At 38.8% G+C, this 59,692-nt stretch overlaps 2 protein-coding genes across 2 annotated transcripts; both read left to right on the forward strand.

The window, feature by feature from the left end:
• The first annotated feature begins 3,092 nt into the window (after positions 1 to 3,092).
• On the forward strand, positions 3,093 to 8,936 carry LOC140232466 (uncharacterized). Its single transcript, XM_072312557.1, has 4 exons — positions 3,093 to 3,224; positions 5,756 to 6,083; positions 7,589 to 7,784; positions 8,355 to 8,936. The coding sequence occupies exons 1-4, from the start codon at positions 3,158 to 3,160 to the stop codon at positions 8,934 to 8,936; spliced, it is 1,173 nt and encodes a 390-aa protein (XP_072168658.1). The 5' UTR covers positions 3,093 to 3,157.
• A 10,640-nt stretch (positions 8,937 to 19,576) lies between these two features.
• On the forward strand, positions 19,577 to 57,652 carry LOC140233157 (scavenger receptor cysteine-rich domain-containing protein DMBT1-like). Its single transcript, XM_072313274.1, has 9 exons — positions 19,577 to 19,681; positions 44,643 to 44,963; positions 49,387 to 49,707; positions 50,308 to 50,637; positions 52,506 to 52,618; positions 53,660 to 53,861; positions 55,041 to 55,364; positions 55,921 to 56,238; positions 56,916 to 57,652. The coding sequence occupies exons 1-9, from the start codon at positions 19,609 to 19,611 to the stop codon at positions 57,650 to 57,652; spliced, it is 2,739 nt and encodes a 912-aa protein (XP_072169375.1). The 5' UTR covers positions 19,577 to 19,608.
• The last annotated feature ends 2,040 nt before the right edge of the window (positions 57,653 to 59,692 follow it).

The following is a 59,692-nucleotide window of genomic DNA, read 5'->3' on the forward strand; positions in this document are numbered from 1 at the left end:
AACTTTGATACCACAGTCTCCGGGGTTCACTCCTCAGAACAATACATATCACATGATATCAACATGGACTCCTCAATCTAGCTGCCCTATAGATTTTTAATCCTTCATTGTTGGACGATAATTAAAGATGTTCATTAACAGCATGATTAAAGGAGAAATATCTGGTATTTCCAATGAAACATAATAGTACGTTACCGTTAAGACAAATTGCAATATGTCGTGCCCCACACTGCGCATCGTCAATTTTTATACAGATGTTCAATGCATATAAATGCAATTTTACTAATAGCTGGGTTCGAAAGTTATATCATCTGTGATTTGTAAATATTTGCTAAACTATTTACTTCGGGGTATTGCTTTCCAATAGGTGATCTTTAACCATACAGACAAGAGAAAGTCCACTCCCATTAAAAAAGAGAAGTAAAATGCATGTCTTTTCAACAGTATGGTTTTGCGGGAGGTAATTTGCTAGTCGTATCTTATTCAATTTTGCCCCCCCCCTTTTTTTGTGTGTGTGTGTGTGTATCAATGAGAATGACCTGTATTCCGTCCTGCATTCACATTGGTGAGCACCCATTAAAAAGAAGTGTTCGCTTTCAAAGTCATAAGACAATTTGAGTCACTGTGTACCTGCGTCTGTGAAGCATTCTCCTTCTCATCATTACAATGTCATGTTGTATTATCATCCTTCGATCAACACGGCTTAGTGTATACCATTACAAGTTTGTTTCCTTTTGCTTTGTTTTGCTTTACTGCTATAGGTTAGCACTAACACCTTTTCAGGGAAAATAGATGTGTGTAACCCTCCTGTTACTTCTAAATCCATTCAGTTAATAAAATCAAAAGAATTGACATATTGTTATCGCCACGTATCAGCACATGCCGTGTGAACATAACAGCGGGTATTGTTGTGATGGTTAAGTGTGCTATTTACAAGTATACATAACTACAAACCCTTCTTTTAAGTTTCGGCTAATGAACATTATTTCATTATCAGAAAAAAAAAATAGTGAGCAATACTTTATTTTCGAATAAACGAACCTTCGGAATAACAGACATAGCTTTTAACCAGCACCATATTCCTCACGAATATAGCACTATCAGCATAATCTGTTTTAAAGGCAAGCCACAAGTGTTTTGGTAAAAGGACGCAAGGAATAATGTTGCTTTTACGTTTAGATGAAGTAGTTTGACTATGAAAGTTGTTACTATGAATAAATTCCCTCAGAGCGTTTGTATAAGCTTATAATTGGATGAATCCTGCGAGTTATGTTGGCCAGGGAGTGAGTTTTCGTAACGTATACGTTTCCCACCTGCGCTTTTCCATGGAAATGAGATAATAAAGTTACTTTAATGTGTTCTATAGTGAGATATGGGAGTAGTTCCTTGCAGTTGAGCTATATAAGGCTGTCATAATCCTTGAGGAGAAATCTCATAGCAGGGTATCACGTATGTTTCGTTAAATCTTAAAATACCTTATGGAATTCGTCAGTGAAATTCGTCTGTATTTGACTCGATCTTTATAAAAAAAAAAAAATAACAAAAACACGAACCTCTTCGTTATCCTACCCGCAGGCGCAATCCAATGAATTTCACTTGCCTTTGTTGACCATGACAATTTTTTATTCCTATCTACAATCAGGCTTTCAAAGACAGAAATCTATTTTGGCACGATCGACTATTTGAATCTGGTTCCTACATTCGATATTTTGTAATGATAATAATAGTATTATTATTATTTCTTTTTCTTTTTTTTCTTTTTTTTGGGGGGGGGTCTGGTTTTTAATATCTTTGCTAGAGTTGCTTTACCAAAAATATGTGACACGGGATCCCTTAAATCTATTGGAATATTGATCAAAAGTCATGTATATGAAGATCATATATTTTAGCGGATATATAGTGGGATTGACCCTTTTACGGATGTCATTCTGTTATTCTCGGAGGAATCAATCTAAAATAAAGTCTGTAATCTGCAATAAGCCTATATGTCCAATGAAACATGTTTTCATCGTACTATAAAATCGTGGTATACAGCTCCCCTATTTGGATGGAGGCTACGTTTCATGAAAAGACTTCTCTCTCATAAGACACACAGACTTTACTTCTCTTGTATACATAATATAGCTACATAATTATGAGAATCTTTGGAATTTCCTTGATTTTATGTAAAGACTTTTATATGATGACTTCATGAAATCATGGAATGGGCATCTTGTCTCTCATCATGCATAAAGAAAGCACGTAGGCCTACATAATGCAGTATGAGCTGGCGATCGAAGTACAAGTTAGTGGGCTCAACTTCAGAACAAAACCCCCTATTTTGGTGGACAATGCTGTAGTGTAGTGGATGGAGGTGGGCAGCACTACCACACACTACCAGCGGGAGTGCGATCAGCTGGTATTCTCATTAACTAGTAAAACTGTCTGATTGACTGCGAGTCATGAATATTCATGACCACTCTAGCGTGAACTCTTGACCCTGCTCGACGCGGCGAAAGTATTTTACTGGACTCTTTTTTTCTCGGGTATCGCAGTTCTCGGCGTATCGCAATCCTCGGGTGTCACGCCCTCATACGGCTTGTCGCGTACACTGAATCACCCCTACGAGTAAAAAGAGTCCAGAAGCTAGACTACAGTATCCTGCGCAGCCAACCTGTCCGGTATTCTGTCGCAGTTGCAACGCACAGTCACTCAACGCCGTGGCGTTGTATGGAACTGCATAGTACGCATATCCTCTGTACGATACCCGGCCCGTGCTATTTTGTGGAGACTTGGACAAAGTCAGTACCTATTTAATTGAGATAATGTTTTGAGAGAGTAAAAGGTAACCGTGGTCTATAAAGCTATATACCACGACCTGTTGGTCAACGTTGCTACTCCCTCCAGTTGTGGATGTGGCTGCTGAATGCAGTAATCCAAAGCTTTTTTGTACGGTTCGCGCTTTGTTATTCTCAAGAAGGAAGTGTCGCCACGAAAAACATCCAGACGCACTGCACTGCCACTTTCTCGATCCCGTTCATTAATACAAGGGAGGTGGCCTCCATGAATATACCAAGTTCATTGAGTGCTTTGGTATGCGGCCAACGCAACAAAAAAGCGTGATATACTGTACTTCCTAGTAAAACATCTGTCGAGTTTTACTAAGATTTGCTACGCAATGTCGAATCTATTCTTGGTAGTTGCGACTTTGGCCATACAAGGGATTCCGTGCGATGGACAGAATGGTAAGCGTGATACATTCATTTACTTGTAAAAAATATATATATATATTTCGCTTTCTCTGAATGAGTAGCACAGGAAGGTATATGAAAGGTCGAATATTTATCTGTGCAGTGCTTTCATTCATGTTGTGTAGATCACCGAAATGATTTTAAGTTATAATCTGTGTAAATAGGGGGCGGTAGGCCAAGGGGGGGGGGGGGGGGTGGGAGGGAGGGATGATTTCCCTTCCTCTTGGCCGACAAGGCCAGGCCAGTAAGGAATCGAGGCCCAGAATAATCACTCCACCCACACACTCGCACACTTCTCACGTAGAAGAAAACATGCTAATTTGTGTATTCACATAATAGAAACTAGCAAAGGTCGATGTATATTGTTTCGTCATCTTATCTGCAGACATTACACTGTAGCCCATATTTTGCACATTGTAGACACAAATCCAGGAATTATCTAAGTGCCCCAGCCTGATCCATGGACTCAAAGCAGTGAGACAGACCACCCCACCTCTACGCTCATCGGCCTCAGTGTCAATTCCCAAAAAGAATCTTAGTAAAAAACAGTCACTGCATGAGACCGTGTGACGAGCGTGGCCATGTAAATAATGCGCATTGATCAGTTTAATAATGGTAATGCGTTATATAATAAGCTTTTTATTATTATTAGTGGAATTGTTGTGATTACTTCGTATCATTGTTTGATGTTGGTGTGGTCTGGCCAGCTCCACCCCCCCCCCCCCGAAAGAAAAACAAAGACTACAAAGTGTTCCCAATCCCATGTCTGTAGTTGCTTGATCTTTTCAAACTAACGATGTAGGCCATATGACTTATACACAATATTCTAATCTTATTCTCTTTCTTGTTTCTTCTTATCGGTGTTCACCAAGGGATACATGCCGACTTCGAACAATGGATATATAGCACGGATCGGGTTCCTCCCGGCGATGTGCTGGGAGCTAGTGCTTGTGGGTGGGTCAAGGGAAAATGGTTATAACCCCCCGGTCCGGAAAAGGAGGGGAAATAATGTTATGGAACTATTGACCCTTGACCCAACCACGAGCACTACCCTTGACCCACCCCAACCCCACCCACACACACACACACACACACACACACAAACACACACACACACAAACACACACACACACACACACACACAAACACACGCTAAAAAAATATGATGCCCCCTGGGAAAGAGGACATTAATTTTATCGAGCACAATGTGCCACGAGAGAAGAATATAGCATAGGAGCTATATATAGGAGCTTCTTTCCCTGAATTATAGAGTCACTATCTTTTGCCACAAAGTTGACAAGTCCTTTCGCAAAAGGCACATTTTGATATTATGTGGCGTGGGATAAATCATAGACATACAGATTTTAACACTTGCTCACTCCAAATCAGACAAAATTGCTTATACAATTACCGTTAAAAAAAAGATCTTCTAGTACAACTGTGATTTTAGCATCACATAACTTGTGCATCGAATAGAAGACAAATAAACATGAACTAAGAGGAAGTACCAAAACGACGACGGAGACATGACAATACACTAAACTTCCGTTAGTCCGTGATTCACAACCCCCCCCCCCCCCCCAGTAACCAGGAAGGAAATTGATATCCGACTGAGATCTTTTTCCTGCCTATTTTTGGTTAGACAATAATGAGAGTGGCGTCTAGAAAATTTTCTTGCTACAATGCTAGCTTTATTGTCCTCTGAATTAATCCAAAAAAATAAACGATCAAAAGCGTTCTTGCAAAAGGAAAAGGTTTGCGACAAAAACATTAAAGTTAAATTTATTTCTCTGGTCTTACATTACAGTGTGTAATATTTTCATACGTGTGGCACAAGTTAACTTAAAGCCCCACTTGGGGGTTCAAGTATAAGTGAGTGAGTGGGGGGAGGGGACCAACACGTTTTCTTCTTCTTGAAAAGTCATGGTCAAATTTGTCACCAAACCCAGTGCGTTATCACAAGGGTGACAATTTAAAGGACCTCAGAACTCCCTATTTCATAAGATAAATGAATTGATGAAAATCGAAAAAGTTGTTTCAAACTTGAAATACTCTGAGTAAATACATCGAAGTGTGCACTTTTAAGATCTATAGTAAATCCAGGGGTTGGGCGGGATCGAATGGGGGCAATTGTTACATTTATTTCATTTATTTTTCTTTTATCTGCATTATCAAAATTTCTAAATACGGTGGTGTGTACTTGGCAGGTATTTTTACCAGTGTGATATAATATTCATATGGACACCATGCCCCCATAGAAGCTCTCAAAGCTGCCTCACCCCCATGTTTTAAATAATCCCAGGTATTAGTCTGCAAGAATGCGTTGAAGGTGAACCTGCGATACTCAGATGAGCGCGAAACCCCCGGTCTCTTGTTTCATTGCTTTTGATTCTCGATGTATTGGTTGTCTCTTGCGCAAGATCTAAAGTTTTCGTACCATCATTGCAACAAACAGACGCATATTAGTTCACCTGAGTTATTTCATGGACCTTCATTAAGTACACACTTTCGTCTTTGTTTTACAGATTTCGACGTACGACTGGTCGGTAGCCCTAGTCCTGCCGAAGGTCGAGTTGAGGTATATCGAGAAAACGAGAAAAGATGGGGTGCTGTGTGCAACGACAGTATTGGAAAGCCTGAAGCTGACGTGATTTGCCGCCAAAGCGGCTACCCGGCTGGATCGTTGCGCTGGGATCTAAACTTGGCATCTGTTTCTAACATTTCAATGGCTTTCTTGAGGAGTTTATCATGCAGTGGTTCGGAAACATCAGTCAGCGCTTGCAATGGTTCCGTCTTGAACACCACATCCTGTCCCAATGATATGCAGGCGACTGTTGAATGCGATACAACGCCAGGTATTAAAAGGATAAAACTGTGATTATGACAAGTCCGAGTCTGTAGAGTCATTATGTAATAGTCAATTTGCTATGCATATTTTATCTTCATAACGATCCCATGGCACCCTATCGTGATAAGCCTCTTATGCCAGTATCAGATTTGATTTGCCAAGTTTTCACACCGAGAACCCCCCCCCCCCAAAAAAAAAAAAAAAAAATGAAGGAAAACGTAAAACACAATACATGTAGTATACTCCGGGCAATTATGGTAATAACTAACATAATAAAGAGGAGATTCACCCTCGAAAGTGACAGTAGAGGATGAAGTTTATCCGGCACTGTTACAATACAAGTTAGCTATTGAGACGCTGCAGAACTTGAAATACACGTCTGTGTTTCATCAACATATCGTTATATGAGCACATTGAGAGGCATGTTTTTTTTTCTTTCTTTCTTTCTGTCTATCAAGGCTCAATTTATTTATTTTGGCTCTTTTTTCAGCAGTCTCTCACTTTTGCATCTTTCTTTCCAAATCTTTGCATTTAAAGGATGTTGCCATTTTCACTGCCTGTTATACATGCAATTTTTCGGTGTTCATGGAAAATAATACGTTATAAAATTTTGATGTGAACCATAAAAAATGTACAAATATAGAAATGTATAGTGTGTTCTTGTTAGCAACAACTTCAATGTACACCCCTGTTTTTTATCATAGAGACGAATTACACATGCAGGTTCCCGACGGCCTAGTGTCAAATGAAATTATGAATCGTGCTACTTTAGGGAATTCAATAATGTAGTCGCATACCGGTTTTCAGATACCATTATCAACTTCATTTTAAAGATGATAATGATAATTGTTATGTTATAATTTCGATGACAATAACAATGACAGTGAAAATGCAGATCACCTATTTACATGACCCTTCGATAAATAGTGAACTGCCTTGAGGCGGAGAGGGAATCATTAATTTTTTCAACAGTTTTTTTTTTCTCGATAATATTAATCATTGTGGGAGTTTCTTCTATTTGTCTCCTTCTACAAAAATTTGATAAGATCGCAACTGCTGATCTGTAAATTAACAAACATGTCGGAAAAGAAGGAACCAGTGGGACTCGAACCTGTCATCTACTGCTTTCTTGGCAGCGACACTACCACCAGGCTGTCCCTGGTTGCCGGCAGTCAGTTTGGCAGTGACACGATGAAAATGGAACAAACCGTTAATACCCAAGCTCCGAAATTCCGACAGTGTTATGTTAAGTAGTCCAATGCGGACAAGGCTTATTAAATGAAAGAAAGATATTATTCAGAGGGGTGAAGGTTCAGGTGTCAGTTTCTTCAATTACACCTGAACCTCACCCCTCTCAATAATATCTTTCTTTCAATATTAATCATGATCAAATAAAACAAATACGTCTTTGGAGCTGTCTTAATGTCTCTTTAATATGTGATATGGCTCACTGCAATTATCTCATCATACATAAATTAATCACAATCATATCTCCCCTTGCTGAATTAATTGTGACAGTAGGGGATCTATCCCCTGGAGCCATCGCAGGCATAGCCATAGGTTTCGCCATCGTTATCATCGTCTGCTGTCTCTTCAGCCTCAACTGCAGCTGTCAGCCTTGTTGGAAGAAGACCGAGGAGAGGGATGACACGGGCGTGTATGAGTGCAACAGCGGTGGCAATAAGGTCTATTCCACCACATCCAACGTAAGCTTTTAAATTTTTTAATTGAGTTTATGTTATTTCTGCCTGGCCTGAATCATGGACTTTCGCAAGCTGTTACGATTATTTTTATATCCATGCATTGCACTTCGCCAGTGACAGTATGAACGTGGAAAAATACCCAAGCTCCGAAATTCCGACATTGTTATGTTAATTAGTCCAAGGTGGACAAGACTTATTGCATGAAATCAAAAGGTTATTTAAGGAAAGGGTTGAAATTGTGCTATGAAAGACAATTAGGTTTTAATAAGTTATTTCCCTCTGTACGGGTACCAGGGATAGCCTGTCGCTACCCGGAAAGCAGTATAGATGACAGGTTCGAACAGAGGGTGACGGATGATTAAAGTCTTTCATAGTACATGACCCTTGTTTGAATTAGAGCGCGATATTTAGTTGATAAAATACCATTATTTCATATTTTGACTGTCTTTAAAGTGAAACTAATCATAAGAGGTATCGTTGATATAGAGTGTCAACTTCCACAGTCAGCATGTTAACACGTTGCTCTAACAGTTTTCGCCACACATTGTCTCTCTTATCGTTTCACTGTGACAGTTGAAGTCAGAATCGGAAAGCCACGGCAACTCAAACGTGTATAGCACCCACGATGAACCCGATCCCAGTTTGTTCGTGTATGCGCCGAAAGTGCCGGTTGTGATAATGACATCACCACCGGACGAGAAAGACCACCATGCAGAAGAGAATGGCAACGTGTTCGGTACTTCCGGGGAGACGGATGCCCGTGTCAGCTTGAATGACGACTTTGTAGTCGTCACCATGACAGCGGATGCAGTAGCCTCAGAAGAGAACATTAAATCCGGTGCAACAGTCACAAAGGAGACAGATGGGGACACTGACAAAGAGCTGAAAATGGAGGTGGAAGGAAAAGAAAAGGATGGAGAAGAGGAGAAAGGTCCGACTCTGACTGAAGAGTGTGAGGAGGTAACACAGCGTGAGGTCGAGAATAGTGATGAAATTCCAGTTACTGGAGACCTATTGATGAGCTCTGAATCAAAAGCCATAAACAAAAATACTGATCACGGAATTCAAAAGGAAGCTTCTCATTGTGTGCCACCCAACCTTCACAATGACGCAGTGTGTACCGTTAATGTTGAAACACACGATACGAAGTTCTGACTGGTATGATAACTTCAGGAACGGCGCAGTGTTTTCAAAAGTGTGGGGGCCTACTTCCGGGTTTCATGAGCTAACAAAGTGATGACACCTTATGTATTCCTTTGTATGGTGAACAAAAAGTGTGGGGGCCCGAGCCCCCACGGCCCCCACGGCTGCGCCGGCCCTGAACTTGGCAGGTGTGGTTGTTGTTGTTGTTGTTGTTTTGTGTTTTTTTTTTGTTTTTTTTTTGTGTGTGTGTGTGTGTGTCAGTTCCATAACACCATAATGCTACGGTTGGAATTCCAATAACAGAGACGAAACTCATACCCTCTAGACCCCGTTTACAGTGCTGGGCCGGGCTCGGCCGCGGCTCGGCCGCGGCCGAGCCCGGCCTCAATTGCGCGGCCGAGCCTCGCAATTTTGTCCGTTTACACTGCTGGGCTCGGCCGCGCTTTTAATTCAAACCTTTCAATATTTTGTCGTAGTGGCGCTCTGCTTGTAAACGAACGCAATTTGGTATAGCCTGGTTTTCAGACCCTTTGCCAACTGGATTCCGTGGCGACGAAGCCGCCGTTCGGGCAAAGGCCTTTGCCGAAGGAAAAATCCTTTGCAGGACAAAACCACCTTAAACTATACTAGTTTTCCACGTTGAGGGGGGTAATATCGTGAATAGCAAAATAGTACGGGCAGAGGGTCTGGAAGCCAGACTAAAATTGGCCACGCATTTGGCCCAGTTTGCGTTTACACGTAGACCCCGTTTACAGTGCGGGGCCGGGCTCGGCCGCGGCTCGGCCGCGGCCGAGCCCGGCCTCAATTGCGCGGCCGAGCCTCGCAATTTTGTCCGTTTACACTGCTGCTGGGCTCGGCCGCGCTTTCGATTCAAACCTTTCATTATTTGGTCGTAGTGGCGCTCTGCTTGTAAACTAACGCAATTTGGTATTGTCTGGTTTTCAGACCCTTTGCCAACTGAATTCCGTGGCGACGAAGTCGCCGTTCGGGCAAAGGCCTTTGCCGTAGGAAAAAATTCTTTGCAGGACAAAACCACCTTAAACTATACTAGTTTTCGACGTTGAGGGGGTTAATATCCTGAACAGCGAAAGATACAGGCAGAGGGTTTGGAAGCCAGACTAAAACTGGCCGCGCAATTGGCCGCGCATTTGGCCCAGTTTGCGTTTACACCAAGAAAAGGCCGGGCTCGGCCGCGGCTCGGCCGCGGCCGAGACCACCTCCAGAGCGAGGCCAAATGCGAGGCCAATTTTGGCCTCGCATTTGGCCTTTTGCGCGTTTACACTGAAGCGGCCGGCCGCGGTCGAGCCTCGCACTGTAAACGGGGTCCAAGGAGAGGCCAGGCTCGGCCGCGGCTCGGCCGCGGCCGAGACCACCTCCAGAGCGAAGCCAAATGCGAGGCCAATTTTGGCCTCGCATTTGGCCTTTTGTGCGTTTACACTGAAGCGGGGCCGGGCTCGGCCGCGGCCGAGCCGCGGCCGAGCCTCGCACTGTAAACGGGGTCTTTGTGTAACTTCGTGTATGGATGGTGTGTGTGTGTGTGTGTGTGTGTGAGTGCATATGCAGAGAGAGAGAGAGAGAGAGAGAGAGATGTGTGAGGAAAATAGAAAGAGTGCACAAGTGGTGGAGATTATTTCTGTATAAAGACAAAGGAGGGGAACTCAAAGCAAAATAAAACACTGCGAATACTACTATGGCTTGTATTACACTACACCCAAATAATGTAGTTGACCGTAATCTATAGTTTCATCAATCGGTTGTTAGGACTTGTAGGCCTTGCCTAGTTTAAATTCATAAAAACTTGTCGATATCATTATGTTATTTTCACATTTTACCTCCTTTTTCAGCTGGTAAAAAAACAAACAAACAAACAAACACACCTCAGTGCAATGCCACACCAAGGAGCTTTAAGAGTTTGAGTTCCAACTGGCTGAATTATTCAAATAGTCGTCAGTTTTCTATTGATGTACAAAAGAATTCCACAGGTGCATTTGTGCCCTTGAAGATTGGGGTTTAATGATGCCGTCTTGCTGAGCAGTCTCCAGATTCATTTTGAACGTTAACATGATGTTGGTTATATTTTGCTTGTTTATTTATTAAATGAAATGAAATCTCCCTTAATGATAAAGCATTTAGAATAAAAGACAATCCCGTCCAGAAATTTGTGCAAAAGTGTAAATCAGAGCTTTATCAAGAGAAAGTGTACCATCCTGGAAAGCCGGTTTTATCATGCACTTTTTCACTTTTCCACTAAAACTGACATAGAACAATCCTCAAGCATAATTCTTTATTGATGTATATTATAAAATATCAGATTAGTGTCCGGCATGCCCAGTCGAGTAATATTTATTTTTATTTCACCATTTTTGGCGCAATTTCTATTCGCACATCCCCGTGTCTTTACCATTATAATTATACCACCTATCTTTTATAAATGGGGATAGCGAAAAGTAATTACCACCACAAAGACATCTTCCCAAGAAAGTGGCTGGTGATTATGCAGTGAGACGCGAGTCTTGTTTTCCTACCTGCGCGGCAGCTCCAGTTTGGCACATGCTTCTCTTTATTATTTTCGAGTGGCGGCATCGAACATCTCATAGCAAAGGAAATAAGATGGTTGTCTAAAACTAAGGGTCGTCTGTATAATCTTCAGCTTAACCATGGAGCTACTCCATGGCTTAACTTAAAGACGTACTTATGATAGTCCACGAGTGTCAGATTATTCCAGTAAGTGTTTATTGTACAAAGAATAACAGGAGGTCATAATGATATACAGTGTACCATAATAAAGTTCATTGTTAGAGTGTATCCCTTATTTTGTGCCTTTGGATGTTTCTACACAGATACATGTATATGGCGCTATGTAAATATGCTGTGGATCATTATCATCATCATCATCATTTTGAAAGAATGCATGTATAATTATGTTAATGCTTGTGATGAGTTGTACAGTGTTTTGTTCTTAAAATTATGCAAGCGGCAAGTGCTATAAAATAGGCTGATTTGGAGATTTGAATAGTGTCGTGATATTCGCTGCCAAGGTTACTGTATGATGAGCAATGAAAGGATACATTCAGAACTCCCACACGTATCAACCGTGTAAAAATGCACTATCTGAATAAAGTCGTATATCAATGTAAGAGGACTCTATACATGGATGCATGTTTGACCTTGCGAGCATAGGGAGTGTACTACCGTTGCTGCTGTCCTGTAGCTCCATGTACTATAATGTTGTTATCTTATTCCATGATTGTACTTGTTTAAAATGAAATGACACATATCGTGCACCAGAAGTCTCCATACTTGAATCACCTTGTGTCAACTTCAAATATTATATTGTGTCCTCCCGCGGATCTTCAACTAGTGTGAATTGTAAATAAGGGTCCCTATTTTTTAGTCATAACGTCCAGATGGACAATACAATGCCTGTTGTTGCAGCAGTACAACGCTGTTACTGTATGCTTTTTATGCTTTTTGTTGGAAGAACCTGGAGTGACGATGTGGTCATGGTACTGTTTTCGGATCCGCTCGTTAGATATCTACATGCCTTTCTGTGCATTCCTTTAGCATATAATATTTTATACGGAAATTCCAAACAGTAATGTGCTTATAGCTGTCTTTTTGCATGGCAAGGCATGGATGTGACAACGTACATTCCTGTGAAGGCAAAACAGATGGAAGTTAGGCCTATATAGTATACGCTCTGATGTGGATAGTACCATTTGAATTCAAATAACGTGTTTAAAAATGCCAATACAAATGTATAAGCTCTGAACTAATAATGATGACAAGTGGGATGACCTACACTAACCAATAAGATGCTAGAAATCAGACTATAACCAGTACGTTTGATGACATTATTACTCAGTATTTCTGTTTATTATGCTAACCCAGACTGGTATCGCTATGTTCTAGCACTATTTCTTTTTCAACAATACACTTTCGTGTATTTGATTTTTTCCCAGCTCAAGTAGTCCTGAGCAGTGTCCGTTAAAAACAGCCAAATGCGAGACATTCTGTATCTACTTTTGAACCACTCTTGCACAGATATCCATCACGGCAAAACATACTTAATGTACGTCAATATTTCATAGCGCTACGTATTAAGCAGAACCGACCAAACACAATGTCATGATTGATTATAAAATTAAATCACGGCCACAGACATTATTACTATACATTGTACAATGACGTATGACAATGAAATAAGTTCAAATGCAACTTTGTTATTTAGTTTTGTTTATCACCTATAGATGGTGATGACATTCCAAGTGATGGAGCATGTTACTCGAACGGTATCTGTCGTTTACGGGAGTCTCACTTTAGACAGAATAATGTGCTCCCCCTGCATCCAAACCTCAGAAATGGAACCTATATCCGTTGGCGTATTACAGCACAGTGATAGAATTTGCACCCCTAAATGACGTGTTTTGTTATGGTGCTAAGTACACTGTACAATACCCTAAGTGGTATATGTATTTCATTATTGTGACACTCAGTCAGTGCCGTCGATGATATTTTGAATAAATGCGTATTACATACTTGAAAAATAACAGCAAAATAACATATTCCTGATAGAATTATGAAGTTAGGTGATAACTGGTATGTCAGATTTAACTGCACAAAAAGATAATAATCCACAACAGTGCATTCAATTAATGATTAATGTCGAAAATCTATATACCGGACCTCTAAATGAGGGTAGTAAGAAAAACGCGTCTTATTTTCAGGGGAAACTGCGACAAAGTCGTAGATCTAAAAATAATCATAACTTTTTGACGCTTTATTTTAGAATCGGGTGCGTATAAAAGCAAGTCTGACGGACATCACAGCTGCCCCCTTGATGCCATCTCGGAACAGTTTCTTGAAAGTTCGTAGTCATCATGGCGAGTACATGAGTATGTAAAATAGTACATTGTACAATGTAAGAAAAACAAAACAACTGAAATATTTTATATTGTAGTGTATTATGCTATGGATAATATGTTTATTTGAGTAATTTTAATGTCTGGTTTGCCACTATTATTACTTAACGGCTGAATGACCCCTGGTCAATGTGTGTGGGGCTCAATAATGTTTTCAGAGGGGGTTTTTTTATGCACTGTGGATATGCAAGCCTCAAGTTGTGGCATAATGGATTGACAAGATACACCGTGCTTTCAAAATACTTTTTGGCGGATATTATACAAATAAAAGCTATGCCTGGAGCAGACTGAATTTGTGGGTTGTAGCTGTTGTGTCTGTTATTCCTGTTAATGCATGAAGGAGCAAAGACTTATTAGCGTAAAGTTCGTCGATCATTCACATCAGTTCATACATCACACTCGCACACACTGTGTACATGAATTGCTTTCATTTTTTCATTTTTTTTTTAAAGTTGCACTCAACCGAACAGACGTGCAGTATTAATATACTCCATGCGCATTCAACTCGCACACTGGTTTCGCATTGACTCAGCGTATTATAGGCTAAGGAATGATAATAGGACAAACGTATATAATTGATTATCACACAAACACTTCTTTGTTGATTTTCGCAGCCTAAAATTAGTCTCTACTGCAGTAAAGCAGGACCTATATTGAACTTTGCCATTTTGGCGTCCAAGCGAAACGTCCTAACTCTTTGTCCAATCCGTGCCGTAATATAGTTTTCTTGATGTCTTTTCTAGATAGTATAGTCTTATACACTAAGCATTGTTGCTGAAGGTGACACATTTCATTGATATCCATACGGAAATACGGACTCGTTTACTGAGTTAACAAAAACGGCAATGAGAACTTTTTGTGAGAGTAAAGATGGATTGTATCGAGTCATGTCTCGTCGCGCGCTGTCAAAAGTGTAGAGATTATTATGGTATAATATAGGTCATATTCATGATGTACAGCGTATTGAAAAGAACAGTGTTCGTATAAACATTTTTTTTGGGTCAAATCATTAGGTATACATCAGTAATAGAACATTAGAGGATCTATTCATAACTCATTTATTATATGTTTGTGTATTTATTTAATTTCCTTAGTTTTCTTCATTTGGCTCTTTAGCAGTTTCTGGGTTAGCCTATATGTTCAGTTGATCGTAAAAACTCCTTTCCAAAGGCGTCCTTGTATTGTTTAACAATGAATCTACGAAAAAAATGAAAATATAAGATAAACAAAATAATGTAGAGTGAATTAGACATGAAAATATTGAATGATGAACAGTATACCACTATTACAACTGAAGAGGAAAGAACCCAGATATACTCGTATTACACTCAACAAACACAGAAAAATAGAAAAAGGAAACACAAAACCCATCCGCACTTCTGAAATAATGCACATGGACGTCCGCATCTCTTTCCCTTCGAATTAATGAAGTGAAATTCTAAAGCTTTGCAATATTTTTTGAAAGTATGGAGGAATTGTAGTTTTGCAAATACAATCAAGCGAGTGCATTGAACAATAGGGGTAACATAATTAGTTAATGATAACCTAATAAATGAGTATATAAATCTATAATATATTTATATTTATACTGATAATTATGATAACCATTGATTGATTGATTGATTGATTGATTGATTGATTGATTGATTGGTTTAGTGATTGATTGATTGATTGATTGATTGATTGAATGATTGATTGGTTGGTTGATTGATTGATTGATTGATTGATTGATTGATTGATTGATTGATCTACATTCTTGGTCAGGGCATTTGCAGAGGGGCACTTTTTTAATATCATGTTATGCCTACGTTTGTTGGTATTGTGTATCAGTGGTTCCAAGTAAGTTGGGACTAAATCATTTTGTATTTCAAATGCAAAAACACAATATTGATATTCAACATCCTCTTCTGGGCAACAGAACTGATGGTGTTGTGATGTAAGATTATCCTTTACATATTCAAAAATTTTCGCGCATATTATTTTGGAGTTTTTGTATAGTTTCCCTGTGGGCTGTTGCACTTCCGCAGCTTCTCAAAGATGTGCTGCAAGGGACGTTCTGTTATAGCCGGATACGGGTTCTCTTAACATTATCTTGAAAGGCCGGTCATATAGCGTTTTTTGAACGTTCTAGACGGTTTTAAAGGTCTTCTGGACGTCCACAGAACGTCCACAAAACGTTTTGAATATTATTAAAGGTTTTCTGACGTCTATAACGTCTAAAAGGTTTTCAGCAGGTCCTTAAATTTTTGAAAGGTTTTTATTCGGTATTTTTAATGTTTTAAAAAAAAAACGGTTTTTAACGTCCATTTGAAACGTTTAGGTCCTAAACACGTCGAAAACATTACGCCAAAAGACGTTCCTAAAACGTTTTGACAAAATGTCCAAATATCAAACGAACTTTGAATATTCCAAGAACGTTTGAAAACTTCCAATTATTGTTGCCACGTATGTTTATTTCCAATACATCAACTCGATCTTATACAAAATGTAGTAGGCCCTATCATTAGTAGGCCTATACTTAAGTATTGAATGCCAGGCTAGTACACCCTCTGCTTCCTGTTGCAAGCAGGATTTAGGCCAAAGTGAAGTGGTTTTAGTGAAATAAAAAAAAAATGAAATAAAGTGAAATACTTTTACAATTGCAGCGTAAAAACTAATACTAGTAGAGACAAGGGGAACGGCGCTGAGAGAAAATGACTTTTTCGATCTACATACTGCGTGATTGCGCGATTGGAGTGAAACATTTACCTGTATCCCAGAAGGTGTGAATTCAATTACTAGTACTCTCCATGTCAGTTACCCCAAACAGCATGAAGAACATCTGCCAAATCGTGTCAGGTAGTAGCACACCTCAAAGCTAGTATTATGGCGTGTCATCAGTGGGCGTATCGCGCTCCACAATGGTTGAAGCCTTGAGGTTGCTCCCTTTCATTGATTAGCAAGTGCATGCGCATGACACCGATTAGTCGGCCAACTCTGTTATGCACCAGCTGCAGTGTCTGCTTGGCAATGCCATGGGTTAACAATAGACTGTTGGACTGTGCAACTTAACTGTTGGCAGGAATCGGATAATGGCAGCCAGTAAATTCAGCATCTGTGTGCTGGGAGCGTTACAGTGGACTGCGTGGGTGTCTTATCCATGTCCATGGGGCATAGACCTTATCGCAAATAGCATTTGTCGCTGGGTGGCGCTGTTCGCGCAAAGGATTGTGGGACTGAATAGGGGGCAAACGCCGATTCGATTTTCGGGATCGCGAAGCCACGCACCGCCGCCCGCACGCAACGTAGTCTCCCGTTTAGGGTTTGGAAAAGAGACTAACTCCGAGCGAACGCGCCGCGTGAGTGCGAGATTGCGTTGGCTTACCCGTAGCACTCGTAACTCGCAATAGTCTGTGTGGTGAGTTAGTCTCAAATCTCAGCCACGTGGCCTTGCTAAAATCATACGCAAAGCCATACGATTCGCGGAGTGACAGTGTTCAGCGCGTTTTTTACAACTCTGATTCTTCAACCAAAGGCAATAAAACAATGTTTGTTTGATTACTGCACATGACAATAACGACATAGCTTCTCGTAGGTTTTTACAGCTTTTTATAACTGATTTCAAGCATTTGTTTGAAGGATAGGCGAGTACAGTACCGTAGATAGCGAATATAAGCCCATGCGGCATGAAGCACAGCGAACACTGAGACATGTACATTTAATCGCAAAAACTAACTTTTTTTGTAATAATTTTCATTTGTGGAACTACCAGTTTATCCCTTATTGCCAATGTTCCCCATCCGTGTATACCATGAGATCTGCATGAGCTATGGCCTGGTGATCTGCTTCCACGACATGCATTATTGTTCGTTGTTTTCAATAAAGTACACAACAATTATTGTATGATGTATGAGAAAAAAAGATAAATCAGAGAACAAAGAATGTGTGTGTAGGTGTGTGTGTGTGTTTGTCTGTGTGGCTTGTTATTCATTAAGTTTTAAAAAGGAATAAATTATATGTACTGCTGTGATCTTAAGTATTGAAAATGCATCGTTCAACAGTTTAAAAAAAATAAAATCATGCAACCTTCCTGTTTGATTAATTTCATTTTCCCTTCACTTATATGCCTGTCCCTCAAACACCACATCTTCTTTTCTATCTTTCTTCGCTTTCTTCTTGCGACTCAACAGAAACAGACAGGGCAACACACATGTTGCTTTGATGAAAAATCTCTTGTCCAACTCTCTCCCAAATTATTTGGAATGAGCTTACATGCAAATTCATAATTGTTACATGAATAATTATTCATACACCGATTTATCTTGACGAAAATGCAATGAGGAAACAATGACTGAAACAGAATGATATCATTCATCACATATAAATGAAAATGCAACATCAGATGAGTTGAGGGATAAAGGAGTGGTATAGGCCCTACATGTAATTACAGAGAGGGGATTATACACTTACAAGTGCTGTACTGCTATGAAGGACTCAGTTCATTTGAATAATTATTGAATGGAATGGATTTCGGGTTCAAAATAAATTCATTTTTCTGCTTGTTTGTCTTCCTTCAATTCTTCTGAGCTCGACTGTTCACAATTTGTGATTCCCTCGTGTTTCTCATCTTTCTTTACCATTTGCAATTTGCAAGAACGACAGCCCAGCCGTATCCGTAGCCCGTAACTAGACAGTCTATTTGCAAAATTAAGTATATCTCAGGGTTTATACATCTAACAAATGACCTGTATCGATTGAGAAGTCTGGGTATATAGTTCTTGCTTGGGCTCGGCGCATTATATTTTTTTGATGTATCTGTACATGGAAACAGAAAAAAAAAATCAAGTTATCACACTTTGATACAAGCACTTTATTTTCAGGTACAAGTAATAAAAAAAAATGTATGTCTTTTAAACAGTTTATAAACTTCTTTCGGTTCTGCTGAGCTATTTATGTGCCATTGTATTCCACATTCGTAACAAATTTGCCATTGCTCTTGATGTACAAACTCTCTGCAAAAAAAAAAAGAAGAAGAAATAAAAAAGTAATACTACAAATATCCGTGTGAAGCAGAGCAATCAAATTATATTCTGATATAATACAGGGCCTAACTGCTATAGAATAGCTTTGGCGACCTAATTCACACCATGATTAGCTGTCACTCATATCACACATGCACACATCGCCGCCGTATCTCCACGGTCATTGTAGTACACTAATACGTCTCTTCGTAACAAGACTGCTTAGAAAAACAAAATGGTTCGTACCTGCCAGGATATATTCGGTCATTATTGCAATCATATATATCAAATCTAGCCCCACTATTACATTTCAATATCAAAAGGGTCAGCGATTTCGCAAGGCAAATGTGAGGAGATGTTTTACTTTAGTAGTTGAAGAAAGTAGAAGGATGAATACGATCGACGCGATCGTGTTACATACAGTACTGTACACAGCAATGTACACATAATACGTACGACGCGTCGGCTGCTAACATGTCGCATGGTCGCATTCAGACAATAGGTGGCGCTCTTGCTCCCTATTCGATCCCATCGTCCCTTGCGTGAAGCTATTTGCGATAAGGTCTATTGCTAATGTCTAAATGACGGTATTGGTGGAAGTTTTCACTGGACACAGGAGTGGTACCGATACTAGTCCCGTGAGCCGTACTAACAAGTTAGTATTCTAACGATTAATCAACGAGAGAGGAAACAGCCACGATACCACACGCCAAGCTGCCAAGCGCCCCACCTGTATAGCGACCTGCCGGTTGAGAGCTCAACATGTCTGTTGAAACTTTCATCTTACATTCATTAGTATATGCATTGCTTGCCGTCGCCAACGTTTTGTCACAAGGTGAGATCCTTACTTATATAGTTATGTTACTATCAATACTAATACAATCATCAGTGCATCATCTGCCACGCTCCTTAACTTGGTTGAGCTGAGATGAGGATTAATAACGTTTTGTGATTCTCAAAAGGTTTTCTGACGTCCATAACACCCAAAAAATAGGTTTTCAGCAGGTCCTTTTTACCTAGCTAGGCCTACCAGTATAGCAACCACAATATGAAATGTTAAAGAGCATACAATTCTAAGAGGAATTCAAAGTTTATTTGATGACAATAGGTTTTGAGATGGCAGATCGAGATATCCAAAAACAAAGTAAAACAAAGCATTTTTAATAAAAGGTGGGTCTCGCCTTTTATTGCTACTAAGTATTAGCATTACTTTGTGTTTGGTTATCTCAGCCATTTCAAAACAATGTTTCATCAAATAGACTTTGAATTCCTCCTAGAATTATATTCTCTTTCATATCTCATAAGAAATTTCTCGTTATCCTTAAAGGGAAGGTAAACCCAAAGAACAATGTGGATTGAGTGAAAGCAGCAACATTAGTAGAACACATCAGTGAAAGTTTGAGGAAAATCTGACAATCGATGCAAAAGTTATGAATTTTTAAAGTTTTGGTGTTGGAACCGCTGGATGAGGAGACTACTGGAGGATATGACGTATGAGTGGACAACAATACAAAGAAAATATAAAGGAAATTCAACAAAAATTCACTTTTCTAGAATTGTGAAAGAGCAATGGACCAACCGCTTTCAGAAAGCAGGGGGAATAATTGCTACCCTTAACATATGTCAATATCAAGTTGATGGAATTTGTAATTTTCATGAAAAATGGATTCTTGCGGAAAAAGACTCCGGGGGACCTTATTTCCGGGTTCGAATTTAGGAAATAGTATCCTAGGACCAAATATCCGTTTCGCAAGGACCTAATCGCCGGGTTTGTACGAAGAAGCCTATTCGGGGGACCAAATCGCCGCTGAGGGGGTCGAATGGGCGGATTTATACGCAAATTCGGGGGGACCAAATCGCCGCCGAGAAAGGACTTGGTCGGTGGGTTTAGAAGAACAAGCCTACTATTATACTGTAGTATTCGCTAACGTCAAAGTGCAAGGGACTTAAATCAGCAGGTCAGAAGGATGATTTGCCGCTGAGGTGTTGTTATTTGATTTGTTTAGTGGATTCAAGAAATAATAATACAACTGTTCCATAATAGTCCCTTCATGGTGGGGTTATTGACAAATGTGATTCCTAGCAGTAGGCTACTTTAGAGTTAATGTTGGGAATTGGGCTCTTTTGGCATAGGGTTAGGTACGCTTAATAACAACCCCCCCCCCCCCCACAAACTAGTATGATTCTCAGTGCAAGACCAATTATTGGCATAAAAAAGGGAAATCATCACCTTTTCTCCATACATGCAATCTATCAGCTGTTTCTCGACAGAAATGACAAATCCAATAACACTAATAACATCCTGCACTAATTACAAGAAGGTAATACCAGGGGCCGCAGAAAAGAAGTTGATGCTATTCAATCCTTTGTCGAAATTATCTCACAATATAGGCCTGTTATCATATTGTCTTATATTCTATAGTATACAATGTTATATTTACCTCATTCTCTGTTGCCTGAGAAATTGAAGTGTACATACTATGTTTTCGTCGAAAGACGAAATGAACTTTGAATGACATACAAATTATGGGCAAAATATGCAAAGAAGGAGCTGCCATGTAGGGACCTACTTCTAAGGGCAGTATAAATATCATATTGTCCATGAATGTTTTCACTATTTTTATTAATTTTTTTGCACTTCATCGTATAGGGAACAGACTGATTATCAGGTGTAGAAGTCAACGAAGTAGGAAATTTCCCTTCTCTGCATGCTCCTGATCATATATACGGTATGATATCTTTTACCGCATAATCTGGACGAATCAGATCATGAACAAAGGATTATTCAATTCAATTTGATTCAATTCATTTATTTTCATTCTTCTTTTTCCAACAAACATAAAACAGAATAAATCAGGAATTACATCATGAACATAAACATTCGCCTCTGCAAGAGATAAAATGATACAGTTTAACATATATTGGCAAAAATGCAAAGTTATGTTTTAGTTAAGAAAACAAATTGAGAGGTCCACTAACAAGCTTGTATACTGTTAACCACTCAAAGAATCTTATGAATTACTTATTTACAAATACTTATCACAAATATAATTTACGACAGGACGGAACAAAACAGGAGAAACACAAGACGTCTTGACAGAATAGATGGAAAGAACGGAAGGAAAAAAAAAAGAAAAAAAAGAATGCCTATACACGCTGAACAAGGGAAATGGAACAGGGAATTGGAGTGCTTCAGAGCTCACAGCTCACAGCTGTGGAAGTATCATTATAGCTAAATCATTGCGAAATAATGAATTTAGTGACTGACTGATTGATGGTGTATTGAACCCTGAGGTTGATGAGACCTAGCTAATAAAGAAAAAAGATATCAGAGAGGATTTAACAGAAAGAATTTCAACTTGCACTTAAAATAATACAAAGATGAATATATTTTTTTTTTTTTTGCTTCACAGCTTAATGAATTCCAAAATCTGGGGCCGGTGTAAATAGTATTCTGAGCCAATAAAGTTCTCAGGAGGGGTAAATGAAACTCATCGATTGTCTAGTGGGATATTTATGAAAAAACTGGTTCCGTGGGAACATTGAATTGAAAATATTGGGAAGTGCATTTGTGTTGTAATTAAACACAAAACTTGCCAAGATGAAAAAATAAAGGTACAAATCTTTGATTTTCAAAATCTTATATTTAGTGAATAATGGATCTGAATAAGAACGTGGCGGGATGCCACAAATAATACGAAGTGCTCGTTTTTGTTTTTGTTTTTCTTTTGTAACAGTAGTATATCTAGTATAGTTTGATGGGCACTACCCCATGCTAGGAGTCCGTAATCAAGATAAGGTAAAATTAGAGAAAATACAACCGCAACAAACAGGGTAATTTGATATGAAACTTGAGTCTATCAATGATATCAATATTAGTCGAAATTATGCGGCCTCCACGAAAGTTTATCGTCCATCGTGATACGTGCAGAGTCATCAGAAATAACCTATGCGCAAAGCTTCTGGAATTGCTAAAAAGCATATTACTCGGTTTTCTGGAGATTAAGTGATAATTCAGTAGCTCTTATCCACTGAAACACTTTTTCTTCAATTCGGAATTAACGATTCGAAGGAGAGTATCTGGATTTTGGCGAGAAAAGAAAATATTTGAGTCATCAGCAAAGAGTATAAATGAGAGTATGTCACATGATCTGCAAAAGCCATTCATGTAAATAACAAAAAGTAAAGGTCCTCTAACAAGCTACCCTGTGGGACGCCACAATGAAGATAGACTTGAGTTGTTCTCGTTCAGAGTTATGTATTGTTTTCGATTTTGTAGGTAATTCCTGAATCACTACAAGGCCTTCCCCCGTATTCAATAATAAGACAATATTTTGTGAAGTAAAATGTCATGATTAATTGTATCGAAGGCCTTGGAGAAGTTCAGGAAGATACCAATAAGATGAGAATGATTATAAATAGTATGCGCGGTGTGTGGTCAATAAACTTCAAATGGACATGAACGGTGCTGTGTTTCTGACGAAACCCAAATTGAGAATTGGTTAAGAAAATTCATTGTTCTTGTAAATATTATGAACCTAAGATTATTACCCTACAATCACTATTTCTTAAATATACGTACATTGAAGGTCAGAGCTGCCAGTACTACTGAAAAATGACTTCAAGTTTAACAATCATAGGCTATTTCGTAAAGATAGGTTTTGAGTTTTTGTTTGAAATTGTCTATTGGCATCTGACTTCTAAGTGGGTCTGGCAGAGAATTCCATAGAGTAGGTGCAGCAAAAGAAAAAACCCTGTCCCCATAAGACTTCGTTCGAATGGTAGGTACAACAAGCAAGTTTCGAGCAGAGGATCGGAGACATCTAGTAGGCTTATATGGGGTTATGAGTTCTGTAATGTAGTGCGGGGCTGTTCCGTGTAGTGCCTTGAAAGTAATGAGGAGGATCTTGTATTGAATACGATATCTTATAGGAAGCCAGTGCAGATCTTAAAGGATTATGTGTTCACGTTTGGCAAGTGTAACAAGGCGGGCAGCGGAAGGTTGTATTAGCACATGAGAAACGGCACAAGGTTTATTCACCCCAACGCTTTATGGTACCATACCCAAGAAATAGCTCGAGCAAATCTTCGCTGACAAATAAAACGAAATTTAAGGTCCATAAAACGGGAATTTCACAAGCAGATATTGTACTCAAAAGTAATATGTAAATGCCTTCATTAAGTCTTCATCAAATTACCATTCAAAAGCATTACGGATTTTCTGAAAGACACAAAGAAACTGTATAAAGCTGTTATTGCTTTAACTTTTACCAAAATACCTCACTCATGGTGATCAGACTGAGCTTGAAAATTGTTTTAATCAGAATTTTGTTGGTAGAATCCTGGCAATTCAACAGTCTTTCCAAACTTCCATCGTACAGTCAGATGACATTGTCTGTGAGGCCAAGTAAGAATTGAGTGAGTTACAGTATGTCACTATAGATGGTATAGAACATTAACTTATTAATCAAGAACTCACCAAACAAGTCACGTGAACTAAATACAATCCCAACAGACAGTGGCGTATCGGTGTGGGGGGCAAGGGAGGCACTTGCCCCGGGCGCCACTTCTTCGGGGCGCCAAAAAACGAAAAAAAAAACAAACAAACAAACAAACAAAACAAAAACGAAGAAGAAGAAGAAGAAGAAGAAAAAAAAAAAAAAAAAAAAAAAACCCTCGACCCGACCGGGGGGGGGGGGGGGGGGCAGTCAAATCAAATAAGATAAAAACAAAACATGATGATGACGCGGACAAAATGACAATGTATATTGTGTTCACACATGTCATTTTATATTTAACAGGCAAAATGTTTCACGTAGCAGCGGCTGCAATTTCTTTTATTCTGAAGAGATCGCCGATTGGATCAAAGGAGGGCGCCAACTGTTTCGAACATGGGGGGGGGGGGGAGGGGCAAAAAAACAAAACAAAATAAGAACAAAACGTAATGATGACGCAGAAATATACAAATTTCGGCTCACTCGCTCGTACTAATTCAGAGGATTTTTTCAAGTCCTCTGTTTGTTGGTATAAATCGTTATCTATAACGCCGTCACTATTATTATTTTGACTAGAATTGTAAGATTTAATAAGCAAAAATGACAAGAATTCCATGTTTTGTAAGCTGGAAAACAAAAATTTTCGGCTCGCTCGCCTAATATCTGTCATAAAAAAATATAAGAACAAAACGTGATGATGACGCGGAAATAGGGCCTATGCATATTTCAGCTCACTCGCGCGTACTAAGATGGAGTATTTTTTCAAGTCCTCAGTTTATTGGTATAAATCGTTATCTATAAGGCCGTCACTATATCTTGATTAGAATAAGCCAGTTCGTAATTACCTCATTTACACATTGGTACAAATGACCTTTCTTTTTTCTCTGCTGGTTAGGCACTTCACTCGTTTTCAAAGGGGGCATAATGCATAAGCGTGCCCGACGTAACAATTTATGGAATTCATGTTTTGTATTTGAATGCAATAACAGCCTATTTCCTTATAGCGATGATTGCGAAATAACAGTCTTGTTGTCAGGTGGATGTGCTGGCAAGCCTCATTTATATAAGGATCACATGAATAATTATTGCATCACGGATGCTTATCTCAATGAATTTACAAACCAAAATGCCTGTTGGTAAAAATGACCTTTTTCTGCTCATGCGCAGAGTGTAGTTACGAACTGGTCTATTGTAAGATTAAATAAGCTGAAATGACAAGAATTCCATGTTTTATAAGCTGAAATACAAACATTTTCGGCTCGCTCGTTGCGTTCAATCGCCAAAATTTATTACATTTAAATCACCCTCAAAAGACCTCAAAAGCATATGATATGAAAAAGCATAAAGTCTCTATCGGGATGGGGTTTAGGTTGAACACTTTTTCAGAAATTAGGGGCGCAGATTTTCGCGCTTGCCCAGGGCGCCGTTTTCCCTATTATAGATACGCCACTGACAACTGATTTGGTTAAGAATTGTAGCACAGTTTTGGTATTATACCCGTTATTATAAGAATCACAAACATGCCAGCCTGAGATAAGGTGTATTCCTACAGGATTGTAAAAGAGTTGCTATTTATCAAAATTTAAGAAATAACAATAGGTTTGGAGTTTCTCTGAGACTACCGTCTAATCTCACTTTTATTCTTTTTGAGTAAACTGCTTGAAAGTTGTTGTTTTCTCAGAATTGACAACTATCTGCAAGATTGGTTTTCTTTTATCCATTTAGATCTGCAATTTATAGCCTGGTCGAATGATGTGGAAACACTGTTAGTCAATTTAACATACATTATTGTGCTCAGAGAATTGGATTATGGGAATATCACTGTTGTTATCATGCTTGATATGAGCTCAGCTCGTGGCACAGTAAATCACGCTATGCAGACTCAAACGTTGAAATATTTGGGTATCGAGGAAACCGTCCTTGATTAGTCCCATTTCTCTGAACAATCCCATTGGTACGTCAGAATCACATTTGTTATTTTACCCCGGGTCATAAAGCTACTGCACAAGTTTGGCAATGTTTGATGATTATACCAAAGCCAGGAAAGGGTATTGTTGGAAGCCCGCTATCTTTTTACTTGTGCACAATAAATCAGTGAAGTGTATTTCGCTAACATTGTAGTAGTTATCATTGTTATGCAGATGATATAAAACCCTTTGTGTCTTAAAACCTATACTACGTTTACCGTGTCATCCGCCAATGCAAAACTGTCTTGAAGAATGTTTCCCAGACCTGAAAATCTAGTTTGCATCCAGTGACCTTAAGCTGACTAATGGTAAAGCTTAATTGTTCTTATTTACTATAGATTCAAATGACATGCTAAGTAAGTATGTTCACATTGCTAGCAATTTTACATCATTCCATCAAAAACAGTCCGTTATAGGTGTTATAGGGGTCCAGGAAATGTCTTTTCTAAATCATATTATTCAAGTTCAGCGGAGTATTAGATATCATGCAGTTGCATAATTTAAGTTTCATAAAAAAAGATATTTTCTAAATCTGCAAAATGAATGCTTTTTTTTTTCCTTTTTATATTTTCTCATTTGGATTTTTTTTTTCGAATTTGCTGCTATGTAATCTCCACAGGGAGATGTTATAAAACTTCAACAATACCAAAATTATTCCTCCCGCCTGTCACAAAAAAGGTTTGATAACATATCACCAATCTTCCGTTCTTTACGTTGAAAAAAAAAAATCATTTTCAAGATTCTGTTATTAGTACATCATTCAGTTCACTCTCTTTCCCCGCATACTTGCAAGTCTCTGTACGATTCCCAAATACACATTGAAGCGGAGACGAAGCCTATACGTTCTTCATGTGAGATGCACTGTCCATTCTAATACCAAGAATTCGGGCAAGAAATTAACATGGATGGGGATCGCTCTCTCTCTCTCTCTCTCTCCATCTCTCTCTCGGTCATAGGATCATGCAAACTGTAACATATTCCACTGTGCCAACTTCCATCTACAGGAACATTCAAATCTAAACTAGGGACTTGTACGTGTTGAGGATTACATATAACTGCAATCCATGATATATATATTAAAAAAAAAAAATCTTGTCAGGGATTATGTTTCCTTCTTTTTTTGTCATTTACTTCCCTGTTGTCATGTTTTGTACATGTAGGCCTAGGTACTGTGTGTATATTTTTCTTTCTTCCTTCCTTTTCAAAGCGCCTTTGGCACCAACATTGAATATGTGCGCCATACAGAATACAAGGAGTGACTGTAGGTGTATTATCATTATTATTTTTTCCAAAATGAATTTCACGAAAGTCGTACCCATGGTGGCATTCAGAATGCAGACGTAGAACTTGTGAAACGTTGCATGGTAATGGGGATGGGGTTAACTTTGAACCCCCCCCCCCCCCCCCACCACCACCACCACCACCACCACAGTGTAAGCACCACTAAATAAAACAGAAACATACTCAAGTGATACAACGTGTACATACCAATAATAGGGCGATTTTCTTGCCCAGCAAAAATAGGAATGTGTGGGACTGAGTGTTATGTAAAACGCAGCGACTTAGTCACCACGTAAGTCTGGAATCAAACACTAATATTCGGATATGAAGTGTAATTTTGTTATCCAAATCACATCAGAACTTCCACTCAACTATTGATAGATACGGTCATTGTACCAAACAGACACCACTTGAAATGTAGATTTAAAATGATTAAATTTCGACCCAGTGTCCTGTACTGTCGCAGTACACATCGGCCACTGGCGCTATCGCTGCTGGCAGAGTTACTGTGTGTGGGAGTAGGGACACTATTTCCGTCAGTGTTGAAAAGACCTAGGACCATATCGCCGGTTGAAATCAGGATATCACATCCTGAGACATTAAATCCTGAAACCTGACACTGAGATTTGGTCCCCCGGAGTGTTTCTCCAGGGGGGACATAATCGCCTACTACACCGGCCCGCCGCGCCGCCCATCCAACTACAGTGCAGTTCGACTGCTTTGTGGGTCATTCCTTCTTGCCAATCGGCCGAGCTCGCAGTGTGAAATGCATGCGTTATTACATACGCACTACACACAGAAGCTACAGCTGTACTACAGTCTACAGCTAAGTAGAGGACGCAAGGCGTAAAAATTAGAAATGAGACGTCACGATTGGTAGGTGAATTGTCGATCTTTCTTTTTTTTTTCGGCGGCCGAAAAAATAGTAAATATCAAAAAAGTCGATGCGGCAACTGAAAATCGATGCGGGCGGGGAGCGGGCTGGGACGAGAATTATGAATTTCTTGGTATTTTCAGCGCCATTTTGAAAATAGTAAATAGTAAAAAAATCGATGCGGCGGCCAAAATCGATGCGCGCGAGGACGAAAAACTGGTTTCTTTTTTTACTTGGCCTTAAATCTTACAATTCTAGTCAAAATAATAATAGTGACGGCGTTATAGATAACGATTTATACCAACAAACAGAGGACTTGAAAAAATCCTCTGAATTAGTACGAGCGAGTGAGCCGAAATTTGTATATTTCTGCGTCATCATTACGTTTTGTTCTTATTTTGTTTTGTTTTTTTGCCCCTCCCCCCCCCCCCATGTTCGAAACAGTTGGCGCCCTCCTTTGATCCAATCGGCGATCTCTTCAGAATAAAAGAAATTGCAGCCGCTGCTACGTGAAACATTTTGCCTGTTAAATATAAAATGACATGTGTGAACACAATATACATTGTCATTTTGTCCGCGTCATCATCATGTTTTGTTTTTATCTTATTTGATTTGACTGCCCCCCCCCCCCCGGTCGGGTCGAGGGTTTTTTTTTTTCTTCTTCTTCTTCTTCTTCTTCTTCTTCTTCTTCTTCGTTTTTGTTTTGTTTGTTTGTTTGTTTGTTTGTTTTTTTCGTTTTTTGGCGCCCCGAAGAAGTGGCGCCCGGGGCAAGTGCCTCCCTTGCCCCCCACACCGATACGCCACTGTCTGTTGGGATTGTATTTAGTTCACGTGATTTGTTTGGTGAGTTCTTGATTAATAAGTTAATGTTCTATACCATCTATAGTGACATACTGTAACTCACTCAATTCTTACTTGGCCTCACAGACAATGTCATCTGACTGTACGATGGAAGTTTGGAAAGACTGTTGAATTGCCAGGATTCTACCAACAAAATTCTGATTAAAACAATTTTCAAGCTCAGTCTGATCACCATGAGTGAGGTATTTTGGTAAAAGTTAAAGCAATAACAGCTTTATACAGTTTCTTTGTGTCTTTCAGAAAATCCGTAATGCTTTTGAATGGTAATTTGATGAAGACTTAATGAAGGCATTTACATATTACTTTTGAGTACAATATCTGCTTGTGAAATTCCCGTTTTATGGACCTTAAATTTCGTTTTGTCAGCGAAGATTTGCTCGAGCTATTTCTTGGGTATGGTACCATAAAGCGTTGGGGTGAATAAACCTTGTGCCGTTTCTCATGTGCTAATACAACCTTCCGCTGCCCGCCCTGTTACACTTGCCAAACGTGAACACATAATCCTTTAAGATCTGCACTGGCTTCCTATAAGATATCGTATTCAATACAAGATCCTCCTCATTACTTTCAAGGCACTACACGGAACAGCCCCGCACTACATTACAGAACTCATAACCCCATATAAGCCTACTAGATGTCTCCGATCCTCTGCTCGAAACTTGCTTGTTGTACCTACCATTCGAACGAAGTCTTATGGGGACAGGGTTTTTTCTTTTGCTGCACCTACTCTATGGAATTCTCTGCCAGACCCACTTAGAAGTCAGATGCCAATAGACAATTTCAAACAAAAACTCAAAACCTATCTTTACGAAATAGCCTATGATTGTTAAACTTGAAGTCATTTTTCAGTAGTACTGGCAGCTCTGACCTTCAATGTACGTATATTTAAGAAATAGTGATTGTAGGGTAATAATCTTAGGTTCATAATATTTACAAGAACAATGAATTTTCTTAACCAATTCTCAATTTGGGTTTCGTCAGAAACACAGCACCGTTCATGTCCATTTGAAGTTTATTGACCACACACCGCGCATACTACTTATAATCATTCTCATCTTATTGGTATCTTCCTGAACTTCTCCAAGGCCTTCGATACAATTAATCATGACATTTTACTTCACAAAATATTGTCTTATTATTGAATACGGGGGAAGGCCTTGTAGTGATTCAGGAATTACCTACAAAATCGAAAACAATACATAACTCTGAACGAGAACAACTCAAGTCTATCTTCATTGTGGCGTCCCACAGGGTAGCTTGTTAGAGGACCTTTACTTTTTGTTATTTACATGAATGGCTTTTGCAGATCATGTGACATACTCTCATTTATACTCTTTGCTGATGACTCAAATATTTTCTTTTCTCGCCAAAATCCAGATACTCTCCTTCGAATCGTTAATTCCGAATTGAAGAAAAAGTGTTTCAGTGGATAAGAGCTACTGAATTATCACTTAATCTCCAGAAAACCGAGTAATATGCTTTTTAGCAATTCCAGAAGCTTTGCGCATAGGTTATTTCTGATGACTCTGCACGTATCACGATGGACGATAAACTTTCGTGGAGGCCGCATAATTTCGACTAATATTGATATCATTGATAGACTCAAGTTTCATATCAAATTACCCTGTTTGTTGCGGTTGTATTTTCTCTAATTTTACCTTATCTTGATTACGGACTCCTAGCATGGGGTAGTGCCCATCAAACTATACTAGATATACTACTGTTACAAAAGAAAAACAAAAACAAAAACGAGCACTTCGTATTATTTGTGGCATCCCGCCACGTTCTTATTCAGATCCATTATTCACTAAATATAAGATTTTGAAAATCAAAGATTTGTACCTTTATTTTTTCATCTTGGCAAGTTTTGTGTTTAATTACAACACAAATGCACTTCCCAATATTTTCAATTCAATGTTCCCACGGAACCAGTTTTTTCATAAATATCCCACTAGACAATCGATGAGTTTCATTTACCCCTCCTGAGAACTTTATTGGCTCAGAATACTATTTACACCGGCCCCAGATTTTGGAATTCATTAAGCTGTGAAGCAAAAAAATATATATATATTCATCTTTGTATTATTTTAAGTGCAAGTTGAAATTCTTTCTGTTAAATCCTCTCTGATATCTTTTTACTTTATTAGCTAGGTCTCATCAACCTCAGGGTTCAATACACCATCAATCAGTCAGTCACTAAATTCATTATTTCGCAATGATTTAGCTATAATGATACTTCCACAGCTGTGAGCTGTGAGCTCTGAAGCACCCCAATTCCCTGTTCCATTTCCCTTTTTCAGCGTGTATAGGCATTCTTTTTTTTTCTTTTTTTTTCCTTCCGTTCTTTCCATCTATTCTGTCAAGACGTCTTGTCTTTCTCCTGTTTTGTTCCGTCCTGTCGTAAATTATATTTGTGATAAGTATTTGTAAATAAGTAATTCATAAGATTCTTTGAGTGGTTAACAGTATACAAGCTTGTTAGTGGACCTCTCAATTTGTTTTCTTAACTAAAACATAACTTTGCATTTTTGCCAGTATATGTTAAACTGTATCATTTTATCTCTTGCAGAGGCGAATGTTTATGTTCATGATGTAATTCCTGATTTATTCTGTTTTATGTTTGTTGGAAAAAGAAGAATGAAAATAAATGAATTGAATCAAATTGAATTGAATAATCCTTTGTTCATGATCTGATTCGTCCAGATTATGCGGTAAAAGATATCATACCGTATATATGATCAGGAGCATGCAGAGAAGGGAAATTTCCTACTTCGTTGACTTCTACACCTGATAATCAGTCTGTTCCCTATACGATGAAGTGCAAAAAAATTAATAAAAATAGTGAAAACATTCATGGACAATATGATATTTATACTGCCCTTAGAAGTAGGTCCCTACATGGCAGCTCCTTCTTTGCATATTTTGCCCATAATTTGTATGTCATTCAAAGTTCATTTCGTCTTTCGACGAAAACATAGTATGTACATTTCAATTTCTCAGGCAACAGAGAATGAGGTAAATATAACATTGTATACTATAGAATATAAGACAATATGATAACAGGCCTATATTGTGAGATAATTTCGACAAAGGATTGAATAGCATCAACTTCTTTTCTGCGGCCCCTGGTATTACCTTCTTGTAATTAGTGCAGGATGTTATTAGTGTTATTGGATTTGTCATTTCTGTCGAGAAACAGCTGATAGATTGCATGTATGGAGAAAAGGTGATGATTTCCCTTTTTTATGCCAATAATTGGTCTTGCACTGAGAATCATACTAGTTTGTGGGGGGGGGGGGGGGGTTGTTATTAAGCGTACCTAACCCTATGCCAAAAGAGCCCAATTCCCAACATTAACTCTAAAGTAGCCTACTGCTAGGAATCACATTTGTCAATAACCCCACCATGAAGGGACTATTATGGAACAGTTGTATTATTATTTCTTGAATCCACTAAACAAATCAAATAACAACACCTCAGCGGCAAATCATCCTTCTGACCTGCTGATTTAAGTCCCTTGCACTTTGACGTTAGCGAATACTACAGTATAATAGTAGGCTTGTTCTTCTAAACCCACCGACCAAGTCCTTTCTCGGCGGCGATTTGGTCCCCCCGAATTTGCGTATAAATCCGCCCATTCGACCCCCTCAGCGGCGATTTGGTCCCCCGAATAGGCTTCTTCGTACAAACCCGGCGATTCGATCCCCCTCGGCGGCGATTAGGTCCTTGCGAAACGGATATTTGGTCCTACGATACTATTTCCTAAATTCGAACCCGGAAATAAGGTCCCCCGGAGTCTTTTTCCGGACGGACATTACTTCCTACCACACCGGTGTAGTAGGCGATTATGTCCCCCCTGGAGAAACACTCCGGGGGACCAAATCTCAGTGTCAGGTTTCAGGATTTAATGTCTCAGGATGTGATATCCTGATTTCAACCGGCGATATGGTCCTAGGTCTTTTCAACACTGACGGAAATAGTGTCCCTACTCCCACACACAGTAACTCTGCCAGCAGCGATAGCGCCAGTGGCCGATGTGTACTGCGACAGTACAGGACACTGGGTCGGAAATTTAATCATTTTAAATCTACATTTCAAGTGGTGTCTGTTTGGTACAATGACCGTATCTATCAATAGTTGAGTGGAAGTTCTGATGTGATTTGGATAACAAAATTACACTTCATATCCGAATATTAGTGTTTGATTCCAGACTTACGTGGTGACTAAGTCGCTGCGTTTTACATAACACTCAGTCCCACACATTCCTATTTTTGCTGGGCAAGAAAATCGCCCTATTATTGGTATGTACACGTTGTATCACTTGAGTATGTTTCTGTTTTATTTAGTGGTGCTTACACTGTGGTGGTGGTGGTGGTGGTGGTGGGGGGGGGGGGGGTTCAAAGTTAACCCCATCCCCATTACCATGCAACGTTTCACAAGTTCTACGTCTGCATTCTGAATGCCACCATGGGTACGACTTTCGTGAAATTCATTTTGGAAAAAATAATAATGATAATACACCTACAGTCACTCCTTGTATTCTGTATGGCGCACATATTCAATGTTGGTGCCAAAGGCGCTTTGAAAAGGAAGGAAGAAAGAAAAATATACACACATTACCTAGGCCTACATGTACAAAACATGACAACAGGGAAGTAAATGACAAAAAAAGAAGGAAACATAATCCCTGACAAGATTTTTTTTTTTTAATATATATATCATGGATTGCAGTTATATGTAATCCTCAACACGTACAAGTCCCTAGTTTAGATTTGAATGTTCCTGTAGATGGAAGTTGGCACAGTGGAATATGTTACAGTTTGCATGATCCTATGACCGAGAGAGAGAGAGAGAGAGAGAGAGAGCGATCCCCATCCATGTTAATTTCTTGCCCGAATTCTTGGTATTAGAATGGACAGTGCATCTCACATGAAGAACGTATAGGCTTCGTCTCCGCTTCAATGTGTATTTGGGAATCGTACAGAGACTTGCAAGTATGCGGGGAAAGAGAGTGAACTGAATGATGTACTAATAACAGAATCTTGAAAATGATTTTTTTTTTCAACGTAAAGAACGGAAGATTGGTGATATGTTATCAAACATTTTTTGTGACAGGCGGGAGGAATAATTTTGGTATTGTTGAAGTTTTATAACATCTCCCTGTGGAGATTACATAGCAGCAAATTCGAAAAAAAAAATCCAAATGAGAAAATATAAAAAGGAAAAAAAAAGCATTCAATTTGCAGATTTAGAAAATATCTTTTTTTATGAAACTTAAATTATGCAACTGCATGATATCTAATACTCCGCTGAACTTGAATAATATGATTTGGAAAAGACATTTCCTGGACCCCTATAACACCTATAACGGACTGTTTTTGATGGAATGATGTAAAATTGCTAGCAATGTGAACATACTTACTTAGCATGTCATTTGAATCTATAGTAAATAAGAACAATTAAGCTTTACCATTAGTCAGCTTAAGGTCACTGGATGCAAACTAGATTTTCAGGTCTGGGAAACATTCTTCAAGACAGTTTTGCATTGGCGGATGACACGGTAAACGTAGTATAGGTTTTAAGACACAAAGGGTTTTATATCATCTGCATAACAATGATAACTACTACAATGTTAGCGAAATACACTTCACTGATTTATTGTGCACAAGTAAAAAGATAGCGGGCTTCCAACAATACCCTTTCCTGGCTTTGGTATAATCATCAAACATTGCCAAACTTGTGCAGTAGCTTTATGACCAGGGGTAAAATAACAAATGTGATTCTGACGTACCAATGGGATTGTTCAGAGAAATGGGACTAATCAAGGACGGTTTCCTCGATACCCAAATATTTCAACGTTTGAGTCTGCATAGCGTGATTTACTGTGCCACGAGCTGAGCTCATATCAAGCATGATAACAACAGTGATATTCCCATAATCCAATTCTCTGAGCACAATAATGTATGTTAAATTGACTAACAGTGTTTCCACATCATTCGACCAGGCTATAAATTGCAGATCTAAATGGATAAAAGAAAACCAATCTTGCAGATAGTTGTCAATTCTGAGAAAACAACAACTTTCAAGCAGTTTACTCAAAAAGAATAAAAGTGAGATTAGACGGTAGTCTCAGAGAAACTCCAAACCTATTGTTATTTCTTAAATTTTGATAAATAGCAACTCTTTTACAATCCTGTAGGAATACACCTTATCTCAGGCTGGCATGTTTGTGATTCTTATAATAACGGGTATAATACCAAAACTGTGCTACAATTCTTAACCAAATCAGTTGTCAGTGGCGTATCTATAATAGGGAAAACGGCGCCCTGGGCAAGCGCGAAAATCTGCGCCCCTAATTTCTGAAAAAGTGTTCAAACTAAACCCCATCCCGATAGAGACTTTATGCTTTTTCATATCATATGCTTTTGAGGTCTTTTGAGGGTGATTTAAATGTAATAAATTTTGGCGATTGAACGCAACGAGCGAGCCGAAAATGTTTGTATTTCAGCTTATAAAACATGGAATTCTTGTCATTTCAGCTTATTTAATCTTACAATAGACCAGTTCGTAACTACACTCTGCGCATGAGCAGAAAAAGGTCATTTTTACCAACAGGCATTTTGGTTTGTAAATTCATTGAGATAAGCATCCGTGATGCAATAATTATTCATGTGATCCTTATATAAATGAGGCTTGCCAGCACATCCACCTGACAACAAGACTGTTATTTCGCAATCATCGCTATAAGGAAATAGGCTGTTATTGCATTCAAATACAAAACATGAATTCCATAAATTGTTACGTCGGGCACGCTTATGCATTATGCCCCCTTTGAAAACGAGTGAAGTGCCTAACCAGCAGAGAAAAAAGAAAGGTCATTTGTACCAATGTGTAAATGAGGTAATTACGAACTGGCTTATTCTAATCAAGATATAGTGACGGCCTTATAGATAACGATTTATACCAATAAACTGAGGACTTGAAAAAATACTCCATCTTAGTACGCGCGAGTGAGCTGAAATATGCATAGGCCCTATTTCCGCGTCATCATCACGTTTTGTTCTTATATTTTTTTATGACAGATATTAGGCGAGCGAGCCGAAAATTTTTGTTTTCCAGCTTACAAAACATGGAATTCTTGTCATTTTTGCTTATTAAATCTTACAATTCTAGTCAAAATAATAATAGTGACGGCGTTATAGATAACGATTTATACCAACAAACAGAGGACTTGAAAAAATCCTCTGAATTAGTACGAGCGAGTGAGCCGAAATTTGTATATTTCTGCGTCATCATTACGTTTTGTTCTTATTTTGTTTTGTTTTTTTGCCCCTCCCCCCCCCCCATGTTCGAAACAGTTGGCGCCCTCCTTTGATCCAATCGGCGATCTCTTCAGAATAAAAGAAATTGCAGCCGCTGCTACGTGAAACATTTTGCCTGTTAAATATAAAATGACATGTGTGAACACAATATACATTGTCATTTTGTCCGCGTCATCATCATGTTTTGTTTTTATCTTATTTGATTTGACTGCCCCCCCCCCCCCCCCCGGTCGGGTCGAGGGTTTTTTTTTTTTTTTTTTTTTCTTCTTCTTCTTCTTCTTCTTCTTCTTCTTCTTCGTTTTTGTTTTGTTTGTTTGTTTGTTTGTTTGTTTTTTTTTCGTTTTTTGGCGCCCCGAAGAAGTGGCGCCCGGGGCAAGTGCCTCCCTTGCCCCCCACACCGATACGCCACTGTCTGTTGGGATTGTATTTAGTTCACGTGACTTGTTTGGTGAGTTCTTGATTAATAAGTTAATGTTCTATACCATCTATAGTGACATACTGTATTACTCACTCAATTCTTACTTGGCCTCACAGACAATGTCATCTGACTGTACGATGGAAGTTTGGAAAGACTGTTGAATTGCCAGGATTCTACCAACAAAATTCTGATTAAAACAATTTTCAAGCTCAGTCTGATCACCATGAGTGAGGTATTTTGGTAAAAGTTAAAGCAATAACAGCTTTATACAGTTTCTTTGTGTCTTTCAGAAAATCCGTAATGCTTTTGAATGGTAATTTGATGAAGACTTAATGAAGGCATTTACATATTACTTTTGAGTACAATATCTGCTTGTGAAATTCCCGTTTTATGGACCTTAAATTTCGTTTTATTTGTCAGCGAAGATTTGCTCGAGCTATTTCTTGGGTATGGTACCATAAAGCGTTGGGGTGAATAAACCTTGTGCCGTTTCTCATGTGCTAATACAACCTTCCGCTGCCCGCCTTGTTACACTTGCCAAACGTGAACACATAATCCTTTAAGATCTGCACTGGCTTCCTATAAGATATCGTATTCAATACAAGATCCTCCTCATTACTTTCAAGGCACTACACGGAACAGCCCCGCACTACATTACAGAACTCATAACCCCATATAAGCCTACTAGATGTCTCCGATCCTCTGCTCGAAACTTGCTTGTTGTACCTACCATTCGAACGAAGTCTTATGGGGACAGGGTTTTTTCTTTTGCTGCACCTACTCTATGGAATTCTCTGCCAGACCCACTTAGAAGTCAGATGCCAATAGACAATTTCAAACAAAAACTCAAAACCTATCTTTACGAAATAGCCTATGATTGTTAAACTTGAAGTCATTTTTCAGTAGTACTGGCAGCTCTGACCTTCAATGTACGTATATTTAAGAAATAGTGATTGTAGGGTAATAATCTTAGGTTCATAATATTTACAAGAACAATGAATTTTCTTAACCAATTCTCAATTTGGGTTTCGTCAGAAACACAGCACCGTTCATGTCCATTTGAAGTTTATTGACCACACACCGCGCATACTATTTATAATCATTCTCATCTTATTGGTATCTTCCTGAACTTCTCCAAGGCCTTCGATACAATTAATCATGACATTTTACTTCACAAAATATTGTCTTATTATTGAATACGGGGGAAGGCCTTGTAGTGATTCAGGAATTACCTACAAAATCGAAAACAATACATAACTCTGAACGAGAACAACTCAAGTCTATCTTCATTGTGGCGTCCCACAGGGTAGCTTGTTAGAGGACCTTTACTTTTTGTTATTTACATGAATGGCTTTTGCAGATCATGTGACATACTCTCATTTATACTCTTTGCTGATGACTCAAATATTTTCTTTTCTCGCCAAAATCCAGATACTCTCGTTCGAATCGTTAATTCCGAATTGAAGAAAAAGTGTTTCAGTGGATAAGAGCTACTGAATTATCACTTAATCTCCAGAAAACCGAGTAATATGCTTTTTAGCAATTCCAGAAGCTTTGCGCATAGGTTATTTCTGATGACTCTGCACGTATCACGATGGACGATAAACTTTCGTGGAGGCCGCATAATTTCGACTAATATTGATATCATTGATAGACTCAAGTTTCATATCAAATTACCCTGTTTGTTGCGGTTGTATTTTCTCTAATTTTACCTTATCTTGATTACGGACTCCTAGCATGGGGTAGTGCCCATCAAACTATACTAGATATACTACTGTTACAAAAGAAAAACAAAAACAAAAACGAGCACTTCGTATTATTTGTGGCATCCCGCCACGTTCTTATTCAGATCCATTATTCACTAAATATAAGATTTTGAAAATCAAAGATTTGTACCTTTATTTTTTCATCTTGGCAAGTTTTGTGTTTAATTACAACACAAATGCACTTCCCAATATTTTCAATTCAATGTTCCCACGGAACCAGTTTTTTCATAAATATCCCACTAGACAATCGATGAGTTTCATTTACCCCTCCTGAGAACTTTATTGGCTCAGAATACTATTTACACCGGCCCCAGATTTTGGAATTCATTAAGCTGTGAAGCAAAAAAAAAATATATATATATTCATCTTTGTATTATTTTAAGTGCAAGTTGAAATTCTTTCTGTTAAATCCTCTCTGATATCTTTTTTCTTTATTAGCTAGGTCTCATCAACCTCAGGGTTCAATACACCATCAATCAGTCAGTCACTAAATTCATTATTTCGCAATGATTTAGCTATAATGATACTTCCACAGCTGTGAGCTGTGAGCTCTGAAGCACCCCAATTCCCTGTTCCATTTCCCTTGTTCAGCGTGTATAGGCATTCTTTTTTTTCTTTTTTTTTTCCTTCCGTTCTTTCCATCTATTCTGTCAAGACGTCTTGTGTTTCTCCTGTTTTGTTCCGTCCTGTCGTAAATTATATTTGTGATAAGTATTTGTAAATAAGTAATTCATAAGATTCTTTGAGTGGTTAACAGTATACAAGCTTGTTAGTGGACCTCTCAATTTGTTTTCTTAACTAAAACATAACTTTGCATTTTTGCCAATATATGTTAAACTGTATCATTTTATCTCTTGCAGAGGCGAATGTTTATGTTCATGATGTAATTCCTGATTTATTCTGTTTTATGTTTGTTGGAAAAAGAAGAATGAAAATAAATGAATTGAATCAAATTGAATTGAATAATCCTTTGTTCATGATCTGATTCGTCCAGATTATGCGGTAAAAGATATCATACCGTATATATGATCAGGAGCATGCAGAGAAGGGAAATTTCCTACTTCGTTGACTTCTACACCTGATAATCAGTCTGTTCCCTATACGATGAAGTGCAAAAAAAATTAATAAAAATAGTGAAAACATTCATGGACAATATGATATTTATACTGCCCTTAGAAGTAGGTCCCTACATGGCAGCTCCTTCTTTGCATATTTTGCCCATAATTTGTATGTCATTCAAAGTTCATTTCGTCTTTCGACGAAAACATAGTATGTACACTTCAATTTCTCAGGCAACAGAGAATGAGGTAAATATAACATTGTATACTATAGAATATAAGACAATATGATAACAGGCCTATATTGTGAGATAATTTCGACAAAGGATTGAATAGCATCAACTTCTTTTCTGCGGCCCCTGGTATTACCTTCTTGTAATTAGTGCAGGATGTTATTAGTGTTATTGGATTTGTCATTTCTGTCGAGAAACAGCTGATAGATTGCATGTATGGAGAAAAGGTGATGATTTCCCTTTTTTATGCCAATAATTGGTCTTGCACTGAGAATCATACTAGTTTGTGGGGGGGGGGGGGGGGTTGTTATTAAGCGTACCTAACCCTATGCCAAAAGAGCCCAATTCCCAACATTAACTCTAAAGTAGCCTACTGCTAGGAATCACATTTGTCAATAACCCCACCATGAAGGGACTATTATGGAACAGTTGTATTATTATTTCTTGAATCCACTAAACAAATCAAATAACAACACCTCAGCGGCAAATCATCCTTCTGACCTGCTGATTTAAGTCCCTTGCACTTTGACGTTAGCGAATACTACAGTATAATAGTAGGCTTGTTCTTCTAAACCCACCGACCAAGTCCTTTCTCGGCGGCGATTTGGTCCCCCCGAATTTGCGTATAAATCCGCCCATTCGACCCCCTCAGCGGCGATTTGGTCCCCCGAATAGGCTTCTTCGTACAAACCCGGCGATTCGATCCCCCTCGGCGGCGATTAGGTCCTTGCGAAACGGATATTTGGTCCTAGGATACTATTTCCTAAATTCGAACCCGGAAATAAGGTCCCCCGGAGTCTTTTTCCGGACGGACATTACTTCCTACCACACCGGCCTACTGGGCTGTGATGTACAGCGCACTCGGTACGTCGTGAACGCGATAGCGGCAACATTTTTGCGAACAATCGCTGATATTCCACGCATATTTCGCGCGTTGTTCGTATTTTTCCCCGTTTCTGATATTTTAAGCGGATGAATTGTACTGTACAAATGCTTGTGAGGATTGTACGGTATCGAGTTTGTATACATTTTCATGTCATTGTGACTATGTGCATGTGTGTGCAGTGTCGGAAGGAACGGTGCCAGCAGGGAGGTCCACACCTCCCTGGTGCGTGCAGTGGCCGTGCCGCACCGTATATCGGCAAAGTGTGCGTGTTTTGTAGCTGTCCAGGGTCCCCATCCCCTGGTCTGTCACGGCGATACATTATATTTTGAAGAGAAAATGAATGCGCTTTTCCAGCTAATGTAAAATTATTAAATGGGTGTATGTACAAAATAAATAACTTTTCCACGGATTCTGGTTTGTCTCGTATTTCTGCGGGATACTTTTCTTCACGATGTAAATTCACGGACAGTCGTGAGTGGTATCATCTGTAGTGTGTACTATACAATCATTCATCATCCAAATAATGAGTGATTATCAAATGTCTTTTTAGAACATGAAGAAACATCTTTAAACGTTTAATGCTAGAATGCCATATCAGTATCATTTTGACATCCATCTGCAATTGTACAAGCCAGTTTCCAGTTGAATGTGCTACAATTGTACTGTGAAGAACTGCAGATATACATACCAGCTGTGTGGACACAAAAAGTCACAAACACCAATAAAAGAAGCAGTGTTTTGAATATCATGGAATTTATTTCAGTCGTACATTTGTTGAAAGACATGTTTTATACCTGTTTCAATTAATAGCGCAATACATCAGAATTGCAAGTACACTGGTATCAGAAAAGCCATTACAACACTAAATACCAGTATTAAGATGGTCATTTTCCCTTGTCATCTGTAGTGGAAAGAAAAAGCAAATGTATAATTCAGCATGCATGAAGTTTCATTTCAAGTAGGTCCTATGGCACATATATCTATTTGTTTGAAAATGCACAGAGTGCAGGCAAGACGTACACTTGTGCAGGGCATAACTCATAACACAGCTACCAGAGTGATATTTCATTTCATAAATTGAATATAGAAAATTGTAAAGCCCTCTCTCGTTACCTTTCTCAGAATTTACCGGACGATAAACACATATTACTTTCATTTTGACGATCCTTGAAAAAATAGTAAGATATCAAATAGTAAGGACCTCCCTCATCGCCTTGCTCAAAAAACCTGGACGAGAAACTACTTTCTTTTTTTACTTGGCCTAATGAAATTTTGATATGACATAAAGCTGCCAGTCCTGAGGACTTCATTAAAATAGGAGTTGCCTTTGCACTTAATTTGTGCTAATAGTGATGAAATTCATTGTGAGTGCTGAGTTATGAGTAGGCCACTACTACTATAAAAAGTGGGTTTTTTTTTTTTTCTTCTTTATGCTGGGCTGGTTGACTGCATTTTGCATAATTCTGTGCAATCAGGACATTAATTACTGGAACATATGGCCTGCAGTAAAAAAATTGCATGCTTTCAAGAAATGCTAAAAAAAGAAAAAAAAAATCAATTTTTGCATTAAATATACTGAATCAGTTTGATAGTGCTTTTCCAAGCTACAGCATTATATACTAGTACATAGTCTCGTATGAATATAGTGTGCCTTGGTTCTGTAGTTTGCAGTGGCTACAATACTGGAAATATCTGTGTAGCCATATGGTTGACCAGCTGCAGATGTATCACATGTGATCGAAATTAATTGCCACCAGAGGTTGAAAGTGAAATTGACTGAAGTCTTGTGCATGTATATCAATGTCAGGTAGGCACGGGTGCTCAATATGGAGACCTCTCCAAACAGTCTGCTTTCACAAGTCGACACCAGTTCATGAATAAATGATTAGAATTTCCATATAATGAGGTTCCCTTCATGTGGTCTGTGCGGGTATGATGTTGAAAGGACTGTTGTAGTAACTGCAGGGGTGGACACAAAAGATTGGGTTAGCACCTTACAATAGGTTAGCCCTTCAAATGGAACACGATCAATTAGGATTAATGACTCACACACAGCACAAGTCTCCTTGCTGTAGTACATACCATACACAAAATGCACTACACCCCTTTTAAGTCATCTGTGTACAGTTATCTTTTGAAGCCACTCAAATTGTGATGTACACCCTTGTCCGGTAAAAGTGGACATTTTCACTGTGCTGAACTTTTCACACATTTTTCGCAACTAGAAACTAGCGGGAAAATAACAGCACACAAATATTTTTGCTCGCTATATATTTTTGTAGTTGAATGTCTTGATTCTGCGGAATCGAAAACATGCAAAACTCATCTTACCCTGCCGAGCACAAAAAATTATGGTATGCCATGATTGCATTCAAACAGTACCTGCAGAGTTATTCTGTAGAGTCATACACACAGTATGATCAGGGCCGGCAGAGCATTTTCAAAAGTGGGGGGGGGGGGGGGGGGGGGGAGCCACTTCCGCGTTTCATGAGCTAACAAGCAAAAAAAAAAAAAGGTCTTCAGCTCATCTCTCTCCTTCCACTTTCCGGTTTCTTCAGCTGACAAGCAACGAAAAAAAAAAAAAGGGTCTTCAGTGCAAAAACATAACCTTGCTGCACTCACACTTCAAGATCACTATCTATTTCTTTTTAGTGCCACGTCCATACTTCCAGGTTAAAAAAAAGTGTGTGGGGGGGGGGGGGGGGCCCAAAGTGATGACACCTTATGTATTCCTTTGTATGGTGCACAAAAAGCCCTGTTGGTTTGAGCTGGTTACCAAATAACAGACAATTGCAAGTAACAGTGAAAACTTCCAGTACATTGTATTTACATACTGTAGTAAATGGTATGTGTACTGTATGTAAGTATACTTATGGCTATGCATTATGATAGACAAGAGTAATTGATTTAGGTTTTTGTAACAGTTATCTGGTTCCATGACATTTGCTCCTGCGACAGTTGTTCCCATGAAATATCTGCATGCTATACTAAGTAAAACATAAATTCTACCAACAAACATAACCCTAACCCTAATCCTAATCCTCACTTCAAACTAAACCTAAATCCTAATCACAACCCTAACCCTAAGTCCTTGGATAAAATAAGAATGGAGCAATTGTCACAGGAGCAAATGTTGTGTCGCCGATAGGCGTATAATTCAAAATTGCACCAATCTCAATGCACTTACAGTAACGCATTAATTCAGGTCACAGTCAGGATTGTGACCCAAATTTCAAAATTAGTACAGCAAGAACAGAACATGTTATTTCACAAGATTTTGGATACAATTCAAATCACAATATTTGCTTCATTTTTTTTTTTTTTGCAAAAAAACCCCCAACATGACGTTTTGCAGTGAGAACTGTGATCCATGGCAAAAAAAAAAGTGAAATTTGATATCTAACAATGCACCACCCTTTGTATATTGAATTGGCCTTGTGATGGAGACAAGTAAACATATCATTCATAACATGTATAGGTCAGCTCTTGGCAAGAAAGTTTGTACATTTTCTTTATATAGTGAGAACACAAAATCAAAAAGACGCAACCCTAATCTGACCCAAATTTTGGAATTTTTTTCAATGAGAATGGCACTCATGTAACTCTAGTTAATCTCTCTTTCGTTTAATCGTCAGATCACTATGACCTCCGTCTTGTTGGTGGCGCACTGGAGGCTGAGGGGCGTGTTGAGATCTACTACTCGACGTCATGGGGCACAGTCTGTGATGATGATTTTGGCATGAATGAAGCCCAAGTTGTATGTCGTCAGCTGGGCTATGTTGGTGCAGTTGAGTTCTTCCAGAGGGCACACTTTGGAGCTGGCACTGGAAACATATGGCTTGATGATGTACAATGTACTGGGCAGGAGGCATCACTGGTTTCCTGCAACCATGGTGGATGGCGACATCATAACTGCAAGCACAATGAAGATGTGGGTGTGTCCTGCTACACCAGTGGTATGTGGAGCTGAAAAACAGTTGATGAATCTGATTATTAAAACAGAGATGGTTAGAAGACAAAGTTTTCTTTTTTTTTGGGGGGGGGGGGTTGAGATCTTCTTATTTTTTAAATTTATAATTTATACCAAAACTTGTGCAGAAAGCATTTATTATACCAAGGGATGGGGTCCCTAATGGCCAAGTACATACATTTCACACTCCCTTCTGACTCCAAAAGCAATTACTACCAATATGGCATGTAGATACCATCCTCAAGTACTGAATCACATTAAAGGGTGTGTACAGTTCTGGTTGAGGTGAGGATTTAGCTTTTAACGTTTTGCGAGATATTCAGAAACCACTCTATGAGATGTCAAAGAGCATGCAATTCTAAGGGGTATCAAAAGTTTATTTGATGGAAATCGGTTTTGAAATGGCTGAGACATCTAAAAACAAGGTGAAACAAAGAGATCCTAATAAAAGGCGTGGCCTATCGCCTTTTATTATTATCACTTCTTTTGATATCTCAACCATTTGAAAACCAATTTTCATCAAATAAATGTTGAATCCTTCTTAAAATTGCATGCTCTTTCATATTTCATTTGAGGTTTCTCATTATCTCACTTACGAATGTTCAAAGCATGAATCCGCACATCAACCAGTACTGTACAGTCCCTTTAACATTCATTCTTTCCAGTAACAATAAGGAGCTATTAAAAATGTAATTGTCTGTCCTCAGAAATTGTCATAGCGCCATCTGTGTGAGCCTTCTGTAATTGACTGACAGTAGATAGCAGTGGCTAGTCTTTGTCCTTCAAATGCATATGTGCATTCTGTGCATGTGCTGTAAGTATGTATACCGTATATTATTGTAAATAAACTGTATTATAATGTAAATAACACTCGAATGGAGGTGAATTGCAAAATAAACACATGAGTACAGTCTGAAGGAATCTTCAGCTAATTGAAGGAAGCAGACTTAACCAGAAGAAGAAGAATAAGAAGAAGGTACTATAAAAAGTGAAGAACAAACATTAATCCATGATATTGACAACGATGGGCATACTGTACATATTGTACATATTTAGGGTAGGGTAGTGACAAGTTTGGGTCGGGCCCATTATATTTCCCTTCTTTTGTATTTTATAGTGGTGAGCCATTTCGTAGTTTGACTTTGCACATGAGCAGGAAAAAAAAAAAGAAGGTTATTTGTCATAACTGGCATGTTGGTTTTAATTCATTGAGACGAGCATCTTTAGTGTCATGATTAATTGTGATGCTTAAAAGTGCTTGCACGCATATCCACCTGACAGCAACAAAGTGTTCTTTAAAGCCTAGTATTTGACAATAATGATAGAAATAGTATGTTACCACATACAATACATATGTTGTATGAAATGGATGCTTCCTCGATTGTTGACTGAGAGGCTTCTGTGGTCACCTGGTCTATCCGCAAATCTATTATTTGCTTGAACATGAATTCCATAAATAATTACATCGGGTAACCTTCTGCATTATGTCTCATTGAAATTAGAGAAGTTCTAAACCAACTGAGAAAAAAAGAAAGGCCATTTTCTAAAATGTGCACATGAGCTACTTACAATCTTATGATACTTATCATCAGATGTCCACCAAACTTTGGCAAAACTATTTTAATTTGGAGGCATTGCAAAGCTTATGACCCAGAACTGTTATTTGGCACTACGTCATTTTATGATATTTCTATCTTCCATTATCAAGTATTTCATAGGGCAGAAGAAACATCAGACTTTTTCTTTTGTGATATATTGTTGTCATATACCATTGTTTATTTCATTCGCAGAAGTCCTCTGTATAAACAATAATAAATAAATAAAATAAACAATTACACTAACATCCTTCAGAGATCATCCTGTTAGTAATATTTGAATCGTAACATTTGTCCAGCAGTGAATTTGGCAAAAGTGTATGCATGCAAGTGAACATCATACAGCTATGTGCCACAGCAACTCTTAACATCATGCATAGTTGCACATGAAGCAAATACCATCATATCACAATATGCACAATATACAGTAAGCTTGTTGTGACATGATCAATCGTAAAAATTGGCTTTTACTCATAATCTCTTTGCATGTAATTTGCTTTCAGACACGCAATTTCATAATTACTTCCATTAAGATTATATGCTGTAATTGAAATATGACCTGATTATCTTACATACTACATGTATGTACAAAATATGTCAAGTTTATTATTTGTGGATATTCTTCTCTTTTTACCCAAATAGATATCATCTTGAATTATAACATCTGTGATAATGACATGATTCTTTTTTTTTGTGAGGCTAGTTTCTCAAGGACTGATTGCTTGTTCACTGAACAATAAGTTGCTGGCTCCATGTGTGTAAAGAGTTCAAAAACTCTAAGCGCTTCTTGTTTACATTCTGTCTGAAAATTGCAAATGTGGGTGAATCTATTGTACGTGTACCTTGACTTTTTTGTCTTACCATGTAGATTGCCTACCTTCCCTCTCGGCCCCCCACCCACATGAGTTGAGTTTGTGCTGTAGAGCTTGATCTTTGGATTGTGACTCGCTTGATTTCATTTGAAGCATTTCCTCATTGAAATTAGTTCCTCTCAAAACAGGTAGCCTTTGCAAAATTTTATCTTGTTTTTATGCCTCCGCCACGAAGTGGTGCCGGAGGCATTATGTTTTCGGGTTGTCCGTCCGTCCGTCCGTCCGTCCGTCCGTCCTTCCGTCCGTCCGTCCGTCCGTCCGTCCTTCCGTCCGTCCGTAATGAATTTTGTGGACAAGGTAACTATCGAAACCTGTTGAGGTATTCTAATGAAACTTGGCATGTATGTGTATTAGGGGGTGAAGTTGTGCCTATCAACTTTTGGGTGCACATGCTCAAGGTCAAAGGTCAAAAGGTCAAGGTCAAATACATAAAATTTCACTATTTCCACCATATCTATTGAATGCCTGAAGATAATTTCTTGAAACTTAGTGTATACATGTATTACCCAATTAAGATTCTCTGGTGAAAGTTTGGGTCATGAGGTCAAAGGTCAAAGGTCAAAAGGTCAGGGTCAAATACATAAAATTTCACTATTTCTACCATATCTATTGAATGCCTGAAGATATTTTCTTGAAACTTAGTGTATACATGTATTACCCAATTGAGATTCTCTGGTGAAAGTTTGGGTCATGAGGTCAAAGGTCAAGGTCAAAAGGTCAGGATCAAATACATAAAATTTCACTATTTCCACCATATCTGTTGAATGCCTGAAGATATTTTCTTGGAACTTAGTGTATACATGTATTACCCAATTAAGATTCTCTGGTGAAAGTTTGGGTCATGAGGTCAAGGGTCAAAGGTCAAAAGGTCAAGTAGAAATATTAAAACTTCTTTTTTTTCTCTGTACGTTGGAAAATTGTTCAAGGTATCTTCATGGAACATAGTATATACATGTACTGACTGGAAGTGATTATCTAGAGAATGTAGGGTTCATGGGGTCAAAGGTCAGGGGTAAAGGTCAAGTGCAAGACTTCAAAATTTTACTATTACCCTCATATTTATGCAATGCCAGCAGGGTTATTTTTTTACACTTAGTGTATGCGTGTGTAACCTAATAGAAATTCTGTGGAAAGTTTTTTTTTCTCTTTTTGCCTCAAAGGTCAAAAGGTCAAAGATCAATTGAAAGTGCTGAACTAACTTTTTCCTCCATATCTCGGAAGTGGCTCAAGTTACCGTGAAACTTAGTACATATTATGCATGTTCTACCTGAAAGTAATTATCTCATGAATTTTAGGGTCAAGGGCCAGATGAAAATGGTAACAATTTACTATTCAATTCAGAAATTGCACTTTTTCTCCACACCTGTACCTTGAAAATTACTCAATGCCTAAATGTATGAATGGTTCAAAGTCAAGTTAAAGTCCTTAAATCCCTAGATACATGCTCTCCTATTCATCCAATTAGACCTACGTCAAGGAAGGTGAACATTCAACACATTTGTGACAAACTTGTCATTCCAATATTTTGCCAATTTTGTGAAAATGTAATCACACAGTGTCCACATGTACTATCTAGACCTATTGGGAAAATCATGCATTATGGCGGAGGCATACCAGTCGCCAAAGCGACATTTCTAGTTTCTTTTTTCTCTAGGTAATAAGAAATCAAACTTATTACAGAAAATTTCCTGCACATTACAGTCATGTCAGGTTTTTTTTTTTTTTATACTTAAGTGAGTGATATCTAGATAACATTTAAGAAAAGAAATGTTTTTGAAGGATTAGCAAGTGATGTTTTCAATTCACTTTTGTGTTTGCGTATCAGTGGGAGATACAATCATGTATATATGTTTTTTCTTTGTGACAGTACACTTAGAATTTCCTGTGAAATTTAAGATACAATATCATATCATCTCTTACTTCTTTGGACTTTCACTTGTAGATCAATACAAAGTGCGTCTGGTTGGGGGCAGCACATACCATGAAGGGCGAGTAGAAATCAACTACCTGGGTGCTTGGGGCACTATCTGTGACGACTCATGGGATATCAATGAGGCCACTGTGGTATGCAAGCAGCTGGGCTTTACAGGGGCACTTGAGGCCTTAGGAGTGTCAGCTTTTGGACCAGGGGACGGGACTATCATGCTTGATGACCTCAACTGTGATGGTCAAGAAGCCTCACTGGACATGTGCCCACACCCTGGATGGCGGATGCATAACTGTGACCATTATGAAGATGCCAGCCTTAAGTGTGATATAGAGAGTAAGTCACTATCTTTTAGTAAGGATAAGGGGGAAAATATGATATGACATTTGGCAAACCCAATATCCTCTCTTTGCCTCATTCCTCATACACATGTAGGCATTCTACAAAGTTAATGATGTCATCAAATCTATCATTCAACTTGATCTGCTTGCTATGGTGTTTGCTTACTGAGAGAGTGTGTGTATCTTGATGAAATCAAGCAAGCATACATTGTAGCTTTGGTACATTTGCAGAGGTTTAGAATGGAATTTCCCATGCAGAGTTACACAAGCCCAAGAAGTTCGTTTATTTCATTTCCATCTGAGAAATGGATGGATAGCCCATATTTAGCTGCATTAGCTGGTCCTCCATGAGGTCCAATTACATTGCAGATGTGAGGCAGGACCACTTCACCGGGTTATGCAGCCTGCTCTTTGCAATGAATGAATGAAGCGGGATTTTCTATGTGCATGACTTGTGGCTCTTTCACACACGGGATCTCCATTCTATGTCCTATTTATGGGACAGAGTGTTCTGCCTCTTACTAGAGGGGACAGGATGATAACACACAACAGTAATTTGAAGTAACTTGAGTGTCTGAATATCTGGCCTTTACAGATCACATGGTACGACTGGTAGATGGAGGAAGTCCCAATGAGGGTCGGGTTGAGGTTATACTCAATGGCAACTGGTCCACCATTTGTGACCTTGGCTGGGACACCAAGGATGCTAATGTGGTTTGTCGCCAGCTGGGTTACATAGGGGCCACTAATGCACCAAGAGGGGCGCACTATGGCGCTGGATTAGGAGTCATTGCCCTGGATGATGTACGATGTGAGGGTAATGAGAGAGAGCTGAATGACTGTTACCATGGTACTTGGGGATCTGTGGATGACCGTTGTAACCATGGCAATGATGCATCTGTCATCTGTGCCAACCAAACTGAATGTAAGTGCATTTTTTTTTAGTTGAAGTCTAGTCCTTTTCTCATTTGTAATCAATTTTCTTTGAACCATGTGCTGTATAATTCGATCAAATTTCATATTGGCATGAAGGGAGACCTCCAGACAATTTCTGAAACTTTTCACACAATTATAACACAGTGAAAATGTGTCAATCTTCAAAAACAAGCCATTAAGGTACTTTAATCATTATTTGAAGTTTTCGCAGGATTGGCCGTAGTTCTGGCCAATGGAACAACGCACTGTGCACTCACACACAATACTATTCAATTGTGAGTGAAAAGTCTCACAATCATTCCTGTTGTAGCTACCAAGTAATATTCTGAACATAGCATTTCACTCTATTCATGCTCACACAGGCCTATACATGAGTTTGTCAGTTTATGAAACATGGTTTTGTAACATGAATTTGTCATTTTAGTTCTTTATTCAATCATTTTTAAATGTGCAGTAAAACCTTTTGTACAAGAATTGATTAATTTAGAAATTTAAACCTTGTTTTCTAAAGAAATTAAACATTTGAGTATAGCAAAGGATTTACTGCTTTGTTAGGCAATCCAGTGTGTATGATCACTTCACTGTTTATTATATGCTTTATGCTGAAAAATCTCTGTACTTTGTATGCATAATTGCTGTAGGGTAGTGGTAGTGGTAGCCTGTTTTGGCACCATGGGGGTGACAGGTTGAATGAGACCCAGGAGATAGAATTATCCATCTTTTTAAGAAAATACTTGACCAGATTTTCCCAAAACCTGGCAGTAATCATTCTGTAGTTGTAGGGGATACAAAGTTGTTCATATATGGCTTTATACTATGAGGTGCTTTGTGTCTTTTCTCCCATAAATTTCAATATTGAGGATAGGCAGATGACATGAAGATATTCCTACCTTTTATGCTCACCTCAACATGTTTGATAAGATCAAACACGATGTGTGACAACCTGCTTGACCTTTGTATGTATTACACTTAATATGTTTAGATAGTAAATATTTGCGTGTTGACTTGTCCAAGGTGAAGGATTTGAACAGATAAACTGTAGTGCTGCAGAATAGTTTATTGAATGCAAACAAAAGTTTTGCCTTCATCTAGTGGCTTCTTGTTTGAAATCATGCTGTTGAATAGTAGCACATTAAATATCATAGATCTTAATAACAATAGTGAAGGTGACAGCACATCGATGGTATTAAATATTTTGATACATCACTTAGCTGTTAATGGTATCATGATCATCATCACAATTGAAATTAGTGTGTTGTCATTGTCATTGTGGTGTTTTACACCACGTAGATATCCTGTAAAACATGATATATTCGTGGCATGAATTTTTCGCGAATTGGAGCCGACTGCCTTTTTTGCGGCATGAAATTTTCGCGAACTGCCACTGGCATTCAATGCATATAGTGTAGACAAGAACTTTCGCGTGCATTTTAATTTTGCGAATCTCTGCGCTCGCGAAATTCGCGAAATTAGAGTGCACGCGAACATTCCTCGTTTTACAGTAGTCCCCTATGTGCTGTACTTGGAGTAGTCTCCTATGTACTGTTTGAAGAATATTTTAAATACTGTAAAAGTGAATATTTTCGTGTGACTAATTTTTCGCGCCCGGCGGGGTAAGGAGAATTTCACATGATTTTAATTCTGTGGAATCAAGACATCAACTACTGGAACATATGGCAAGCAATAATATTCGCATGCTTTTATTTTCGTGCTAGTTTCAGGTTGCCTAAAATGCACGAAAATTTCAACACCGCATAAATGTCCACTTTTACAGTACTCTTCTATTGTAACTTTACAAATTCTTTCGAAAATGAGATTACTATCTGTCAACCTATTTGTCCTGTCTTTATACTTTAGTGAATGTGCGTCTTGTAGATGGAGATACTCCTCAGTCGGGGAGAGTTGAAGTGTTCTTTAATGGAGAGTGGGGAACCGTCTGTGATGACTTGTGGGACCTGTCCGATGCAAGGGTGAGTTCTCCTTCATGATTTCAAGGCAGTTTCATGATCATGCATGTTCCAAACCCACATAATACCTGTGCAGGGTTTAGGTTTTTGGTTTTTTTTATTTGAAGTGTTCAAAGTGTGATCTTAGTAAGTAAAGATGACTGCTTGTTATTCAATACATTACTGTACATTACACCAGAGAGCTATCATGAGATGCACAATGAATACTTGTGTTGTGCATTCTCCTAAAGAAGTCTGCTTAGGACACTTTCCTGTCAACATGGGTGTAATTTGTCTTTTATGATATTTATATTGAATGTAAATATAAGGCTGGTTGGTTTTCAGTTAATTCTTAAAACTTGCTCATCATGAAACTCTGGAATTTTGTTCTTAACTAGCTTGATGTACATTTAGATTAGCTCAGCTCATAATGGTTTTATTGAAGAATTAGTGCCAAACACCTGCCATTAAAGTGCATGATTGAAAACAAAGGCTAAATTGAACTGTTTATAGATGATGTATGATATATGTGAGTGCAAAATATTGCTAGATATTACTGCCACATACTCGTGTGAAGAAACAGATTACAGAATTGATACGTGCTTGTCAATTTTGTTTTTCAAACTATAAGGGTCAATGACAGACATTGTTGTGTGAACTTTGGTGCATTTCTTTAGGAGTTGAGGAGATACCAAATCTCTCCTTCCTGATAAACAGATCTTACATTGTAGAGATGAGATCCCTTAATTCTTACAAGAAGGTGAGAGTTTTTAGAAGTTTGTTATCCATCAGCTATTTCAAGAAACCATTGCTCACCAGACTGTTTTCTTGTGTTCAATATTTTCTCAGTGTGATATATGAGCATTGTGCTATCGTTAGATTTATTCATGAATGTTTTTATGAAAACAGGCCCACCAGTCTGGTACTTTGCATTCATTTCAGTGACAGGGACCCTACAAGTTGAATGATGTTGACATTTTATGATGGCAGATAAAGTTATGGCGTTGATGTATCATGCTTGAATATTTAAACTGGGATTCCCTTTCCCCCTTTCCCTTTCTTCAGGTTGTGTGTAGGCAGCTTGGCTACAGCGATGCCCTGGAGGCCAAGTTATCTGCAGAGTACGGCGAGGGCACTGGGAGCATTGTCTTAGACAATGTCTTGTGTACAGGGTTTGAAGAAAACCTGACAGAGTGTCTCCATGATGGTTTTGAGGTTAACAATTGTGGCCACCATGAGGATGCTGGGGTCATCTGCCAGATTTCAGGTAGGAAAAAAAAAACTATTTCAGCTTCTTTCAGTTACTCGTACTATGTTTAGTTGAATGGTAGCTATTATTATGTTCACAGCTGCTGCTACTTCTACTACAGGCAAACCCTTCCATGATGAGGTGCGTAGGACCACAATATTTTTCGTATTCGATAACAAGTCTTGTTAACATGCATACCCAACGGTTGCTACATACAAATATACACATGTAGGACTGCAGACTGTGGCTATACCTTTTGCCCTATGTGGAGGCAAGAATACTTTTTATGCCTCCGCCACGTAAGTGTTGCAGAAGGCAGAATATTTTCAGGTTGTCTGTCCGTCCTTCCATCCTTCAGAATGAATTTTTTGGATAGCATAACTTAAAAACCATTCAAGGTATCCTGATGAAATTTGGTATGTGTATGTATATGAGAAGACGAAGTTGTGCCCCTCAACTTTTGGGGGCATATGGTCAAGGTGAAATTCTCAAAATTTCACTATTTCCTACTTTCCTATTTCCCTATTGAACCACCAGACTGTTAATTCTGAATACTTAGTATTCAGATATGTGTTGATCTACCGATGTAGACATAGTATGTATGGGAGGGTACATTATATACAACCTGCTTCCACTGACAAGCTTTCTAACATGGGTTCCAACCATCCATACCCTAGTGGAAGCATCCACTTATCTTAGCTACATAATTAGTCGCACCCTCTTGTGTTAAAATAACACTTATATTAATTGACAGATAACATACTACTTGAGTGAAGTGCGAAGTTTGTACACTGCACAGCAAGTGTTACCAATCCTGTTCTTGTTTGTTATGAGCTTGCAACACACACACACACCCCCATGTGCACATGTATGTTTGTGTGTTATTGTGTACAAGATATGTGCCTGGTTGTGAATCCTCCTAGCTTAATTGGAAGTCCATCTCCCCTTTCTTTCAGTCTCGTAGTGAACAGAACAAATAAATGAAATGAAGATTGCTTTACCATGAAAATCTTCTATGCTTTGTTTCTGGCATTAGCTTACTCTATCAAGTGAGGTGTGCTATAAAAGGATAGTATAGTATTGGTTGAGGGTGAGGATTCAGTTTTTAACTTTTTGCAAGATACTTAGAAACCACTTCATAAAATGCTAAAAAAGCATACAATTCCAAGAGCCTCCTTCTTGTTTCTTTTTTTCAAGATAACACCTATACACTACGCCTGGCTGGTGGCAGCGTGGCTTCGGAGGGTCGTGTCGAAATCTTCTACAAGGGCGAGTGGGGAACAGTTTGCGATGACAACTGGGACATTGATGACGCCGAAGTTGTGTGCCGTCAGCTTGGTTACACCAATGCTGAACGCTTTACAGCATCTGCATATTTTGGGGGAGGCTCGGGGCAGATCTGGCTTGATAACGTGAATTGCTTGGGAACTGAATCGTCCATCTTTCAATGCCAGCACAATGGATGGGGCAGCCACAATTGTGCACACATTGAGGATGCTGGAGTGGTCTGCCGCAACGATGGTGAGAATCATGCTCGTCTTTCACATTAAGAGATTCAGTCACCTTCCTGCATGTGCCTTGCAGTGTTCCATTCTCTTCATATGTTGCTTCATAATGACACTACTTTCAGCACCCGTGATACTTGAAGGAAGATGTGTAGCTTACTTCAAATTTTCTGTAAAGCAGTTATTTGTTCAAAAGTCTTGGTATATCAGTATTATAGCAGAAAAATCTGTCCCTTTTCAAAGACAAGAAATATTAGATTATGTAAGAATTCCATGTTTGGTAGTAACCATTCACTCAATTATGATTTGCAGTTCATATCAATTATCAAATACAAATTTATTTGAATGTGAAATGATTTATTCCTTTTATTTTGTCTATTGCATTTTAAACCATTGTTTCAAGCGTTGAGTAACTGCCATGAGAGATTTCAAGTTATTTCCTTTTATTTGCTCTCCTGATTCTTGGTTTAATATCAACTTTATGATTAAATTTGAAAAAATTACATCTAGATTTCTAGAATTGAAAAGCTGCAAGTGGTTACTGATTTCCTGATATTTTAAACAAAAACCAGGGTCTTCCGAGATCCGTCTGGTAGACGGGAGTGACTCGAGACATGGTCGTCTGGAGGTCTATTTTGAGGGCAGCTGGGGGACTGTGTGTGATGATGTATGGGATGAGCAAGATGCCACAGTAGCATGCCGTGAGCTTGGCTTCCAGCGTGTAGAGGTGCACAAGGCTGACTACCCTCCAGGCAGTGGCCCCATCTGGCTGGACAACTTGGAGTGCCAGGGTGAAGAAACTTCCATCAAGTACTGCGACCACAATGGGTGGGGCCAGCACAATTGTGACCACAGTGAGGATGTTGGACTCATCTGTGCTGATGATGCAGGTACATGAGGATGACAGAGGTTGTACATTTTGTACTAGTCACTATCCTAGTGTTTGTATATATGTATGTTAACTTCACATTGAATAGATATAACTGTACAAGGCTTTGTGCTTTACAATACAATACAAAATAGTTCTACAAAATATGAAAATTGATAGTACTTGTGCTTCATTTTGTGCTTCCAGAATTCAGATTGACGTGATAGAGGAAAACCTACCTGTACCACTTTTTGTTGTTTTCAAGATGTGTGGTCATATTTAGTCTCCACCGAAACCATGAAATGTACATACACATTTATTTAAAAGAGTCAAATGCTTCAGAAATCACTAGCCAAAATGAATATGTCAATATAGATTGATGTGGCATGTCCTCAGGTAACGTTCTAGAAGATTACATAATGATCTGAAGTGAGGCTGTCCCTATCACATCATTGTCCTACATATAATAGTTGAATATAAAGGTTACTTGAATCCATGTTTCAGCCATTTAGCTGGATGTCTGCTTGGGCAGGCACACAGAATTTCAAACTTGTTAAAAGATAATGAAAATCTCATTTCATATAGACGTAGGTTTTGAAACAATACTCGTTGACTTTATTGTTTGTTTTGTATGTGTGTGTGTGTGTGACAGGAGAGATGTTCATATCTAATAATTTTTTTCCTTCCATTCCTTTGTAGAGCAATCACTTTCTCGAGGTGCCATCGCAGGTATTATGGGGGGAATCATCTTGACACTATCTTTCATGATCTTACTCCTGAGGTATTGTTGCTATCGCCGTGCAAGGAAACGGCAGCCTACAACAGCCAACTCTTCAGCTGCTGCAGGATCATCTGCAGCACCATCTACTGCTGGACCCACCCCTATCTCCATCAACCAGAGTGTGTACTACAACAGCTATGGCCAGACTCTGCACATTAATGCCCCAAGTCCGGGATCCTCCTTAATGTACCCACCTCCCCCATTCACCCCGCCTGCTGAACCTCCTCCCTCGTACGACACCATATCTGGCTACACTCCTCATTCGTATCAGCAGTGTCCCACATTAGGACCTATAACACCAAATCCTGAGGCAGCTCCCCCTTACTCCCGTCATGGCAGCCAGCCTAGCACCTCCGGTACTAATGTCATCCCATCCATTCAAACGGTTCCCTTATCACCTGGTGCCCATGTACCATCTCCTTCATTCATGCCTGACAACCTACCCTCACCATTTCCGGATGTCATCTCCTCTGGAGGTCATCCCTTGCCTAAAGATCCACCCAACTATGAGTTATCAATGTCACTGCCAGACAATCCTACAGGCAACATACAGAATTCAGCAAGAAGCAGCGCAATGGACAGTGCCTTTACAAATCCCAGCTTTGTGCATGACTCAGAACAAGACCAATCCAGTGAGTCTTCCATGGAACTGTAGCCTGGGCTCTCTTAAAGCAGTCCATTACTGTAACTCTCTGATGATGATGAGCTGTGCTTGTTAATTTGTTCATTTACTTGTTTCATTGCTCATATCAGATGTAACCTGAGTGATCAATTTGTACAGCACAACTATTGTAGCAGCTGTATTGTACTGATTGTTGATGCTATATTAAAAGGGTATAGTATATGATCATGCTCACTAAACAACTGAACTCTTGTATTAATCATGAGACCATTCCATCTGCTTCTTTCAGTGTATTTCATCCTTTCCTTTCTTTCCTGTCTTGAGTGCAGAGACAGTAACATAGTGACTTAAAAGGGCATTGCACCGTTTTTGAATTTTTTTTATATGTTGTTCTTTTCATTCTAAAAGACCCAGCGGTGCAAACAGAATCAAAATTTCATAACGATTTAGTCCGTAATTTCATGTTAAAAATGGAACTTTTTAGGTGAGAATTATGCTAATGAGCTGACGAGCCCGGATGTGGTGATGTCACAAGTGCAAACTATATCACTGATTACAAGCGCTCACATACGCGTGCGTTAATTCGTACTGAGTAGCAGACGACGCTTAGGCCCAATTTAGCTAGCAGGTGGCGCTTTTGTACTGTCCTATCCATGTAGATATCTCAAATTTCGCTGAACCAAATCTCACCAAAATTACAGGATATACATTGTACTTCTAAGCATATTTCAAAGTACTCTCTTATATTTAAACGAAATCGGTAATCGGGAAAGATCAATATCGACGGCGACTTTCAAGTCGTCACTCAAAATAAACTCGCTCTTCGCGAGAGATCTCGGCGAACACGACCTGCACAATCTAGAACTGAAGTTTAATAGCCGACTAGTACTGTGTGAATGGGGAATTTACGCGGGAACTTAACTCAAAAGTGTAATGATTGTGGCGACTTGTGTGATTTACGAACTATATTTTTCTTTCAACTTACCACAAATAATTTGTAAATTAATTTTTTGCTCCCGATTACGTGAAAGATTTGTCTCATGATATTAGATGGCTAACTTCAGTCTGTGCTTGCGCAGGCAGGTAGGGCCTACACCGCGATCATTCATGTTTAGTCGTACAGAGCAGATTATTTTTAGCGACGACAGGAAAGTCGACAACTACACTTATGCTTCCCAACTTGCGATTTGGTTCCAATTAGCGTGAGCAATTGGATATGAGTCATAAAGTATTTCCTGTGATTTTGGTTCAGTTTGGTAAAGTAAATTTTGAGATATCTACATGCTCACATCAAGGAAAATGCGAAAGATTCTAATGTAAAAACTTCAGCGATTGATGCCAAATTTTGTAGCTGTGTTTTTTAATCATGAATGATGTCATTTTAATAGTCGTGTGCTAAAAATAGGGCCCACACCTAGCCACCCCGCACCCCCATAGAAAAAGCACATAAATGATGTGTGCAGGGCGCGCAGGGCACCGTGATCTCCACAACATATATTTCTTACATAAATGTAACCCGTTGAGGACGGACTGATTTTGCTACAAAACATGTTTCCCATGGACACCTGCCCGAGTATACTCGATGCTTGTCTTCAACGGGTTAAGATTTTAAAGAAAAAAATTACCTGTTTTCTCATCAGTTTGCTTGATTGTGGTAACCCTGCAATGTTCCAAGCATACTGCACACAGTCCCCTGGGTGCATTTCGGTTCAGTATGCTTGTAGCCATTTTACGCAGGATGGCACCTTTAGGGCCCCTGATGAGGTGCAGGTACAATGTACCTCTATATATGCAGTGTACCTTATACAGTACTATTTCCATTACGTATTCCATATTTAGATATAGATTGAATGATCTTAAAAATAACTTTTGTAAGTATGGCATGATGTGTTGAAAGGTAAGCTGTGTTGAAGACTTGGGGAAAATTTACCAAGTATCATTTACATGTATATCTGTCAACATATATTCATTTAAATGTCCTTTTTTTTTTCTTCATTTTTTTTTTTTTATTTATGGTGGAACAATTTGTTCAGGATGCATTTCCTGTGGTGTTTTTAATCTTTCATGATGTTT

This window comes from Diadema setosum, chromosome 9, assembly GCF_964275005.1.
Source record: "Diadema setosum chromosome 9, eeDiaSeto1, whole genome shotgun sequence".
NCBI classification, from domain to species: Eukaryota; Metazoa; Echinodermata; class Echinoidea; order Diadematoida; family Diadematidae; genus Diadema; species Diadema setosum.

Bases quoted from the DNA above. Each gene is read 5' to 3' on its own strand.
- LOC140232466 (XM_072312557.1), top strand. From the start codon at position 3,158: ATGTCGAATCTATTCTTGGTAGTTGCGACTTTGGCCATACAAGGGATT. The intron at 3,225-5,755 runs GTAAGCGTGATA...TTTGTTTTACAG, and splicing joins TCCGTGCGATGGACAGAATG to ATTTCGACGTACGACTGGTC. The intron at 7,785-8,354 runs GTAAGCTTTTAA...TCACTGTGACAG, and splicing joins TCTATTCCACCACATCCAAC to TTGAAGTCAGAATCGGAAAG.
- LOC140233157 (XM_072313274.1), top strand. From the start codon at position 19,609: ATGTCTGTTGAAACTTTCATCTTACATTCATTAGTATATGCATTGCTT. The intron at 19,682-44,642 runs GTGAGATCCTTA...TTTAATCGTCAG, and splicing joins CGCCAACGTTTTGTCACAAG to ATCACTATGACCTCCGTCTT. The intron at 56,239-56,915 runs GTACATGAGGAT...ATTCCTTTGTAG, and splicing joins CATCTGTGCTGATGATGCAG to AGCAATCACTTTCTCGAGGT.